At 59.7% G+C, this 60948-nt stretch overlaps 3 protein-coding genes across 3 annotated transcripts; 1 reads left to right on the top strand and 2 right to left on the bottom strand.

The window, feature by feature from the left end:
• Positions 1–214: 214 nt before the first annotated feature.
• SNUPN (snurportin 1) lies at positions 215–10693 on the bottom strand. Its single transcript, XM_064517587.1, has 8 exons — positions 10473–10693; positions 10070–10223; positions 9109–9213; positions 8673–8769; positions 7898–7995; positions 7450–7527; positions 5501–5581; positions 215–1298 (listed from the first exon to the last, which is right to left on the bottom strand). Exons 1-8 carry the CDS (start codon positions 10628–10630, stop codon positions 969–971), a joined length of 1101 nt encoding a protein of 366 aa, XP_064373657.1. The 5' UTR covers positions 10631–10693; the 3' UTR covers positions 215–968.
• Positions 10694–12318: 1625 nt separating this feature from the next.
• Positions 12319–17675, top strand: SNX33 (sorting nexin 33). Its single transcript, XM_026116307.2, has 2 exons — positions 12319–14519; positions 16723–17675. Exons 1-2 carry the CDS (start codon positions 13082–13084, stop codon positions 16974–16976), a joined length of 1692 nt encoding a protein of 563 aa, XP_025972092.2. The 5' UTR covers positions 12319–13081; the 3' UTR covers positions 16977–17675.
• A 4609-nt stretch (positions 17676–22284) lies between these two features.
• On the bottom strand, positions 22285–57017 carry CSPG4 (chondroitin sulfate proteoglycan 4). Its single transcript, XM_026116225.2, has 10 exons — positions 56558–57017; positions 39893–40056; positions 34023–37604; positions 32696–33175; positions 32141–32317; positions 27958–28156; positions 27741–27875; positions 27493–27650; positions 25704–25887; positions 22285–25214 (listed from the first exon to the last, which is right to left on the bottom strand). The coding sequence occupies exons 1-10, from the start codon at positions 56652–56654 to the stop codon at positions 23296–23298; spliced, it is 7095 nt and encodes a 2364-aa protein (XP_025972010.2). The 5' UTR covers positions 56655–57017; the 3' UTR covers positions 22285–23295.
• Positions 57018–60948: the final 3931 nt, after the last annotated feature.

Below are 60948 nucleotides of genomic sequence, written 5' to 3'. Positions count from 1 at the left end.
CGACATGGGGAAACAGCAGACAGATGCTTGCAGCGTGAGCCTGGGCTGGGCTAAGAGACCCCACAGCAGGTAAGGCCTGAAGCACCTTGATGCACTGATGAGAATCAAACATGAACAGACATTTCCTCTGTTTCAGTTACAACCATTTTTTCAATCCGTATTTGTGAGGCAGAGCAGGGATCAAGCCTTAGGTAGCAGGAAGATGCTTAAGAACTTAGGTTTCTGAGAAACCTTTTATTTGGCACCATCAACGCTAATGTCAAGAAACAAACCGTTCCTTTCCTCCCCTCCTGAGAAAAGCCTAGAGAACAGTTCTGCGTTGCTTCTGCACAAAGCTGCGCTTGGAGGCAGGGGCCAGTTCCGATGCAAGGAAATGTAGTTTCTCAGTAACGTGGGTGTGGAAAGCAGAGCCTTCAGAGTACAGAAGTCTGTTGCAAAGCAGTCATTAAAAAAAAGTCTCTTACTAGAAGCAGACTGACCACAAAACTTTCATTGAAAAGGCTTCAGTGTAAACAGCTGGATCAAAGGCTGGAATGCCCCAAACTTCCTGGCCTGAGGAGGAGTGTCTGTATTTGGTGCTCAGGTTATAAGTGGGATCTGCATCCACGAGGCCTGAGCACTGTTCCTGGGCTGGAGTTTTGCCAGAGCCTTTAACAGAAACAGGGTCAGGAGCTAAACCAGGAACCCTGCAGTTTGGACAGATTATTCCCCCCCACAACAGACAAACCGCCTTAGCAAAGAACCAGACAATCCTGTCGAAGCCCCTCACCGAAGTGAGCACCCTGGCAAAAAAAACAAAACAAGAAAACCCCTCAAGAGCAAAATATTCCACTTTCAGGCCCTTTAAACAAAGCCATCCAATAATTACCCTTGCCCCCCCCTTCTCAGGGAGCACAAGCAACAGGGAGACTTGGGGAAGCCAGGTAAACGCTCGCTCTCTCCTTACCCAGCCAGTCTGTTACAGTAACCTAATTCTCCATCTGGCTCCCTGCTTCGTCCTGGCCCTCAGGAGAGTTTGCTGGCCGAGGGGTAGACAAGTGTTCCAACTCGTAACATCCGTTCCTAGCGGCCTCCTTGGTGCTCAGGTGACTCTTTCCTGCTGCCAGCTTTTTATTCTTCTTGTGTTCCATGATCTGCTGGAGCTGATGCCCAGCATAGTCCGGTTTGGCAGTGAGCAAAGTAGCGGGCGCAGCGAGCCCGAGGATGTCGGGAACCATATAGGGCCGGAGCCAGCCCACCAGCGGGGTGCTGCCGGGCGTGTAGTGGGTTTGCTTGTGATAGAAGAGAAGTCCGTCGACCTGTGAAAAGGAGAGAGAACGAATAAAGGGCCAGAGCCGGAGGCTTTTGCAGGTGAACGAGAGAAGGCCAGATGACAGCACCACTCTCCATTTACAGGCCAAATCTACCAGCTGGATCGTTTTTCTCAAGCAGTGCAATAAATAGGGGAAGGGAAAGTGGAAACCTGCACAGTTCCTGTCCTGAAAGAGCAGCGGAAATTCTGTAAGTCTGATGACTGCTGGATGGTTTTATGCTTTAAAGCATCGAAGGCAAACTTTTTTAGACTGATGTCAGTATGGACCAGCATTTTTTTGTCTGGTTGCTATGATCCCATTCTTCAGAAAAGCCATCAGGTTTCTGAATAAGGCAGCACACAAAAAGGCCATTTTACTGGATTAAGATTATTTTAAATAATACATTTGGAAAGTAATTAGCTGGAGTGTGTGACGCCAAGGAGCCCTGATTCGTAACAGTGCTACAGCTCTTTCAGCTTGCTTATGCAAAATAAATTCTTAATGTTTCCCAAGAGAGAACTTCTCCAGCAATCAATGACAGTTAAGGGCACTCAGGCCGTTGAAGGTTTAGGCCCCAACTCTTGTGCTACTATTTCCACACTCTGCAGCACTGCAGCTGGCTGACGTTTTCCGTTTCCCCACCACACTAAAGGATTCTCAGCTCTCTTCCTGTGCTTCCCATGGGTGTACTCTGCAAGGTTAGATCCTGCTGTGAGACTGACTAACATTCAAGGTGGTGTTCCTTCTAGCACAGCCTCGCAGGCTCTTAAAGGCCATTTGCCTGTAGGACTGGCTGAGTGGGCAGAACAGATGAGGAAAAGAGCTCACTTTGGGCTCTGGCAGACTTGGCTGCAGTGGTCTGCGTTGCTCCCAGGCCCCCCCGGAGCCTACAGTCCCCAGAATATACACAGCAGAACAGTACCTACATGCGCAGCAAGCTGAGGCATGAATGAATCAGCTTGAACTGCGGATCAAGGTGATTTCTGCTACACTGCTGGACTGTGAACCACGCGGACCAACGAGAAGGCACATGTCCATTTTTGCTACAGGGATGCTAAACCCGAGCAGAGTGAGTAGGGCTTCTTACACTACCACAGTCCATAACTCCGGGTCACTGTTAAGTGCTTGCAAAATAATCCCCCAAAAGGGGGATTCCTATCCTAGGAAAACATGAAACCAGAACAGTAAACATCATGAGCTTGTGTAACATGTAACCCTCTGGATATCTAAAGTACAAAGCTCCCCCCCGCCTCCCTGGGAGGGCTTGAAAAAAGCCAGATTCTGCTTTGTCCCATTCCCAAACCATCACCCTCTCTGGGGCTTGCACATCCAACACATTCCAGCTGATACGCAACGCTCTGTGAGCAAGAGGGATTCCCCAGCGCCCACAGGAGTCTTTGAGTAACATCAGGGCCTGGAAAGGCTTCTGCCTTCTGGACTCTCCAAGTACCTTCTGCAAGCTGGAGAAGTCAAAGGAGTTCAGTCTGGTGAAGAGTTAGGTCACGTCCTTCCTTCCCATGACTTCCCTTAAGTTACTACAGCTCCCATATTCCTTCCAGTCCATTTAAGTTGCTTGCTGTGTCCCTACTCCGAGTCACTGTGCTGGCACTAGCCACATCACAGTAAAGGCTGATACTGTCTCTCTGTACAACCGAACCCAATGAGAAACTGGCTTGGCAGGATTTTCACTTTCCATGGCTATGCTTTTCAGATTTTAGAGGCTTAAAGATATGCCGATTCCTTGATAGTGGAGCTTATCTGAAACTTTGGCTCCCTGAGCCTTTATGAACACCTGAAGGTTGTTTTACTCAGATCTATGAGGAGGTCAGTAGCTCTTAAGATCCACTTCAAAAACACTTAAAACTCAGTGCCAGCTGACTGACCTAAAGTCCACTTAATTTAGTGGAAAAACTTGCCACTAAATATAGCAGATGAGGGATCAGGTCCTAACTCTAAGGTTACAGATTAACTCTGGAGACCCAAATTTGAAAACACTGACCAGATCTGTTGCCACCACACACACAAGATTTTCTTAACAGGCTAAATAGCAACAGGCCACTCCATGCTGAACAAGAAGAGAGAAACCTCCCCTTGTTTCACAAATTTATTTAGCATGAATCATCACAAGCTGCTGGGCCCTGGCAAAAAAAGAGATCTCTATTATGCTGTATTATCTATAGCAAGGCTATATTTTGCCTCCTGCAAAGCCTCATGCTTTTTGTCCCAGTGCTGGAAGCTATTTATGAGGATTTCTTGGGCTCCCTCTTGTGGCACAGTATAACAAGACCCACGGTTCACTCTAGTTCCTGGAAACACAGCACCATGCCTCTGTGAGCGTACTGGCTGTCTCTGAGCCAGCGACCCCACAAGACACCGCATTTCCCTTGATGGGATCGCACCTTGACGTACGGACCAGAGGACAACCTGGGGGCAAATCACAGCTGCATTACAAGGCAGAGTTTGCGTGACTCCATCTTCCTCCTCAGGCATTTCGCAACTGTCTCCCTTAGCAAGCTGAAACATTTCTGCTCTGACCACAGTAGGATAATATTCCTCAGCCTTTTCTCACGGGAGCAGATGCCTCAGGAAGGAACAAAGCTTTCTTCAGGAAAGCTGGGAATGACTGTTTCTACAGATACAGTCAGAGCATTTGTCACTGAGCAAGTCAGATGAAAATCCTGGGATGCCTTCTCAACAACTCTGCATGCTCTGTTCTGTGGTCGGAGCATGATCTGGCAGCATCAGCCAGGGGCTGAGACTTTCTAACTTCTCTTGATGACTCTCTCTGCTTTGACAAACAGAAGGCAAAGTCAGCCCTCACCACCAAACTATTGTCACTTAGGTTTAAACCTGCACTTAGGTTAATCGCTAACCTGGGCCATGAGGGCACAAGAGACACCTTTAAATCAAGGTGGCTTTTGGCTTAGCAGGACAAGCAGCCTCTGTAAAGGCTGTTCCTGATTTACGGCTGAAACTGGGCACTCTGCAGGAAGCACTGCTGCAACTGGAAAGGCTTCTGGTTCCCAGATGTTTGTCACTGCCATTCTGCTGGAATGTCACTGCTTCCTCCATCCTCTTCCACTTCAGTGCCAAGTCACCCAGGGTAGCCACCAAAAGCAGCCCAAGCTGTTTACATTAAAGCCTCTGACTCGCTGCTTACGACCACACATAGCTGAACTGGGTGACACATCTAGTTGCCTGTCCAGCCCATCTTCTGCAAGTCAGCAGGGACTGTGGAAGAGCACTCGCTCCTAAAGCTGATGAAGCAAACGGACTTGTCCCATTCAGTCACTCTTGCTGCAGGAATGATCATCTCTGATAAAGAGCCAGAAATAGCACGAGTCAAAGGCAGAAAGCTGCCGGTTCCACACTGAAGCAAAAAGGAGAGTTCGCACTATCATCGGTGCCACATCCCATGGCAGCAGCCAGATCGACCTGTTTGAATCCATTCCAGCCATTTCTGCAATGGCCACCTGCCCCCAGATCCAGTAGGTTCCATGTGTCCATCACTAAAACCTGAACCCTTCAAAAACTGGCATGAATTCAACACACCATCCTCTTTTCTTCCTGCAAGACGGAAGACAACTACATACCTTGCGCATAGACAGATGAAGTAACTAAACCAAAGGCACATAGTCTATGGCAGAGGTCGTAAAAAGGTACCAGTTTGTCTACCTTGCAGACCTCCCAAGAAACCCCACCACATGATGGAGCACACTGGAGAGATCTTCATGCCCTGCATCCATGCAAGTTCACCTGGGGCAGCACATGGTGCCAGCTTCAGCCCTAAAAAGGACAGCCTTCCATCACACCGCCACGTGAACATAAGCTGTGCTGCTTCTGGAGACAGCCTAGGTGTCTCTACATTAACACAGTCCTCACCAAGCTGTCCTCTTTCAGGGGAGCAACAGCAAACAGCAATGAGGACAGTCCAAATACAGGGAACACTGTCATGGCGCTCAGTGCTTGCTTAACTAGCGTTGCTGGACATGGCCTCTACCTGGTGACAGGGTAACAGATCAGCCACACGCATAACAGGCGCCCATCCTTCACACACAGAAACACCACCACAATTCTGCTGGCTTGCTGCAGTCCTTGGGAGAGCACAAGCCACAACTGAATTGGGTGCGCCTCCCTCCAAGCATTGGCAGACACACTGCGGGGCTGTCTGCAAGCCCAAGTTCCAGGCCCCCGGCTGAGGTTCTCACCTCAAAAGGGTAGTCCACAGCCAGCACCTTACACAGGCTCTCCGAGGTGCAGGGGAAGTTCTGCAGGCCCACAAATTTGAACTGAAAGAGTAAGAGAGGGTTAGAAGAGACAATTCCATGACCAAAAACATGACAATTCACTGAATCAAGCACTGGTGTGGAGGTGGCTAAGAAGGAAGTGTTTCTCCCAGTACAAGATCTAGCATGAGGAGACAGGATGGGCAGTGGACAAAGTAACTAGGCAGCGATCTCGAACAGGGAGCAAACACATGGTAAAACTGCTGACCTTCCTGCCACAGGATATCAGGGGTCCAAAAGCACAAGTAGGCTTAAAGGAAAGTTAGACCAGCTCTTGAAAGGCAGGTCCCTTGGCAGCTATTAATGCCATGGTCTAGGTACAACCACTGGCTCATTAAGTCAGAAGGAACAGGTATCCCCAAATCCTTACTCTTTCCATAGCATCCCCTAGTAATCACAGACACCACTTACTGGGACAGACAAACCTTTGATGCAATTCAACAGAGCAACTCCTAAGCAAACTCTGGGTCTAGAGACAAAATGACAGGACCTAGCTGTTCAGCTGTGCCAATCATATCCCACTAAAGCAACAAGAAGAACTTCATGAAAACCCACAAAAAAAAAAAAGTCAGCCTAAATATCAGAGAGGCCAGGGGTAGGAACAGCCTTTGGAGATCACCCCTGCCACCTCCACAGAGCAATTTTAGAAATCTCATTCCAGTAACAGATGATCTTTAAAGAAAGACCCGGAGACTGCCAACACCCGGAGAGCATGAGATCTAACATGCCTAGAATGATCTGTTTCAAGTATTTTGCGTCTAAGTCATCCTAGTTACAAATGAGCCCCTCTCTGGTACCTTTTGGCATTTTATAAGAGATGCAGATGGCAGGGACTCAGCTTATAGCTCCCACACACTTCTGATACTTTTCCCAAGTATCTGAGGCTGCAGGAAGGACTTTTCAAGGGAGCTGACCCCGAGACACTCGTTTAACCAAAATAGAAAGTGATGACCTCTGGGCAGGATGCAAAGCAGACAGATGTCTGCTCTCGGTTGCTGGCTCAGCCGAGCAAACCTTTCCACCCAGGAAATGAAAGCTGAAACGACTCCCCCTTCATTAGGTACTCGTCTTCTGGACATTTGTCTTGGGAGTCAAAACAGGATGTTCTCCAACTACTGATAGCTTCGCTGCTGGCACTGGAGCATTCATTCCCTTAACGACCCATCTGCTTAACCCGCAGGAGCTGCTCTGCTTAGCTGTGCCTGAGCACACAGCACGGACACACAGAGATCAGGTCCTGCTCTGCAAACTGCGCTCCGTAAGCCAGCTTGCCACATCCTTCTCTTGACACCTGCCCCCCAAAATCACTTTCCATATTGCTGTGGGTGCTAGGTCTGACTCTCACTCGTAAGTCTTCACAGGAAGACTTATCACTGCTCAGCAGGGACTTCAGGCGGCAATCTGACATCCATCCTTATAAATGCAATGACTAGTTTAAGCAGGAAAGAAGGCTAAAGCTTTATGATCCTTTAGCCCTGCTTTGGGAGCCCATGAGACTATCAAAGCATAATTCCCATTGTAGTCAGGCTGCCCACCAAGGCTGTCCCTGCAGAAACCACACTGGTTTTCCATTGCTTTTCAAGGGGAAGCTAAAAATGGCATGGAAGTTAGCTGATACCCTGCAGTCTGATCTCCCTCAGCACTTTGGCTGGAAAAAACAAAACAAGAAACTCCACCACATCTCATTTACAATATTCTATGCTTCTATTTACATCCTGAACATGGTGTCCCATTTCATCAAAAGCACAGTTCTAGGCCTGATCTGTAAGACAGAAAAAAAGCTTCCCCTGGTGAACAAATACGCTGAAGCCAGCTGAACAGGAAAGCTTACCCCGCTATTCTCATTTTGCTCTCAGGACAAAAGAACTTACTGGATTAATCCTGCTTTTCTCTCCCAGCCCTTCCTCCTCTTGGATCTTTGAAAGGAGCCAGAAGAATCTGAAGTCAGTCTGGGGGAGGAGACAGAGACTTAGCGAGTATCCACCACCAATCCGCATCTGGGCTGCTGTAGCTCTCAGACTTTTTGAGTGCCTGGCATGGGGAGCTTTGTTTCTCCATTCCTCTACACTTGCCCAGGAGATTTAGGAACTCAACTCTCCTCTGTAGAGCCAGCACCCCAAACTCTGCTACCTCCCCTGGTATCCCCCAAAGATTTGCCCAGTTATTTCGGTAACCACTGGCCCACAGGCTGTAAAGATGCTGGTGTTTAGACTGAAGAACCATCCGACTGCACAATGGGCTGCATCCAGCTCTGGCTGCAGAGCAGCTCACAGAACGGTGACAAAACAGAGGCCAGGGCACATGGGAGGGGTTCAGTACCTGGCAGTCGTAAACAGGGTGTCCCCTCCAGCACATCACATCGAGGATATAGTACGTCTGCTTTGCCTCGTTGTAGATGCAGTCCAAGATGCTGTAAGCTGCACACACAGACACAGGGAGATCCAGACGTGCTCCACATACTACCAAACCCAACAGGCACTGCTAGATCAAATCTCTCCTGCAGTAAACCCTAGCACTGATGGAAGCCTGAGACATGCAGAGAGACTTCCTTGGGCTGAACAGGAATTATGGCCACAAAAAGCTTAGCTTTCGGAGGCCAACAAAGTCAAGAGCTTCAATCAAAGGCACATTTCAGAACAAGCCACGTATCCATCGATAATCCCTCCTGAGGACAAGCAACGCAACTGCATGGGATATTAAGAAAGGCCATTCTCTTTCTTAGCGAGAAAAGCTACACCCTTTAACCCAAGAAACACCAGCACCAAGGGATCACTGGAAAGATACTGTACACAGCTCTGGTACTTAAGAAGGAGGGAGATGTTGAGGTTTAAGAGCATCAGTCAGCCAGGCAGCTGATAAAAGTCGTTCTTGTGTAGCATAAAGGCATCTGAGATTGTCCATGTCAGGTTATCCCCACAGATTCATAAATAGGCCTGAAGCTAACAACCCTGGCACCAGAAAAGGGCACAGCTCTGCTGGGCCTGGGGGAGCTGCAGGAACAGCACTGAGCCTGTCATACAGGCAGGCAGGCACACTACTCAGAGAAGCAGGCTGCTCTCCTCCCTCTATTTCAAATGCCTCCTTCGACTGTTACCTTTCTCATTTTGTGAATTGTGCCGGTTCCCCCCCGGCAGCAGGGATGGAAACCTGTTGACACAGAATCCACTCTTGGTATAAGCCGCTGTTGAGCCCTGCAAGGAAACAACAGAGAGAAAAGTCAAGGCCAGTCTCCCCGCTCTCATGCCACAGTTCTGCTCCCAAGGCTCCGAAACACAGGTCTCCATTACAACCAGCTCCAAGCAGCCGGTCAGAGGAGCAGTGCTAACTGTTAGATACGGCTCTGTTACTACCACATCTCCCAGTGCCCAAATTCTTTCAGTTCAAGGAGAGTTTTGGCCCCACACAGCTCCCACAGCACGAGGCAGGCAGGACACGCAGGCCAGCCCTTGGTTTGTTGGCACAGTGATGATATGACAGACCCATTCAGCTCCTTTACTGGTTGGTGAGACTTCACCACTGCTGTTGCTTACCTTGGATGCCACAACTAGTGCCCTTTTCCCTACGGGACACACCACTACAACCCACTCCTGCTCCAGATCCAAGGGGACATCCACCAGCCACTCAGACAGCATCAGCTGAGAAACACATGCACAAGAAAAAAAAAGCAATTAGTAACAGCTCTGCTGAAGCCATAGAAAACTTACAGCTCAGGAACAAAGCAAGAAGGTTTTGACTTGGTCTCCACAGGTATACTGGATGCTACAGAGGCAACCTGTATTGCTCAGCACCTGCAATGCATGGCTCCTTCTAACCAGCCTGCTTAGCAGACTTCACCCAAGTCTTCCTCTTGCTTTCCAGCTGAAATTCAGAGTACAACGTGGGACCCACAATCCTCACCTGTGCATCCCAGTAGCCTGGTCCCTGTTCCAGCCTCACTTCAGCACTTGATTTTTTTATTTTATTATTTTAAATGTGTGGCAGACCTTAGGGATCCCGAAGCATCAGAAGTAAAGGGACTAGACAAGTCAGCCTCTTCAGATCCCTAACATTTCCTATGAACACCTCGGAGGCTCTATGTCTTTTAGAACCAATATAGTGCCAAGGCCAAGAATATCCATCAGCTGAGGTTTCCCTTCCTTCCCAGCTGTCCCACATGAGGGGAAGATGGAATCTTTAATCAAGTATTGCACAGTGGGATGTAAGTGTCTCTAGCTGAGCTGAAATCTCTCAAAGCACCCAGCCAGTCCATCTCAGCCTGTCCTCCCTTTGGAGGCAGCATGCCTCTGAGGCAAGAGAGGTGAGGCATGGCTCTACACTGAGCACCCGAGTAGGACGCACTGCTCTCAGCCCAACACAGCCATCACCTAGAGGGCACCTCACAGGAATATATCCACTGCAGCCCCCCAGCCTTAACCGTGCCATGTTCTTCACCTTGCCCAGCCCTACAAGCCCATCCCCACCCCTGCCACCGTGCTGCAGACAGCTCCTCACCTGATTGGCATAGCGCTTGGGCAGCTTCCTAGGAACATCCACATCCATCTCCTCCTCATTCGCATCTTTCTCTCCCTCCTCCTCCTCACTCTCGACCCCTGCCCAGTCATCCTCTGCCAGTCTCCTGGCATGGTTCACGTAGTCCAGTCGCTTCCTGCGGAGAAGACAGCCCCGCTTTCCCTCTGCGGTCGGCGGGCGTCACGCACCCGCCCCCCGCGCTCAGGAACGAGGCGCAGCTCGCTCGCCAGAGGGCAGTTACACCCCAGGCAACGGGCACAGCGCGGCGCCTCCGCCGCTACACAGCACAGCGGGAGCCGCCGCGAGCCCCAGGGCGTGCGGGCCGCCCCCTCCCGCCGCCCGGCCCCGGCACAGCGCCCGCAGCCGCGGCCCCGCAGGCCCTTACGCTCGCTGGAGGCGGAGAAGGCGCTGGCGGCGCTCGGCCTGTCCCGCGCCGCGGCCGCGGGCCTTGTAGGCGGCGAAGCGGGGGTGCGGCGCCGCGGGACTGTTGGGCACCGCCGAGACGGCGACGCGGGCCGCCAGCGCCTCGCTCAGCTCCTCCATGGCAACGGCGGCCCGCGCACGCGCCCCCGCCGGCACTTCCGCCCGCGTGCCTGACGCACTTCCGGCCGCGCGGCCGCCGCGGTGGAGTAGGGAGACGGGAGGATGTGGCGCATGAGGCCGCGCGCCGCCCCTCAGCGCCCCCTTCCGGCACCGGCCCCTGCCGGCACCGAGCACCCCCTCTACACCCCCCCCCCAGCGCCGCCATGACCCCACGGCCCCTGCCAGCCCCACAGCGCTGCCCATGGCACCCTGCCTGCCCCACGGCCCCCGCCTGCCCCACAGCGCTGCCCATGGCACCCTGCCTGCCCCACGGCCCCCGCCTGCCCCACAGTGCTGCCCATGGCACCCTGCCTGCCCCACGGCCCCCGCCTGCCCCACAGCGCTGCCCATGGCACCCTGCCTGCTCCTCGGCCCCTGCCTGCCCCACAGCGCTGCCCATGGCACCCTGCCTGCCCCACGGCCCCCGCCTGCCCCACAGTGCTGCCCATGGCAGCCTGCCTGCCCCACGGCCCCCGCCTGCCCCACAGCGCTGCGCATGGCACCCTGCCTGCCCCATGGCCCCCGCCAGCCCCACAGCGCTGCCCATGGCACCCTGCCTGCTCCTCGGCCCCTGCCTGCCCCACACCACTGCCCATGGCACTCTGCCTGCCCCACGGCCCCTGCCTGCCCCACACCACTGCCCACAGCACCGCCATCACCCAGCAGCGCTGCCATCACCCCACAGCGCCACCATAGCCCCACAAGGCTCTGCCGGCCCCATAGTGCTGCCCCACAGCATCCTGCCTGCCCTACAGGGGCCTCCTGGCCCCACAGCGCTGCCCACGGTCCCCTGCTTGCCCCACGGCACTGCCTATGGCCCCCTGCCTGCCCCACAGCACTGCCATCAGCCCCACAGCGCTGCCATCAGCCCTACAGCGTTGCCCTTGGCCCCCTGGCTGCCCCACAGGGCCCTGCTGGCCCACAGCACTGCCTGTGGCACCACCATCACCCCATAGTGCCCCGCTGGCCCCATAGCACCCTGCCTGCCCCATAGCACTGCCCCACAGCACCACCCCTTGGCACCCTGCCTGTCCCAAAGCGCTGCCCCATAGTGCCATCCCTTAGCGCCCTGCCTGCCCCACGGCACCCCACCTGCGCCCTGTCCCGGTGGGGGTCGTGCGGTGGCTGCCCCCCGTGCGAGCGCACCCGCGGAAGCCGCCACCCCGGTGGCCCAGGTCCCCCCCCGCCCGCCGTGGGGTGGCAGCTTGGGGGAGCAGGCGGCCCTGCGCAGGCCCTGCTACGAGGACGAGCGTGGGGCAGGCGCGGCGCCCCACGGCAAACACCCCCGGGGGTGCGGACGGGCAGGGCGGGCTGCAAACAGGGCAAGGGGGGACGCGGCCCCTGGGAAACGGCGGGGCCGGGGGCGCCGTCGGGGCCGCCGCGGGCAGGTGCCGGGAGCCGGGGCGGGGGCCGGGGCCGCGGTGCCCGGGGGCGGGAGCGGTGCCCCGCGGGGGCGGCTGCCTGCAGAGGGCAGCGTGCGACCTGCCGGGCCGCAAACCGGGGAGCTGGGCGCTGCCGGAGGCGCGGCGGGCTGCGGCGAGCCCGGCACCGGCAGCGGCACCGGGCGGCGCGGCGGGGCCGGCGGCGGCCGCCGACCCGCCCTGCTCCGCCCGCCGCTGCGGCGGGGCCGGGAGCGGCGGGAGCGCGGCGGCGGCGGGGCGGCGGCGGCGGCGGGGCCGGGAGCGGCGGAGAGCGCGGCGGGGCCGGCGCCGCCAGCTGCCGCGGCCGGGCTGCGCCCGCGGCTCCCCGCTTTTCGCCGCCTCCGCCCCACTAGAGGCCTGCGGATTTCGGGAAAACAAAACAAAAAAAAAAACCAACGCAGCCGTCCTGCCGGAAAGGAGTTGCAACACAGCCGCGCCGGGCTCACCGGGAGGCTGCGGCGCCGCGGCTCCGCGCTGCGCCCGGTTTGCTCGCGGGGCGGTGGGTTTGGGTGTTTTCAGCACGGATCTGGAGAGGAGTGCTGCGAAAGTCCCTCTGGCTTTCCTCGCTGGGATCAAGAGCTTCCCTTAACGCAAATTAACCCCGAGACGGCGACGGGACCAACGACCCAGCAAGACAAAATCTCCGGGAAATGGCTGAGTTTGGGGTGTCTGTTTGTCCGACCGAGGTCTATATCACGTAGAAGGAGGGAGCGAAACATGCTCGATCGCCCGAGGAATGTTTTTCTTAACTGGTGCACTTAGCTTGCCGGAGTTACTTGAATGTACAGACCTCGGTGTCTGGCCTTAGAGGATTTATATCATTTTTTATTTCTGTGTGAAATCGGCTGAACCTTTTCCCACAGCTCGGGAGTGGGTCCTAAGCCACCGAAGTGCGTCGCAGCCGCCGGACTCTCTGGAGGTATTGTGTTTGTTTTTAGGGTTTTTTTTTTCACTGCGGGGATTGAATTACACCGTCCCCCTGGGAACGGCCATGGCGTTGAAAGCCAGAGCACTTTACAACTTCCAGAGCGAAAACAAAGAGGAGATCAGCATCCAGGAGAACGAGGAGCTCGTGATCTTCAGCGAGAACTCCCTGGACGGGTGGTTACAGGGTAAAAACAGCCGTGGAGAGACAGGCCTCTTCCCTGCCTCCTACGTCGAAATCCTCCGGTCCAGGGCAGGCTCCAATTATACGGACTATTCCAACAGCCCCGCCGGCTCCCCCAGGCACGACTCCTCCTTCTACGCGGCCCCGACCAACCCCAGCATCTCCTACCAGGGCAGTTTTGAGGACGATGATGACGATGACTGGGACGACTGGGACGACGCCTGCACGGTGGTGGAGGAGCCCCGGAGCCCGCCGGGCACCAACGGGCACCCTTCGCCCACCCTGCAGTACCCCGCGGCTTACTCCCACCAGCACGCCGGCCACCGCCCCAAGCCGGCGCTGGAGCGGCAGGACAGCATGAGCTCCTCCAAGAGGGGCAGCGTGGTGGGGAGGAACCTGAACCGCTTCTCCTGCTTCGTCCGCTCCGGGGTGGAAGCCTTCATCCTGGGTGACGTGCCTCTGATGTCCAAGATCGCGGAGGTGTACTACATCGAGATGGGCTCCAAAGGTCCCCAGTGGAGGGCAAACCCCCACCCCTTCATCTGCTCCGTGGAGGACCCAACCAAGCAAACCAAATTCAAGGGCATCAAGAGCTACATCTCCTACAAGCTGACCCCCAGCAACATCAACTCCCCCGTCTACCGGCGGTACAAGCACTTTGACTGGCTGTACAACCGCCTTCTGCACAAGTTCACGGTGATCTCGGTGCCCCACCTGCCCGAGAAGCAGGCCACCGGGCGCTTCGAGGAGGACTTCATTGAGAAGCGCAAGCGGCGGCTGATCTTGTGGATGGACCACATGACCAGCCACCCCGTCCTCTCCCAGTACGAGGGCTTCCAGCACTTCCTCTGCTGCCGCGACGAGAAGCAGTGGAAGCTGGGCAAACGCCGGGCGGAGAAGGACGAGATGGTGGGGGCCAGCTTCCTGCTCACCCTCCAGATCCCCACGGAGCACCAGGACCTGCAGGACGTGGAGGACCGCGTGGACGCCTTCAAGGCCTTCAGCAAGAAGATGGATGACAGTGTCCTGCAGCTGACCAACGTGGCCTCGGAGCTGGTGCGCAAGCACGCGGGGGGTTTCCGCAAGGAGTTCCAGAAGCTCGGCAATGCTTTCCAAGCCATCAGCCACTCCTTCCACATGGACCCCCCGTACAGCTCGGACGCCCTCAACAACGCCATCTCCCACACGGGCAAGACGTACGAGACCGTGGGGGAGATGTTTGCCGAGCAGCCCAAGAACGACCTCTTCCTCATGCTGGACACTCTTTCCTTGTACCAGGGGCTCCTCTCCAACTTCCCAGACATCATCCACCTCCAGAAAGGTAAGAGGGCTGCCTCGCTCTCCGGGGAGCGCGTCCTTCTCCCCGGGGGGTCGACCCCAGCCTGGTGCTTGCTGGGGGCAGCCTGGTGGCCCCTGTCCTCGCCCGGCACAGCATGTCTCGGGGACATGGGGCAGAGTCCGGTCTGAAGGGGACACGCGGGATGTGGACGCCCTCCCTTCCTCCCCACCGGTCTCACCACGCCTGCCTCCTCCTGCCCTCCGGGCAGGGGACACGCTGAGCCGTCTGGGGACAGCCAGGCCCAAACCGGGCTGTTTTCGGGGTGTTTTTTGGCGTCATCCCCGGCGCGGAGGTGGCCGGGCGTGACGCCCGCGGCAAGTCGGGGGTGGCAGCGGGGCTGAAGTCCGCGCGCCCGCCCTGGCGGGGCCGGAGGCACGGCTCCGAGACGTGGCGCGGGAGCGGGAGGAGGGGGCGGCGGGTGCCCCCGCGCGAGAGCAGGGCACCGGGAGGATGATGGTGGCGCCTCTGGGCACCGTGGGAAGGAGACGGGGCAAGGGGAGGAGGCAGCTGAGCCGCGGCCGCTTCCTCCCGTTTCTCCACACACTTTGTTTATGGCTGGGGGTGTCCGCACGGGACGAGGGGCCGGATCCAGGCCGGAAGCGAGGCCGCGTGGGCAGAGCGGAAGGCAGGATTTGGCCTCCAACCTTTGCTTGCCCGGAGCTCCTCCTCCCCGCTCCGAGCCGCAGCGGGCCGGGAGCCGCGTTCCTGCCCCGGGGCCGGCGCAGCGGGGCGCCGCGACCGCGGCTCCAGCGCTCCCGGCAGCGCAGGGGGACGGGGAAGAGGCCCGGCAGCTCCCGCAGGAGAGCTCGTGTTTTCGGCAAACAGCCCGTGCGCTAACACGGGAGGAGGAATGCGGGGCGACAGCCAGGCTGGATTCTTTCGAAACTGAACTATAAAAATAAGTGGAAGGAGGGGAGAAACTGGTGTCAGAGCATCAGCCTGCGCTAGGGCCCCGTCGCAGAGGGGAGACGGTTTCCCAGCCGGCCTCCGAAGGAAACCCTCGCCGCACCACGCTTAACCGCATCCTGGCCGTGGCTCCCGGGCTGGACTGCTCCCGGTCTCCCCCGTCTCTCTCCCGCGGCCGGTGCCGGCCGTTTGCCGAGCAGACTTGGCGGCGGCCCGCGTGCTCGCTGCCGCGGCGGGCTGGTTTTGCCAGCTGGGCCCCAGCAGGTGCAGTCTGCGACGGACTCGCCCAAGGCAGCAAGAAGCTGCAACGTTTTCCTTCCGGAGACGGGATCCGGGATGCGTGCGCATCCCCACGGGCCGGGGCAAATCTGCTGGGGCCGGTGCCGTCAAGCGTGGGCGGAACTGGGGTCGGGAAATGGGAGGACGCTGGTGCGGGAGTCGTTTGCTCCCTTCTCCCTCCCTCTCCTGGCAGAAGAGCCGCGGCGAAGGGCGCTGAGCCTGTCGCTGCTCTTCTGAGGTGTTTTGGGGTCCCGAGCGGGAGCTGCGAGCTGGCGGTGGGTGACGGCGGCCGCTGGTGGCTCTGGTTCTTGGGGGACCCCGCGCTCGGTGGCGTCGCGGCAGCTGGCGCCAGCCCAGCCCGGGGCACATGGCCGTGAGCCCGCTGCTGGTCGCGAACCCCAGCGCATTGCAGCCTCCCAGGGACGGGGGCCAAAAGGGGGAGAAAGGAAAAGGGCAAAGGCTACTGGTTTTCCCTAAATAACCTCCGGACATTGAACCGGCTCCCATGGTTTCCAGGCACTCAGCTCCAGCTGTGCCACATTTGCGGCCGGCAATGACAGAGATTCCTGAGGGTTTTTGGTCCCGAACAGGAACCTCTGGGCTGAGCTGCGTCTCCCCTTCTCTGAGCTCCCTCCTCCATAGACCATTCCTGGGAACCAGCAGCGCGGTGCTCTGGGACCGCTCCTGTTCGTTTGACCGTCCCCCCCGTGAGACGTGGCGATCCCGGGGCTCGGCCCTGCCTCGAGGGCTTTGCTCTCTGGGATGGGGGATTCGTAGGCACGGGGAGCTGATAATCCTGGGAGCACCGGAGCGCTGCGGCGGGATGCCCGCGGGGCTGGCCGGCTCTGCCCGGCGCCACCTCCGCCTGGGACTTTGCTGCCCTCCCTCGTCCCTCCGCCCAGCGCGCGCAGCCGCCCGGGAGGCCGAAGGAAGGGGCAGGAGGGCGTCCGTGCGGCCCCCGCCACTGCCCGCGGTCTCACCTCTCTCCCTGCCTCCCCAGGCGCCTTCGCCAAGGTGAAGGAGAGCCAGCGGATGAGCGACGAGGGCCGCATGGACCAGGACGAGGCGGACGGCATCCGGAAGCGCTGCCGCGTGGTCGGCTTCGCCCTGCAGGCCGAGATGAACCACTTTCACGAGCGGCGCGTCGCCGACTTCAAGAGAATGATGCAGTCCTACCTGAAGCAGCAGATCATCTTCTACCAGCGGGTGAGCCAGCAGCTGGAGAAGACTTTGCGCATGTACGACAACCTCTAACGCCCCCGGGCCCGACGCATCTGCTTGCTGTCGCTCAGCAATCACGCAGTTTTCTATCCGGAGCCTTGCAGACCACTTCTGTGATGGACTGAGAACGAACGGCAACTCACGACGCTAGTGACCAAATACCTTTGGGCTTTCTTCCGTCTTCCCGGGCCCGGCAGGCGGCGGTGCCGCAGGGAGGGGATCGCGCTCGCGTCTTCCGGCCGGCCGTGCCGCTTCTTTCCCTGGGGGATGGCTGTCCCCCGCCTCCCAGCCTGCCGCGGGTCTGGCGGGGACGTGGGTGTTTTCCACGGGAGAAACGGACCTTGGCTTAACGGTGCTGGTATCTCTGTCTAGTGATTTGTAGCTTTCTGGAAATCCATCCTCCCAGAGCAGAGAGGTGGGTCCCAGCCCTATGGGAACAGGAATCGAAGCGGTCAACATTTTGCACACTACAAGCTTTTCTGATGGGAAAAAGAAAAGAAAAAGATCTTTATTTGGAAGAGAATTTTTTTTTTCCACAAAATATTTTCGATATTTTCCATTTTTCGCGAATGTTTCTGCAGCCTTTTTAACAATCAGTTTTTAATAGACGCACAGAGGCAAACGGAAATCTCTTTCTCAAGCACGCCTGTTGACTGGAAAAAGGGAAAAAAAAAGCCAAAAAAAAAGAGCCCCACAGCATTTTCAATAAAATCATTGGTAGAAAAAAAACCACCCAAAACATCCCAGAAGCGTCTGTAGAGAACGGAGCTGCTCCAGGTTCCCTGGGAAGGGACCGCCGGGGGAGGGCGGACGCCCGCCTGAGCATCCCGCTGGGCTTTAGCCAGCTGTCAGAAAAAAACGACGCTGTGCCGTGGGCGTCGGGGGGCTGAATCTCCGCGGGGCCCCCGGGAGCTGCCGGTACTCGCCCCCACCGGCCACGGGGCGCGAGGGGCTGCGGTGTTCCTGTGGGTCGAGCGGGCCCGGCCCCGGGCGCCTTGGTTTCAGAGGGAAACGGCTGGAATAAACAACAGCGAGGAAAGTCGGGGCCGGCTCGGCACCGCTCCAGGGTTAAAATTAGCCCGAGCGCGGAGGCCGGCAGGGTTTCGTTAAAACAGCAGCGGTGCTGGGTAGCCGCCGTGGGACCGCGCGTCCCCCCCCCGCATGACTCCCCCCTTCCCGGGGCGACGCGGCCGTTGCTAACGCAGGGAAGCGGGATGGGCTGGCTGCTTCGTTTTCTGGGCAGCGGTTCCCCGAGGGGAGGGAAGCAAAAGCGACGGAGTAATTTGTGCTGCGGGTTTTTCAGGAGCAGAGCCGTGGGCCTGCATGGCGGCACGGCACGGGAGGACATGGCCGCGCTGGGGACTTGGGCTTTTCTCTCGGGCTGCAGCGTGGGAGGAGGCGATGGGGGGCAGTCACCCGGGGAGTGGGGACCCGGGCACTGGTCCCCAGCGGGCAAGGGCCGGGGGGCAGCTGATGCACATCACAGCGTCACGGGGGCCCTGGCTTGTCCCTTCCCCGCGGCTTCTCGCCCTTCCTGTCCTTTCCTTTCCCCATGCTGTAATTGCAGGGTTTCTCCCTTGCGGGCTGTAAGGCGGTTTGGGTTCCCCGGGGCGCCTGTTGCTATCCTGAAGCGAGCCGCTTCACTGCGGCCCCGTAAAAGGCAGGGAAAGCCGTTTGCAGAGCAGCACACCCAGACCGTCGCACACTCCCTGTCCCTAAATCCTGGGGCTCATCCGGTGGCTTCGGTGCAACTTTGGGGCGCATGAGCGAATGCAGCAGCGTCAGCATCTGCAAGCAATGTCCTCGCCCGCCGGCGTTGTGGCGGGGGGTCCTTGGACCTGCCGCCTCGTCCTCGGGGGTGGGTTTTGGATGAGGGCTGCACGGCTCTGCACGGGGGCTGCACCGGCCCCGAGAGCGGGGGGGGCTGCCGAGGCAGAGGGCTGCAGCATGCTGCCTGCAGTCGTGCAACGGAGCAAAACACTCGGGCTCCCAACTCAAACCTTTGAATCACTGCATTTCCCAAATATTTCCAAAGCATGATCCTGACTCAGCAGGACAGTGTCTCTTGGCAGTCTGGGCTGGGGTGATGCCCTGGGTGCCCCTCGCAGTGTGCTGGTGTCCTGCGCTGCACCAGGAGCCCGTCTGGGACAGATCATCTCCTTCCGATCTCTGTGAAGGTGCTGAGCTCGGGGGAGGTAGGTCCTGTGCTGCGGGGGAGCTGTGTCTTGGGATGCGTCGCTCTTGTAGGAGGGGTGAGGCTGCCCCGATCTGCTGGGCTGGGGAGCCCTGGCTCTGGGGGTGGTTGTCCCCCTGTTACTGCCTGCCTTCGGTTTGCTGGGTGCGGGAATGGAGACGGGGTGGGCTCCCTGCCCTAAACCTCCGCTGCAGCCGGGCTGCCGTGCTGGGACGGGCAGCAGCTGCTTGGGGTGATGCTTTCTGCCCTGTCCTCATCTTTCTGCGCTCCCCTCCACTTGCTGGCCTGGGAGATCCTCTGGGCCCCTGAATCTTAATTCATGCTCGTTGGCTCATGTGTGCAAGGTGGAGGGGGACGCCTGGCTCCTGGGGACAGCAGTGTCCCTGTCCGGGCTCGCCGTTCCCTGCCTCCCGCAACCACTCCCAGGGCTGCTCGCGCCCACAGCCCTCCTCCCCCTGGGCCGCCTCGTCCCGCCGGCCCTGCCGTGGCTGAGCCCGCTCTGCGGGTGCGGGCTGCCAAAATCCGGGCAGGCACGTAGCGGGAGGGAGGGAGGGAGGGCTCCGAGCATCCCCGGCCTCAGGATGCCAGGTCGGGCTCGGAGCCAAGCACAGCTCCTGAGCCTCGTCTCTGCGGCCTGCAGCTGAGCCGAGGGGCAGGGCCGAGCTTTCCCACGCAGAGCTCTTCCTGGGAGGATCCAGCCGTCCCTGCCCAGCCGCTCTGCACCAGGCTGGTGCTGGGCCCGTGCTGGGGAGCTCCTCGCCTGCTTCCCCGCCAGGCTAAGCTAGAGGAAGAGGTCCCTGCCTCCACCTCCTTCGCATGCTGCCGGGAGCCTTGGCAGGGTCGCGCGGGGACGCTGCAGCGGGGCTCTGGCCAGGAGCACCGTTGCTGACGGTGCACCTCTGAACTTGGCCGGGGGGCTGCAGGTGCAGCCGGCTGCAGGGACCTCGACGTTCCCCTGTGACCACCGAGGGTGGCACCATCCCTGGGGGCCCCAGAGGCCGGCTGTGCGTGCACCGGAGCCGCGAACCCCTGCGCTGCGAACCCCTGCGGGGCCCTCGGGCCGTCGGCCTAAGCTGGGACAGGAATGAGTTCCTCCTTGTTTGCAACGCCTCCATCTGCATGGTTAAAGCTCCTGGGGAGGGTTTTCAAAGCCAAGCGATCCTCCCTGCCGGGGGTGGATGTGAAGGAACCTGTTTGGCCTATTACTATTTGTTTGCAATTGAATAGGTGCCTGGAAACCAGTCCCTGCTGGGAGGGCTCCGGTGGCCTCCCCTGCGGTCCCCAGAGCCGTGTCCCGGTGCGCTTGGGCGGCTGGCACGGGCGGCCTGCACCAGGCCAGGCTCCAGCGGATGCTGCGTTGCCTCGGGAACGGCCGCGGCCCCCGAGGCGGCATTTCCGGGCCCGCTAAAGGCGCCGAGGAAACGAGGAGGCTCAGTTCCCGGCCGCTTCCAGGCTGGAAGGGCCGAGGATGGACATGGGAAGGGCTCCTAAGCGGGCAGGCGGAAAACCCCCTGCTCCTGGAGGGGGTCCAGCAGCAGCAGTCCTCCAGGGCAGCCCCCGCACAGTGGGGCGAGCTGCTTCGTGGCGCGCTGCTGCGCTCCGATGCCACCGGCGTGGGGCCAAATGCACCTTCATCTCCCCGGTGGCATCACTCCAGCACCCTCGGTCACCCTTGGAGCTGCGTCCCGTCTCCCTGCGTCGCTGTCGGGCACCAGCCCGGACCTGCCCCGGCGCCTCTCCAGTGGCCCGGCTGGTCGGCTCCGGCAGGGGGGCGCAGGGCCAGGCAGGGTGTCCCGGCGGAGCGGGCAGCGGGGCTCTCCGTGACTCCAGTGCCCCAAGCCGGAGCGCTACACCGCTGCGTGAGCAAAGCGCAGACAGCCGCTTCGCTCCGGCTTTCTGCCTTGCCGTTGCCAGCAGAACTTGGCCCTATAAAAACGTACTCTACGCTGGCTTTTTCCAGGTTCCTGCCTGTCCTCTGCTGACCCCAGGAAGTGGATGTTTCCCGGCAGTGGGAATGTAAGCACATGCTTTAAAAATAACCTGTTTCGTTTTTCAAGGCTGGTTCCAAAGTAGGCCACGTTCCTTCTGTCTAATCCCTCGGTGCGAAGCAAAAACGATTCAGAGGGAAAATGCAGCAAATGCTTCCAGCAGGGCCCTCGGCCACCAGCTTCCTCGCAGAGTCTCCGTCCGTCCCCGGCTGCTCTTCCTTAAAGTGGGACTAGCAGAGATAATACACGTGCTCATCTGAACAGCACTGGTGAGGAACAGGGTTGCAATCAGGGTTAGCATCGGAGAGGCTTGTGCTGTGCTGTGGAGCAAGGTTGACCTGGCCTCCCTGGAGCAGCACTGCCCCAGTGGCCCCTCTGCTCTGCCCCCACCGTGTCCAGCCTGGCTTGCAACCCTTGGGCTCCGAGGAGCGGGGCGGGAGCCCCCGGAGCAGCCCCTCTTCTCCTGCCCGTGCAGCAGCTCGCCCAGCCGGGGCCTCGTCCCAGCACGTCACCGCGGCTGCAGGGCCGGGGCAGGCAGGCACGTGCCCTGGTTCCCGTGGGCGCTTGGCGGTCCGGCCCTGCCACCGCGCCTGCACCAGCCATCTGGAGTGGGGCAGGTGCGATTCAGCGCTTGGCAAACATTTGGCCCCATAAACACGGCTAGGAAAGCTGCCTGCGCGGTCGTGCTAAATGTCGCCTGGCTTTGCAGCAGCGGCGGAGCCAGCGCAGCCCTTGGGAGCGTCCCGGGGTGCTGGGAACAGGGAGGCTGGGGTGGGAGGGAGGAGGGAGCGCACACAGACAGCGGGGCCAGATCTTCCTCGGGTCAGAGGGGTGCAAGTCCTAAGCCTCCCCGTGGTCCCTGGGGAATTCCTTTTTTGCACCAGTTTGTGAGGGCAGGATGTGACCCATGATGAGATTCCCAGCTGTAGCAATGCAGGGTATTATTGTTGGGTCACATCCTGAGCTCAGAGCTCAGTTTTTCCTCTGTTCTTCCCTGGATAATTCCTATTTAAGTTATTAGGCCTTTCGTCTGAGGAAAATTTGAGCAAGAGCCCAGAATTTGGTCCGTTACCTCCACAACGTTGCTCCGCAGCTGCCTGGGCATGGAAGAGGGCTGGCGGGGACAGGCGGTGCGAGAGAGCTCCTTTACGACAACCTCTTCCAGGAGGCACCTCGGAAAAGGCACTTTATTCTGTTTTACTTCTGCCATATTGGAGTATACAGTGGAAAACCGCGCTGGGTCCCGGTCCCTGCTCTCGTGTCCGGCGGGGCCCCGCTCGGCGCGTTGACCGTCCGGCCCCGGGGAGCGCGCGGAGGGCAGGGCAGGGCACGGCCGGCTCGCGGCAGCCGAGAGCCGCCCCCACCGCATCTCCTGCACGGAGCGCCGCGAGCCAGGTGAGCGCCCGCGGTGTCCCTGCCCGCGGTGTCCCTGCCCACGTCGCCTGCCGTCAGCGCGCTGCGGTTTCGCACAGGCAGCCTACCTGTTGTGCAACCTCCCCCCGGGCGCTGCCTGCTCTGCTTTGTGAAACGCGCGACGGGCGTTCGGAGAAAGAGCGATTCGGTTTTTCCAGATGGGTGGGGACTCCTTAAATTCCCCTGGCATTGGCCACGGCGTTTTTCCGAGCCTCCGCGCCAGTGGCTCAGCCCGCCTAGCCCTGGGGATTTTGGACAGCTTCATCCAGAGCCTGACTCAGTGCGAATCGCTCTTCATCCTCCCTCCCGCGCCGAGAGCTGCGGCGAACGCCCCCGTGGGGCAGCCCGTGCCTGCCCCCTCCCTGGCCCTGCGCCTGCGCTGTGGGAGCCGCGGCCAGACCCGCCTGGGTGGATCGGCGGGGACTGCCAGCGGCACCGGCTCGGGCACTCCACTCCTGCCCCACGGCCACCGTTTGGGTGGTCCAGAAGCACCCGAAAAAAGCATTTCCTAGGGCTGCTGAAGTACGGCCTCCCCCCACCCCGCTTGCCTATGCAGTGACCCCTTCCCCTGCCCCAAGCAACCCGGAGATCTGGGGCTCCCGGGTGTGCCGGCACCGGCAGCCCCCGCATCGCTGGGCTCCTCCTGCCTCCAGGGAAGAGGAGAACCAGGAGGAGGATGGAGGTGCTCGGGGCGACCCGAGAGGCTGAGGGACCCTGGCTGGGGACGGTCCGGCCGCTCGCCTCCGTGCCTAGCCCTTCAGACCCAGTACTGGTTGTTTTTCAAGGCGGGGTTTGAAGTCCGGCAGTACTGGAGAAGCTCAGGGTCCGGCGGCGCGCCAGGCCCCGTGCCCGGGGGCGGAGGGCCCTCTCCCTTGGCCTCCAGGGCGTTCACAGTTGTTAGGGGGATGCCTTGGTTGGGGTCCGTCTTCCGGAAGGTCTCCTGGTCGAGCACGGTGCCGTTCTTGGCCTTGGCGGCCGGGGCGCCCTGGACGTGGTGCTTCCCTGTCTTGTTGCGCTTGTGCAGGTAGAAGAGCAGGGGCAAGATGAGAGCCAGCAGGAGGAAGATGAGGCAGATGGGGATGATGACGCTGAACATGTTGGCCTCGATGAAGCTGAGGAACGTGCCCCCCTCCACGGGGCTGGGGCTGGTCGTGGCGCCGTGGCCGTGCCAGGCGGTGGGGGGGACGCCCAGCTCGCTGGCATTGGGGCTGCTCCACGCCGTGCCCTGTGGCTGGGGGCCCAGCGTGTGTGGTGAGGGCACCTGGGGGGCTGCAAGCAGGGTGACGCTGTAGGCTTTGGAGGTGTTATATGGCTCAATGCTATACACCAGGGACGCCAGTGCCGGCGGCACGCCAGCAGCTGCCAGTTCGAAGACGAAGCTGTCGTTCTGCAGCGGTTGGCCAGCCTCCGTGGTGTCCAGCACCTCCAGACCGATCAGCCCTTGCTCCAGCTCAATCTGGCTGAAGTTGTCGACTGGGGTGGCGTGTTGCCCCGGGTCTCTCGAGACCCTCATGACACGGCTGCTACTGGGCGCCCTGCGGATTTTAAATACTGGGACTCCCTTAGTCTGGTTGGCCAGTTCGCTCGCGTCGAGGATGCTGGTGTCCATCAGGGCTGTGGTGCCCCTGGGCCACAGGCTCCCTGGCTGTGCCTTGACCCAGGCCTTGACAGTCACATTCACCACCCCAGTCCTGTTTGCTGTCTGGGATGTGGCGAGGAAGTGGAATTCATCCTCAGGAGAGGAGAAGTTGGTAAAAATAAAAGTTACTTCCCCATGGTCCACCTGCTTCTGTGAGAACGCCCGCACTGGCTTTTGGTTGACTTGCACTTGGCCAAACTTTGGGTCCTTGGTGATCCTGTAAACAACGTCCTGTTGCCCGAGCTGGGACGCTCCCAGGAGGTGATCCCGGGACACGGAGGCCTTGTTCAGGCCCTGAGGTACTTCCAGTGGCACCAGGTTCACTGGGGTTGTCACCGCAGGCAGCACCATGATTTCCAGAGAGGTCAGGATGGGTGCGTGATGGCCATCAGAGAGGCTCAGGACCAAGGACTCAGGGGAACGGTTCCCGGAGGCAACGAACGCCACGTGGCCTGTGTTGATGTCTGCTTGGGTGAAGTGGTCAATAGGCACCTGGTGATTGCGGGTGCTGGCCAGGTAGCCGGTGAGGGGTCTCTGGAGGAGGCGGTACTCCATCTCCTCCGGGGAACTATCCGAGTCAGCTATATCCAGGTACTCCTGGGACAGCAGCACCCAGGAGCCCACGAGGACCTGCAGCACTTCTCGCCGCTTCACCACCTGTGGCACCTTTTTATTGCCGCTCGTCACCGTTATATTAAAAGCTTCAGAAATGACCACCCCTTCTTGAGGAGGGTGAACAGACTGCTCTGCCCGGGGCCGGAGCCAAGCCTTAAATTGGAAGTGATCTTCGGAGGCACTGTCCCCGCGGTGGGTGTACACCAGGCGCCCCGCGTCCAGATCCGACTGCAGGAAGACGGGACGTGCCCTCTCCACAGGCACGCCGGCCACCGAGAGCTGCCCATGCCCAGGGAGCCCCGTGACCAGGAACACGACGTCGTGCGTGGCCCTCTCGGGGGCTGGGACTTGGCTCAGGAGGTTGGAGGCGTCGAGCACGGAGGTGTCGATCTCTGCCCTTTGAGCCTTCGCAACCTGGAGGCCTGAAAGAAAAGGGAAAAACCAGAGTACTGTGAGTACAGGGAAGACCCAGGTAGGGGAATTGGCTGGAGGGTAGAGAGGATGAAAGCAGAGCCAGAAGAGTGTGTGATATAGGGGAGAGGAGAAAAGGGGAGTAGAGAACAGAAAGAACGGTTATAAAGAAATGGAGGGGGGAGAGAGGAGAAATGGGAAGTGATTTATTAGTTTGGCAAGGCCATGGGGGAAGGAGTTGTGCAGACAGATCCAGGAAAGAGATTAAAGCAGTTTGCTGGACGTTACTTGACATAACATCAGAGTTCGCACTTGGGGGACCCAGGGAAATTGGATGGTAGTCCCTCTTCCTGGGACAAACAAGCTCTCCTGAAGTTTTCTCCTTGAGGGCAATAACCTCAGGAGAGCTTGTTTGTCCCTTGCTTCTCCTCCACCCTCAGCCTTTATGGGCCCAGCACTATAAATCTGGCTGAGTCTTTCTTTTTTTTTTTTTTTTTTACCTGCATTTCTCCAGAGCTGAGTTGAGCGTTGGGGGCATCTGGCCTCGAATGATATCAGCACGAGGAGGATGAAGGAATCTGAGATGGTCGTGGGAGCAACGACCCGGAAGCGAATGGCATCCTGGGCAAGCCAGAATGGTTTTGGTGGCATCTCATGCTGGTAGAAAATCATCCCACTATCCACCTAGCAGTGAACAAAATGCAACAATCTCTGCTTAATGGCACAGTAAACCAACGTGAATAATACCACGCAGGAACCGCTGAGCTCAGCGGGAGCCCTGTCCTCCATCTCATCTCGGGTCACTGTGTATGACAGGCACTGCAGCGCTGGAGGGGGGAGGAAGCGGGGGTGAAGCCCTGCCTTACATTGCAGAGCAGGGTGTAAACACCATGATTTCTGGATGTCTCCCGTGCCCCATCTCTGGGCCAAGGCCAGAAGAGCTGGATCACCAAAGCTAGGTAAGCTGGCAAATGCTAGCAGGTGCTAGAGGAGGCAGCAGACTGCACTAGAGCCAAGCCGTGGACCATGAACTCTTGTTCTGGCTCAAAGGAGACAGCAACCAAGCCCTCATTATGCAGTAAAACGGGGACTATTGCCAGCCAGCACTGCAGGGCCCGCTGTGCCCGTGCGGCTCCTGGCACGCAGAGCTGAAGCTGCTGCACAGAGCTCGCAGTGCCTCTCCCATCAGCTCTGCCAGGCCTTTTCCATCCAGCAACTGGGGAAACCGAGGCTCAGAAAAAGGTCTGGACTTGCTCAGCATCCGCTGCAGGTCAACAGAGAGGTGCTGCCCCTGAGGGCAAACACACTGCGGCAGGGCTTGCAGGTAAGTGCAGGAGCTGGGCTGGGCAAACCTTCCACATGTTGCCAAGTAAAGGAAGGGAGAAAACCAAACCCAGCAATGCAGCTGCGCAGGAGGGGAACCATGCATGGGGACACGATGCAGCTCTCCCCAAGCGCGCAGGAATGTAATTACGCCAAGGGCCATAAGCCCTCTGCGCTGTGTGGGTGCAGAGAGACGGCACGGGATGGGAGCCAGGGCTGCGTGGAGGGTGGATCCAAGCCCTCTCCGGAGCTGGTCTGCTCTAGAGGGGCTATCTGACCTGGCCACTGCTGCAGGGCTTTCTGTAGAAATATCCCCTTGCATCGTGGTCTGGTGAAGCCTGGCTATGCAGGAGATGTGGAAGTGAGGTTTTGCTCAGAGCCAGAGTGTTTCTGGCTGTAAGCATCTGGTTTGGCTCTTGCCAGGCCAGGATGCCGCTTCACATCTGCATCGGTCTGCTCCGACCCCGCCGGTGATGGAGCGGTGCTGAGCTCTGCCCGCAGATGCTCTGGCACTGTGCGGGATCAAGCGGCGTGAAACCCCTGCCATGTGGCCTGGGGACGGTGATCTGCCACCGCCGCCAGGGCTGACACCTCCCGTGGACAACGTGCCTGCTGCGGGGGAGCCTAAGGAGGGGATTATAACTCCCTGAGCAACCCCTGCAGCTACAGCCAAGGCTGGAGGCCGCAGTAAAGCTGGCCCTGGGAGCGCAGCCTCGTAATCCCTCTTAGCATCCGTCGGCAGGGCTGGAAAAGTCATTCTGCCTCCGCTGCCTCTTCCGCAGAGCAGCGGGGAGGGAATAGCTGTGGCCGTGCTGGTGCCAGCAGCCCTGCAGGGCTGGGGGGTCTGGTGACGGGACCCCCATGCAGCCGCCCCCATCGCTTTGGGTTGGGGTGGCCCTGGGGCGCAGGGAGGAGGCGGCTCTGCGGGCGTCCCGTCCGCTCCGCCCGCGGCCGGCGCCGGCTCACCTGGGCTTGGGTGAAGTTCCTCACTTCGGCGCCGCCGCGGGCAGCGCCCAGCCGGCCCAGGCGCGGGGCCTGCTCGATGCTGTAGTACAGGGAGGCGGCGCCGGCCGCCCCGCCGGCCACCGCCTGCAGGTTCTCGCTCGTGATGGGCTGCAGGGCACCTGGAAGGCACAGCGAGGCCCGGCTCAGCCGCCCGCCGCCCTCGGCCCCGCCGCCGTGCCGCCCCTCGGCCCCGCCGCCGCGGCACCCACCTGGGCACACGGTGAGGCTCTGCTTCTTCGCCAGGCTGACGACGGCCTCCCTCTGGGCCCGCACCACGAAGAAGTGCCCCGGGGACAGGTTCTCGCCGTCGGACAAGGCGAAGGCGAAGCCGCCGTCCAGGGGCCCTGCGGAGAGCGCGGAGTTGGGCCGGGGGACGGCGGGGGCCGCGCCAGGCGCCGCGGGGCGTCTCTGCCCGCCGGGGCCTACCTCGGTGCACGAACTGGACGAGGCCGCGGTTTATCTGCGCCTGGCTGAACTGCCGCACCTCGGCGTGGGGGGACGGCCGCAGCACCAGCCTCCCGTTGGCCGGCGGCTGCACCGAGTAGATGACGTCCTCCGGCGGCGAGTCCTCATCCTCGGCGCTCAGGAGCTGGGGGCCGATGTCGGCCGTGGCGCCCTCCCGCATCTGGGGGCGCAGGGAGCGGTGAGCTGCCGCGAGCCGCCCCGTCCCCGCCTGCAAAATGTCCCTCCCGCCGGCTGCCGCGCGAGGCCGTCCCGGCGAGCACGCGGCCAAGCTGCTCCCCAGAGCAGCCATCCCGCACCGAGCCAGCCAGCCGGGCCCTGGGGACACCACTGCCGCCCCGGAGCCTCCCCAGCACGGGCGGAAGCAGGGTGAAATGGCTCGTGGTTCCTTTTTGTGGCCGTGGGGCACTGCAACGGCCACGGAGGCGAGGATGCCCCGGGAGCAGACCCAAGCCCCACCAGCGCTTGGTGTCCCCCCTGTGCAGGCAGGAGCCTTGGGGCGTGTGTCCAGCTGCCTGTGGCCCAAGCCCGAGGAGACCACCACCCTGAGCACAGGAAGATTTACTCAGCTGGCCCTGCTACGTTAGATTAGCTCCTTTCTGCTTTTTTCAGCTGGCCTGTCCCAGAGCATTGCTTGAGTGGGTGTGGGTGCTGACAGTGAAATTACATCCACCGGCAGACGCCTTGAGACTGCAGCAGAGAGGCTCAAAAACACAGCTTTAGAGAAGCCGGAGGGAAGATGTATTGCCTAAATACATGGCCGAGCCCAGCTGGGCGCTGCAGGCCGGTTGGGAGCTGAAGTCCTTGCACTGGGAGCTGCTGCCTTTGTATTTCTGCTCACTCAGGCTTTCAGGCTGCTCCCTCTCCTGAGCACCTGCAGCCAGGTGAGGAAACGAGGTTAATTCAGCGCCTGTTTAAATTGCAGTCACACCCTGGATTTGGTGCCAAGGAAAACTCCCAGTAGCCAGAGCAAAGTGGGGTGATTGCAGTGCTGAGGCTGTGGGAGGGCCTCTGCAGCATGCTGGGCTCTGGGCCCCCGCAGAGCACCGTGCCCTGCCGGGCTGCCACGCTGCTTCCCCGGCAGCGGGAGCAGCTTCGCTGCTGCCTGGAGCCTGCTCGGCCGTCGTGGGCCTGCTTAGCTGTATGCTGTGTCCTCGCTGAGTTATTCGAACCTTCCACTGGGTTCCTGTTCTCGGTTACTCGGCTCATTATGTTTGCTCAGACTCTGTGTCGCCTCCCTTCTCCGTGACAGCTTGCACGGGGGCACTGGAGCAGCCGCCAGGGCACGGTGCCCGCAGTTGGGAGAGGATTGGTCCCCAGCAATGCCACCTCCAGGGGTGAGGCGGTCAGAGCCTCCCTTCCAACGGTGTCCCATGATCTTTTCTCCTGAGGCAACCTGAAAGGTGGGCTGGGACAAGCCTGTCTGGTGCTGATCACTTTGTGTTTCTGCCTGGTGCACTGGGCTGCCCGAGACCCATGTGCTGGCTGGGGCGGTCTGGTCCCGTGGGAGAGCGGAGCAGCTCAAGGCCTGCTCCCCCTCTCGCCGCAAAGGCTGGGCCAGCGGCTAGGAGGAGCTAGGAGACCTCCTCACGCACCATGTCTGGAGGTAACCGCAGGGTGCCTGTGCCAGCTCCTCTGGGACAGGCCAGCTGTCAAAGCCCCTCGTGTCTTCGAGGATGGATGTGGCCTGCTGCAAAATGCCTGGCAGGGTCTGAGTCCTGCCTGTCTGCTCCGCTGCTCTGGTTGGACTCTACGCCCATGCAAAGCTGGCGAGCACATCCGGCAGCAGCAGGCTTTGTGCAATCCATGTCCTGGACCTAGCTTGACCTTTAAACGGTGAAGTCATCTGTTACAAGAACACAAACACATGCATGCCCTGGTGTCTCCCGGGTGCTGGTTTGTTTTAGTGTTTCTCTCGCTCCAAAGCAAGGCAGCAGCCTGCTCTGCTCCAGGGCCCCTCCTAGGGCTGACGCTCGGGACTGGGAGCGTTCGCGGCACGCAACTGTGGTTAACCGAGCCCTAAGGGGGAGGGTGGTAATCGCAATGGAAAGGCAGATGGACCTGTGCCTCTGTAATGGGGCTGAGTTTATTTTGGGACCTCTTTCTTTCTTCTGACCTTTTTTCTTTAGCATCATGCCTGGGAGGGAAGCACATGCTTCTTTAAGTAACTCGCTAATGGACTGGCTAAAAACAAGGCCAAGAGAGAGTTTCCTCCTCCCCTTGCACAGGGTCTGCTTTGTGTGTCTCTCCACGCTCCGGTTTCCTCCCAGACAGTGAGAGCAAGGCCCGGAGGAGGCAGCTGGGCAGCAGCTGAGCACCAACCAACTGGTGAGGCCCTTCGCTATTGGGGTGTGATGGTGCCTGGTGGCGAGCGTGGATTTTGCACCCGGGTGAGAAGGAGGCAGAGGGAAGTGTGTGTGCTGGAGTGGGGAGGAGAGGGGCTATTGTGGAGCCCAGCAGCCAAGGGGTTAACCTCCCATTGCTTGGAGTGCAGGGGATTTTGGGACAGCTGTGGCAGCTAAGGGAGTCACCCATAATGCACTATAAAAGGCATTTGCTAGAAGGGAGCTGAGCATGCTGGGCTAGGGGTGCTTCTGCTCCTCTCAGAGCTAGTTACATTATTGCTAGCTTGAAGGTATGTGGCTGGTGGCATAAATGAGAGCCATGCAGGGAGGTGACAGGCCTGTGCAGGCCCTGGGGCTGCCTCCCTCCCTCCCTCCCTGCCTGCCTGCCTGGTGGTGGTGGATGGAGACCCCAGAGCTCTACTGGGCACCCCCTGCCTCTCTGCTTCTTGGGCTGCCTGGGGTTGTGCCTCTCCTTCAGCAGCCTTCCTTGTGGCCCTTCATCTCTGTGAAGGCTTGTCCTTAGCCAGGTGCCCCAGCCCTGGCAGCTATTTCTGCTTCCTCTAGGCTGTTGAGTGATCCAACCAACCCTTGTCCTCTTTCTGTATCTCTAAAACTTCTGAGCTCTACTTGTGAAAAGCCTTGTCTAAGTGCTGGGGCTTTACTGGGAGGAAGAGGGGAAATGTCTGCAGGTCACAGTCTGCTGGAGAACCCAGGAGTCCTGGTTGCTTTGCCGAGCTCAGCAGAGACCTCCTGAGACATTGGGTGGAGCAGGGGGGGTCCCAGCACAGCTGAAAACCCTATTGCGTGCACATCTGCACGCAGGCATACGTAGCGTGGGTGCCCTCCGAATGCAGTGAAGCCCATGAGGTTCCTTTGGGCACCTCCTCTGGAGCCCAGCGAAGGCGAGCAGGCTCCTAGGCATCCTCCAAATATCGCTGCAACAGCCTGGCTTTGCCTGACGGGAAGAGCTGCTTTCCCTGCTGCTAGCCCTGTGACATCCAGGGATGCTGTGATGATAGCCTTGAAAGTGGAGGAGAATGATCCAGCTGGACCGTTACTTCTGCCTATTTTCTAACCATGCTTTGCCATAATTTTGCACCAGCTCCCATGAATGGAGCAGGGAGGTGTCTGAAATAGTGAGGGGAAAGCTTAAAGACAGACTTTGTAGCTCCTGAAGGTGGGACTTCAAGCAGCAGGTGAGACTGATTTGGTTCTGCCTCAGCTGATTCCCATCTTGGTGATCTAAGGCAACGCAGAGCTGCTGCGGAGGGGACGGAGAGCCTGGGCATAGCCAGAGGAAGGCAGGGTGAAGGCTGCTTAACCCGTTAGCTATTTCCAATCTCTCTGCAAACTCACAAGATGATGATAGTGCTCTCAGCAATGATTTTGGGAAGGGAGGGGAGGACAGTGCTCCCGTGGCCTGTGCGGCTGGAGAGCTGTGCTAAGGGGGCCCTCGGGCCTGCTCTGGCTCTGCCGTGGTGGTGGCTGAATTCCTGACGGGGCGGATGGAGGGGGCGATAGCGCTGGGCAGGCCGCGGGGCAGGCTCATGGCGGCAGGCGCCGGAGGAGGGTGCGCGGGGATGCTCCCATCTTGTGGACGACTTCAGCATCGCCGGCGAGAGGGAGACGAGGGACGCAGGCGCGGCCCTGGCTTTTCCGCCTCGAGTGAGGCCTGGATCTGTGGGAAAGGTCCCGGGGAAACCGCGCCAGCCGCAGCGCCACGGGCCGTAACAACCCTGCGGCAGCCCAGAGCTCGCCGGGTTTCCGCCCCGGTGCCCCCGCCCCGCAGCCGCCTGCGTTACCTGCAGCCCGGCGTTGACGCGCAGCTGGGGGCCCCGGCTGCGGTGGGGCAGGATGGTGACGAAGACGGTCCGGGGCTGGCTGTGCCGGTCGATGGCGGTGGCGTTGGCCAGGAGGGTGAAGCTGTCGGCCAGAGCCTGGGGGCCGTCCTGCCGGTACTGGATCTGCCCGTTCTCCACCTGCAGGCAGGGGCAGCGTGAGGAGCCCCACGGGGAGGGAGAGCCCGGGGCGGGGGCAGCGAGGGAGCCAGTATTTGATGCGCACTCCAGGCAGCCCGTGAGGGACAGGTCCGCTGCAAAGCTGGGGAGAGGAGTCCCTCACCCCAAAGGGGAAGCCTGGACCCCATTGTGGGTGCTCTGCCCACTGCCTGCCTCCCTCCCCACCCTGCATCCCAGGCTGGCTCTGACGTGATGCGGAAGGACCAGCTCTGCTCTGGCTCCTCCAGAGCTGTCTAAGCGCACCTCGGCTGTGCCCTGCCACACACAGATCTGAGCCAGTCCTGTGCTAGGCGTGTGCCCTGTCCGCAGTGCAACCCCGCGGTGCTGACCCCCCCGTACCTCGCTCCAGGTGAAGGCGTGCAGCCCACGCTCCCGGGGCCGCTCGCGGTTCTGCAGGGTGCCGAACCTGGGGGGCTCCAGCACCCTGAACTCCACGCTGAGAGCTGCAAAGTAGGCGCTGGGGATGTTGAGGATGTCGGTGGAGAGCGTGGCGGAGCTGCCCCCCGGCACCGTGATGTTGCGGATGTCCAGGGGGACTGCGACGGGGAGCACGGCCAGGCTCACCCCAATCCCCTCCAGTGGGTCCGCCCCCCTGGCCGTGATGTCCACGACAAACCGGTCACGCTGCTCCTCTGGCCTGGAGTGCAGGTAGAGCACTTTGCCGCTGTTGATGTCCTCCTGGGTGAAGGACTGGATGGGATCCAAGCTGGGTGGTTCATTTGAGTCTTGCCCGTGCTGAACCATCACCAGGAAGCCTGAGACCGGGGGGCTGCTTACCAGGTAGATGATGTCCTGGGGAGGGATCTCTTCATGGGCAACCTGTGTGTGCAAGGAGACGTGGGGTGAGCAAGGAGGCTGGGCACCTCCCCAGCCATGGAGGTGACCATAAATACACCATTCAAACCTCTCCTGTAACAGCTGTACATGAAAGCTGTCCTTATTTGCCACAACACTGGGACATACACCTCATAATGGCCACATGGGTCCCTTGGGAGCTGAAACAGCTTCTGCTCAGCTGCTCTGGCTGTTCCTAGGGCAAAATTAGACCAGGCCCACCCCGGACTTATTCCAGTGATAGTTAGAAATTTCCTGGAAGTTGAAACACTGAGCAGCCTCAGGGGACCACGGCCATGGAGTGTCTGCACTGCCTTTAGCATGCTTTTGCTCTGCACCAATGTAGGGACTGTTATGTGTAGAGACGTTCACTATTCAAGTCATGGCTTCACCTTAATAAATAGTCCTACAAAGATGGGCTAAAGAAGAGCTACAGAGCTACTTCTGCCAGTCTTGTCCCTCTCATACAAATGAGTGATCCAAACAGGTACCATGACGGGGGGACACAGGCTGCATCAAAGACATGTCCCCTAGTACTGAGTGTGGACTGAATTTGGGAATGCCTCCTCCAGTACACAGAGCTTCTCTCTAACGCTTTCAAGGTGCTTTGTGCAAGGCAGTGCTCTGTTCTGGGTGACCTGCTTGCTTTGACGGGTTTCCACCCTATCGGCAGGAATAATTCTCTGCAGGGGTTCATGCATCTTTGAACCTTTTCCATTTTAGCGTTCAAGGAAGGTTTTCCAGGGTCTATGTGCAGGATGCAGCTTTCCCTTGATCTGTAACCAGGGAGGAGATGCGGGCTTGGGGAATTGTTAGAGAAGGGGATACTCACTGACAAATGTTCTTCCTTGATCTCAGCTGCTTCCCCTTGGAAGACACGTATCTCCTTGAGGTTCACAATGTGCAGGGGGCTGGGATGGGTGTCCAAGAACACAGTAACGGCCAGCGTATCTTCCACCACCACCTCGTTGGCTTCCACTGTGAACTGGAACTCGTCCCGGGTGTTCCTGCTCCCGTTGTGGCGGTACACAATCTCTCCTGCTAGCAGATCCCTCTGGGAGAAAGCCATGACTGGCTGCTCCCCTCTCAGCACAGTCCCCCACCGTGGGGGAGTAGTTATCAGGAACCGTATCTCTTCATCTGACCTGATGTCCATGTTGGTCTCCAGGCTGAGGACAGAGGAGTCAATGCTCCCTCGGCTCCCTTGGTGGATGGCTAGGCCGGTGTTGTTGACTATTTTGATGTAGGGGTCCGAAGCCTGAACTTCCAGGAGGGCGGTAGTTTGGTGGAGGCCATCTGAGACCTGCAGCTGAATCCAGCCCCGGTCAGCCCCTGAATGGACGAATAGGATCTTTTTCTTCCTCAAATCATCCTGTGTGAACCGATAGACCTGGTGGTTTCTGTCATCAACGGATACGATGCTGCCAAACAGAATGTCCTTCCTCGCCAGCACCAGCTGCGTGTCTGAGAAGCCGGAGTCCTTATCGGTGAAGGCAATGTCGTCCGTCGTCAGGAGGTGCTGTCCGTTGCGCACCACATTGAAAACCTTGTTCACCACTTGGACAGGGGGGTGATCATTGACGGGTTGGATGGATACTCTGAAAACACCTCTCACCTCCTCTGCATCAGGCTCAGTGCTGCCCTCGCCCTGCTTGATTGCTACAAAGGGGATATCGTCCTCCAGGGTCTCGGAGTCATCATGCTGGTACAGCAGCCTGCCCTGGAGGATGTCCTCATTGGTGAACTCTGTGATCTCCTCACTGGAGGGCCAGCTTGCGGACGTGGCCCAGGCCAGCCTCCCGTGTGCTGGCCCTTCAATTACTTCATAGATATAGTCCATGCTGTTCATGCTCTGTACAAACAAGTGGTCCCTGGAGATGATGGCCTGCCCCCCTTCCAGCACAGACAGAAGGACATTGGTCAGGGCTGGTGCATCGGGGTCTCCACCTATGCTGATTGTGTAGGTGTACACAGGAGAGTGCTGGTCCCCAGCACGGACACGAAACTGGAAGGTATCCTCAGCTTGCTTAGAGTTCCTGATGGTTGCACTGTAGCTTAAATGGTTTCTTTGCAGATCATCTTGGGTAAATCCAGAGCCTTCAGTCAGCCTGTTGCCAAGCAACTCCAAGTTTCCCTTTTTGGGAGCCTGGATTATCACATACTGGAAGGAGACTGGGGCAGCGTTTGGATCTTCCAACATTGCCTCCAGTTCCTTGCTGGTGATATTTTTGTGCCGCTTGTTTTTCATTTGGAGAGGGACCATGGTTCTCATCTTAATGGTAGCTCTTTTGATCCTGATGAGGAAGGTGTTGTTTTGCAAGGTCTTCTGTCCAACCTGGACTTCGAATTTCAGCTTCTCCACAACATCTTCCAGCCGGTGCTCGGGATCTGTGCTGAAATACTGGATGCGTCCTTGCTCCAGGTCTTGCTGGTGGAAGGACTCCACTTTTTGCCATTCCCCTCCCACCCTCCCTTGTTTCTGGACTTCACCATACCTGAGAGGTTCTGTGAGGCCATACAGGATGGCAACACGTTGTTTCACAGCGTTTGTCTCCACTGATAGGTTGGCTGTGGTAATGCGTGCAGCCCCTCCCTGGGAGATGAAGAGGCCGGTGTTGCTGTGCATGCGGATGTCAGGCTCTATGGCAAGGATCTTCAGGGTGGCTGTGGGGCTTGGGACAGACCCATCGCTCACTTGGAAGGTGAGCTGCAAATTTGTCCCGCTCTGGTGCACGTAGACTATGTTGCCTGCTTCCAAGTCCCTGCAGGAAAACTCTTCAAGGGGCACTCCAGGGTGAAAGTCGTACTCCACATAACCCTCTTCCATCAGTCGGCCACCATGCAGCTGAAATTCAAGGTCATCACAGGATGTGTCATCATCCAAGGCCTGCAGGATGTCTGTGGTCAGATGCTTCCGTGTGTGCTTCAGGATCGTCATGTGATCCCCATGAGGAAATATTACCTGAGGGGCATCGTTGATGGGGTTGATCATTATGGGTAGCAGGTACATCTGTCCCTGCCGCAAACACTCGGGGATCCCTTGCTGGGCAGTCACAGCTACCTCCAGCATCAGCTGGTCCATGGGTCCTTCGGAGCCATCATGGACATATCTAACCTTCCGATTCACAATGTCCAACAAAGTAAACTTCCTTCTGCTTCTGGATCCAGGGACATCTAGTTCCAGCTGACCGTGCCTAGGGTCACTGGTGATGCTAAAGAGGATTTGGGACTGCCGGATGTTTGCGAGGTTCAAGTCTATCGTCAGCTGGACGTGTTTCCACTCCAAGAAGGCTGTGCCTCCTTCAGAGACAATGAGGGGGCTGACGTGCAGCAGCCTGCTGATGTTAGCGAAGGCAGGAGGGAAGCTGTTGTCTGGCCGGCATGGTTCCGCTACCAGGCCGGGTGCTCCCTGCCAGATATCAGGAGGTGGGGAGGTGGGTGCCTCATCCTGTTCATATACTTCATCATATTCCCAGTACTGCTCCTGCTTTCCACAGCCAGATGTGATGTCCTTTGTGACCACAGCGTCTTGCAGACTCCTCCTCTGCAGGTTTATCCGCAGATCCTCTAAGCAGCCAACAAATGAGTTGTTTGTTGTGCTGCCCACCGACATGAAGGCAAGATGATGCTCCCTCAGCCTTTGAAAAGCCTTTTCATCCATACCTCCAATGAACAGGTTCCCCTGAAGGTCCAGATAGTTGTTGATGCCCCGGTTGGATGTGGCTGAGGCATAGTAGTCAATCAGGATCTCAAGCTTGTGGACGTCTGTGTGGACTTTAACGTAGTGCTGCTGCTCATCGCTGATGAAGATGTTGTTGTGCAGGACGATGATGCCGTTCCCCTTCTCAACAAACCCTCTCAGGCGTCCGTTGGAGATTTCCAGGTAGAAGAAGTCATTCTCCATCCCCGCGTGGTAGATGAGGGGTGCCTGGGTGATGCTTGTTGTTATCACAAACTCAATGGTCCCTTCTTCCTTCGCATTCCACGTGGGAAATGCGATGTAAGAGTGTGGTCCTAGGAATCCAAAGGGGTCATCGGGCTCGGCAGAGAACTGCGTGCTGCACCCCTCCTGAACCCGGTGGAATATCTTGGAGCTACCTTCAGAAGCTGGAGGGGAGAGGACGTCCAGACCATTGAATGTCACTAAGTGGAGGCAACCTCTGAAGGGAGAGCTGGATCCAGAAAGATATGGCAGGTCAAGGCTCCCCGTCCCACCCGCGTAGAGGCCATACTGAATGTCCAGCTCCCGTACGGGTCCTGTGATGTCCACAGAGCTGTTAAAGAGGCCATCGATGGTCAGCGTCATCCTGCCATCTTCCACCAACAGGTCCACATCGTGCATTGCCAAGTTGTTGAGCTGCAGCTCTGCTGGGGACTGTAGCGTCACCTCCTCCGAGCCTAGCCGCAGCTTGGCCTACAGAGGAAAGAAAAAGTGGAGTCAGGACCTCAGCTCAAGCAAGACAGTATCTGGGAGAAACAAAGGAGCAGGTTGTTGGCATTTGTGGGTTGTTTACGTCTTGAAAACCCCTTGTTTGCAGAACAGACTCCTGAGATTGCAGAACATCAGTGCAGCTCTAAGCCTGGCTCTAAACCAGCCTGAAAGGTAGCCCTGAGGTTCTTTTTCTCCACCGGGGTCTGTCCTGAGCCCAGCTTTGTAGGATTGGGAGATCAGGGCCACTCTCACTTATCCCTTCCAGTGCCCTGGCAGGTTGGCCCCACCTCTGAGGACGTGGCCTCGAAATGGTCAGGGCAGCCACAGCCAGACAAGAGTGAGTGCAAAACTGGGATCATGAGCTCCCCTCTTTCACAGACCTGTCCCTGTACATGAGAGGAAGCTGGTCCCCATCCCCAGGGCTCGTACAAGCCTTAACAGTAAAACCCAAAGAAGAAGGATAAAGCAGAAGGCATGCTGAGACACCTTAAAGATCCAGGGGTAGTTCCTCTAACTGCATACGTTTCCAGATGTGCACTGCTGAGGGTAGGCTGGGAAGAGCACTGTTACCTGCAGCACAGCAGTCCACTATTTCCCTAGGAAATACTTGCTGAAGCATGGATCCACCCCCGGGCCTCACACGTGTTTCGATCTACCTATTCGCTCCTGCATACCCTGCCCTCCTCTGCCTCTCTGCGTACTCCTCCTCCTCCCCCTATACCCATATGTCTATCAGCATGCAGACATGCCCACTCTCCCTCCCACTCTCCAAATTTCTCTCCTTGCCTGCTCTTCCTCAGTGAACTCCAGACTCATGAGAACCCCAAGGTGATAGACCTCCCACTCCCAACGCCAAGGCTCCCATCTCGCCACCAGGCCTTTCCTCTCCTCCCACAGAGGAGCTCTGCCAGGTGCTGACTCTGCTTTCCCTGTTTCCTGCCCATCCCTGCCCACTGCCCTCCTTTCCTGTGGCTTGGCCCATTTCCACAACCATAGCCCTCCCGACCATCAGCCTGGGAACTAGCGAGGGAAATAGCAGGTTTTGCTTCCTCGGCGGGGATGCTGTCCCCGCAAGGAGCAGCTCTGGAGCCTGCTTAAGTAGAGGGTTAGCAGAAGGGACCCAAGGGCCGAGCCGGCGAGAGCTCTCCTGACAGATGGCCTGCATTAGAGAAACCTCTGGCCAGCTGCTTGTCTGGCTCGCTGGCTCGTCCTCTGCTTCCGCTTAGAGGTGACGTGTGGCCCTACCCGGGTGGCTCCTACGCTGCGGGAGAGGAGGGGACGTCTGCTAGGATGTGCCCTGCTCTTTTCTTTCAAGGCAGACGCCAACGCCATAACCACAAGAGGGACTTTAATTCTTCTGTCTTGCTCCCTTCTTGTGCCCTGGCTGGACTCGGCCCTTGGGAGAGACTGCTGGGGGGCCTCTTTTACTGCTCTGGGTCCTCTCCTCTGTTCTTCCCTTGTCTCCACTGGAGAAGCACCGACCCCTCGTGCTTCAGGGGTGCCTTGCATGACATTGGCAGTGCCAAGTGCATGGGGTGCAGGTTTTTGGGTGTCTCCGTCTGCAGTCCCCAGCATGAAGCGGGAGCAGCCCATTTGCACTGCTTCTGCTGGCCTCCCTCCGGGGCCCGGCCCTGGGGTGCCGCTGGACATCAGGGCATGAGAGCAGCCCGGACCCGTCGCCTCTGAGGCTGGTGAGCCAGGGAAGCCTCAGCGACGATGTCTGCAGGGCAGACGTGAGACTTCCTTCCTGAGTCCTCTCCTGCCCACAAGTGGTGTGTGGGTGAGGAATTTCCCGAGCTCGAGGCTGTTTCTGTGTATCCAATGGCCCTGAACTGATCCTCTCCCAGGATTGTGTCCAGTCTCCTCTCATGCTCCTCGAGCTCTTAACTTGCTCTAGCAGGGATTTCGACAGCTCAGCTACCCACGTTTGTGGCTTGTTTGACCCTGCCGGCTGCTGGTTTCAGGTGCTGCTCCCTCATCCTCGTACCAAAAGAAACGCTGACCCATAGACTCTAGCCAAGCTGCCTGTATGTCCTTTTAAAACCAAAGGAGAGAAAAATGCAGAGAGGTCAGTTCAGACCAGAAACCTAATTTAAGTGGGTTGAATCAGCTCTGGAGGGTCTGCTCCACTGCCAGGGAGCAGGGAAGGAGCCAAGGCTGCCTCGAGTGAACTCGGCCTCTTCCCCCATCTGCCCCAGGGCCAGACCTGGGGCACCCACCGCCGCTGAAGCAAATGGCGGATGTGGCCGGATCCGTGGTGGCACGCTGACCTGCAGGGTGCCGGCTCGCAGCTCCACCAGGAGATGGTCGGGCTGTCCCGCGGCCAGGAAGAGGAGCCCGTTCTGCTGGCTGGTGTACAGCTGCAGCTGGAGCCGCACCGTGCGCGAGGCGTCCGCCAGGGGCATCTCCACGTAGCCATCCCCGAAGAAAGAGGCTGGGGAGAAAAAGAAGAGGGTGAGGGAAGGAAGGACGCATGAGCAGCTCCCTCAGGCCCCATGTGTTTGTCCCCAGCTGTGTTTGCTGCCTGTGGCTGGGACGGGGGGACTGGTTTCAGGGTCCCCTTCCCAGGTCTCTACCCCTCTGAGAGCACTTCAGCAGTCCCTCCCCTGCCGCGCTCTGTGTTTGCCCTGCTGCCCAGATCCAAAGGTCTCTGGTGAAGGGCTGCCGCTGCATCGCCATTGCCCCTGCAATCACCGCGCCAGGCCGGCCAGCCGAGCGGCTGGGCCCAGAGCCACCTCTCGTGCACGGCACTGCCACACGGGAACACCCCAAGGCGCCTATGATCACGCTCGGTCCTCGCCCCCGCCGTGAAGAGAGCTTCTGTGTCGGAAGTCACGGGCATTAATGACAACAGTCAAGAGCCCTAAATGCCGGTTCAGACCTCCCGGCTGCCTTCCCATCCTCCGGGAGCGCACGCCGGGCTGCGCCCGCCCCTCCTGCACGGTGCTGCCCGGGCCCGAGCCGCGGAGCTGCAGCCTCCGCCCACGGCCGCGAGATGGCGCCAGCGGCCGGCGGCTCCGCCCGGCCCCGGCCGCGGCCCCGGTCCTTCCCCGCGGGAGTCTCCCGGTGCGGGGCCCCCGCGGGCTGTGCTGGTCGCCGGAGGGAGCTCCCGTCTCGTTGCCCGGCGGGGGCAGATGTGATACAGCAGCCGTCCTCTGGCGAGGTTCCCCAGCCGAGTCGTTAGCCTGACGAGGCCTTTCCACTTCTGCCACAACCGTCACCCTTCGGATGAATACGAAACCTTCCAGCGGTGGCTGTGTCATGCGTTGGCCGGATTCCCCGGCTGGTGCAAATCACCGCTCTGCGCTGCCCAAACAGCGACCCGGCCCCAGGATGCGGGGAGACGCCGCTCCCTGAGCCCTGGGGAGCTCCGCGGGGTCAGCCGAGACCGCGCTCTGCCTGCTCCCTATTTTGAACTACTTTACGATGGCTTTCCATGTCGCCGAAACATCGCTGATGTTCACCCCAAAGGTGGCTGCTTTGACAGTGCTGGAGAAATAAATGTGCGTGCATGCGATCCATATGTGGATACAAGACCACAGAAAAACCTGCACTCAAATACAGTGTTTGAAGTTGCTGCTGGAAAGTGTTCAGCAGCCAGTATACGTTAGAATTAGAGGGACTCAGCGCAATGGCATGTGATCGTGTAATGAAAGACTGTGTCACAGTGCATATGCAGAAAAGGGCAGAATTGAAGGGATGAGGTAACCGTAGAGCTGGCACAGCTTGATTTTAGAGCGCCCACACTTTTTAACTGGCTGTGTGCACGCGTGTGCGTTGTACGCGCACCCCCAGAGCACACCGTAAATGTGTGTGTGATACGTGGCTACACATTCTGCCTCGCTCCACAAAACCTCAAGTGAGCAGTGGTAAAGTTAACTCTGCAGTTGCACTAAGAAGCATGAACACTAAAAAGACCCACAAGATATGAAAAGGTGGGGAGGATGTTTCGGGGAGGGTGAACACACACAGTTTCAGTCCACATATGGTCACCATGCGTAAAGTCTGCCATGTTCAAGTTTATATATGTGCACGACTTCTTCCAAAATGAGCCCAGCATAGGCTGCGTGACTCAGTCACACTGCCTTTGCCTCCCAGATGCTTCGCCCTTTTTTGGAGGAGGGCAGTGAGGGAGATCGAGTGCTGGGGGGGAACCAACCTCCTGCACTTTGCATGGTGCAGTATGGGCATAAACAAACACGTGTGTGGTGTTTTAGCTGCTCCCCTCGTTGCCTTTTCTTGTTGCAGCTGAGCCCAATTTTCCGTAGGGCCGAAAGGGGTGGTGGCGTGAACGGGCAGGACCCTGGGCTCTTGCGGGTGGGATTTGCTCGCGGGCTGGGGCAGCAGACATGAACCTAGCACAGCAAGAAGCAGCCCCGCAGAGAGCGGTTTGAGATGAGCCCATCACCGGGAGGGTTACAGGTAACGGTGCGGTTTGCCTGGTGCAGGTAGAGCGGGGACACACTCTCTGCTGCGGCTTTTCACTTTCCCTCCTCGATCCAGCATGGGGAACCGGGGCATTGCGAGGGCTGTAACCCCACTCGCTCGGGGCAGGGCTGAAACGGCAGCCTGGAAATATCGAGCGCTTGCGTTAATACCGTGCCTTTTACTCAGCGCAGGGCAGGGCTGCCAGCAGGGCTTACTCAAGCCTGCTCATTTCCTGGTTCCTGCGCATGCAGTTGGCATGTGTCGCTTTGGCATCCCGGTCCTCTTTGAGCCAGTGAATCACAGCAGCTTTGCCATTATTTGCACCGACGTTAAAGGTCACTGTCCTCTGCTGACCCGCTCCCTCCTTGCAGGGTCCTGGTGGAGACGAGCAGCCCCGGCGTGCTCCGCGGGGTGCTGCTGGCCCTCGGGGCACGGGGCGCGGGCTGCCCTGACGGGTGGCGCCCGCGGCGTTCGGCCGCCCAACATCTTGTGAGCAGAACCGCTGCGGCGCGTTGCAAAAGGGACCTTTGCTCTGCCTCCTCTCCGCACGGACACACGTGGTTGTGCTCCGGCCCCGAGCTGCGTGCACACGTGCAGGCGGAGGGCTTTGGTCCCCCGGAGACATCGCATGCACTTCGTGTCCTGGCTCCCACAGAGGTTTCTCCCATGCGTGCACAGTGTGTGCTCCAGCTCCCACTCCGATTTTTCGACATTTTTTTGCTTTGTGGCTTCTCTTAATCTGAAAAACATGGCCTTCAGATGGGTGCTGAGTGGCTGCTGTCACGGAGCCAGAGCGCTTTGCAGAGTCCTGCTTCCTCTGCGGCTGGGCCTGCGCCTCACCCACTCGCGACGCCTTCGCCTCTGTGCGGACCTGACACCCGAGGGGACAGGGAGCGGGGCCCTGGGGACCCCGTCAGTCGTTCCTGAGGCTGGCGGGGATGGCTGTGCTCAGCCAGCCTTCTGCGCTGCCTCCCCGGGGCAGGGGACCTGGCCCAGCGAGTCCTGCAGCTAGCACGTTCAGTCCCGCCTTAACTGTCCCGCCGCTGCCAGAGACGCTTTTCTTCGGTTTCTCTCAAAATAATAATAATAAAAAGTTACGTGCTGATGCCCGGGGGAGCGCTGCTGTTCGCTGGTGGAGGAGGCACCCTTGCCTGGGCTCCCAGGGCTTTGGGACTCTTCTCCAGCGAGCGGGTCACATCAGTGTGAGTTACTGCGGTTTCTCCTCCTGAGTCCTGCTCTGCTCCAGTCCCGCTCTCGCTCCGCAGCCCGCCCGGGGTGCGGGGGCCCGTTCGAAGGCGGTGGGGCGACACCGAGCAAAAAGCGGCCGTGGGTTGCCTCCCCGCCATGGGGATCCGTGCTATTGCTCTTCTGCAAGGAGTCTTCGCTTCTCACGTCCTTCTGCCGCCTTGGTGCCCGCCCCGGCCACCCCGCCTGCGGGGGCTCAGCCCCGCCATGAGTAACGCGCGCCCCTGGCTCCACGCGTCCCGCCGGAGCCGCTCCCGCCGCCGCGCCAGGCCGATAGGAAGGCGTCCGCGGCGCGGGGCAGCCTCGCTCACACTTTCCGAGCGGCCGGCCAGCAGATTAGAGGCTGCAGCGTCGTTTTTTGCATTGGGGGAAAAAAAAGAAAAGAAAAGAAAAGCAGCAGCAGAAGCGCGGGGCGGGCGCTGGCCTCTCCGAAGCGCCCCGCGCCGTGCCCTCCTCCCGGGGCCGGTGTGCGCCGCCCTCCCCTCCGCCGCGGCCCCTTCGCCCCACGCGCAGCGGTTCTGGCCCCTCCGCTTGGCCGGCGGCTGCGTTTCGGCGCCGGGGCCTCCCCCGCCTCGCGGGTGGCCGCCTTCGCCTCGGTTACCGCCGCAACAAAGCCGCCGCGCGCAGTGCCCGTCCCCCCGCGCCGGCCCGCTGCAGCCGCAGGGCCTGGCCTTTCTTTGGGCAGCCCCACGCCGCAGCGCGGGAGCGAGAGCCTGGCAGCTCCCTTGGCCGGGACGTTGTGCATCCCCCAGGCAGGCTCAGTGCATCCGCGCCTGCAAGACATCTCCGAGCCTCAGCGGGTGCAAACAGGGGCCCCCGGGGCTTTCGGGGTGCCAGTCACGGAGGGACGGGGCAGGGGCTGCGGTGGGGTCTGGGCACCGCAGGTTGGGGGGCTCCGGGTGTGGGCGGCACCGCGTCCCTGCGGTTTGCTGCCCCAGCCGCACGCGTTTTCCTCGCGGTGGAAAAGCAGGCGGGGAGCGAGGGCTCCGTGCTGCCGGGAACAGCCCCGGCTTGTGCACGGCCCCGTGCGCTGCGGCCGCCCCGTTTCCGGACGCGGGACGAGGAGCCGGCGCTCCAACAAGGAGCCCTGTGTCTGCGGCCGCCGCTGCCCCTCGCACCTGCCTCCCGCGGCCCCCGTCCGCTTCCCGAGGTCGGAAGGGAGGGACGGGCGTGGGGCACGCCACGGCCCCTACGGAGCCTTGGGGGGAGGGAGGGGGCCCCACACTGCCCCCCGGGCGCGGGGGACCCCCAGGCCAGCCCGCCCGCCGCACCGGCTGCATTCCTCCTCGGCAGCATCAGCAGCAGCCTGCTTCGAGGCCCTCCGAGGTTTTTTTTTAATGACTTTATAAGGTAGCGAGGAGCCTCGGTCCCCGGCGGGCTCTGCTCTGCACCGAGCCCGTCTGTTTGACAGCGCTGTGCAAACACCGCGCGCCAGCCCGGCGAAGGCACGCTGCCGCTGGCACTGTGGCCGGGCAGCAAGCTGGGGCCGCGGCAGCGCCCGCCCGCACAGCCCCCTTCTCCCCGCGAGCCCGCCGGGACGGCAGCCCCCAGGAGCCGCGGGCCGGCTGCAGCCCGTGCTGGGGGGAGAGCCCTGCCCTGAAAGGCTTCATTATGCTGCACATTCCCTTCGTTTTATGCAAGCGGTTTATTTATGGCTGGGGAAGGAAATTAGCAGCTTGCAAGGCAGGCTAAGGCAAACACAGCCACGGCACACCGGCCCCGGACTGCGCTGGGGCCTCCCTGCGAGGAGGAGGAGGAGGGGGCGCCGAAAAAGGCGCTCCGGTGTCTCCTCCAGCCTGGCGTGGGATGCCCGAACGCCGGCTTTACGCTGCAGCACGGGCAGGCGTGCAACTGTGTGCATCCCGCTGCAGCCGCTGCGGCTCCCCGCGGGCCGCCCAGGCGCTCACTGCCTGCGGCCATCAGGCTGGCGTCTGGGCTGCGCTTCCAGCCCCGGGTGCCCCAGGGTGGTGCGAGCCGGCAGAAAGGCTCGGGAGGAAGGGAGCGCCCGCCGGCCGACAGCTCCCGCTGCACGAGAGCACTTTTGCTCTTTTCCCCATTTCCCGGTTTTACGGAGCCGCGAGTCCGTGCACCGCTGCTCCCCTCCTGCCGCCCCGGGCCTCCGTCGCCGCGCGGCTCCCGGTGCGCCGCGGGAGCCGCTTTCCGGGAGCGTGCACAGCGAGGCTGCTGGCCGTGACGCGCTCGACCAAGGTGGCCGGCGTCACGCAGCCCCTTTTCTGGCCCCGGGGAGGCTCCCGCTGCCTCTGGCTGCCCTGCGCCTCTTTGCAAACCTCCGCTCGTGTTTATTATTCTGGTTCCTCCTTCCCTCCCGCTCCCTCCCCAGCTGGTCTCCCTCTCGCTGCCTCCGTCTCCTGCTCTCCTTCCCCGGCCTCCTGGGCTGCTGCCTGACAGCTTGGACTAGAAAAAAGCCTTTTTTGCAGCCCACGGTCTTTTGGGTCAGCCAAAACCAGCTCATCCCGCGCTCGCTGCGCCTCCACAGCCCCGGGGCCAGCCCTGCCGGCGGGTGAGGGGCGCGCAAGCTCCCACTGCCCCACGAGCCGCGCGCCACGGAGCGGGATCTGGCAGGCTTGGCCGGGGCTCTCTCGCTCCAGCCCTGCCTTATCCAGCGTGGTTTTCGGATGATTCAAGCAGCCCTCGAGCCGCTGGTATTTCCTGCACCCTCCTGCCCTGCCAGACACGCGGCCGCGGGGGGACGGGGACGGAGCTCCCATCCGGCGCGAAACTCCACATCTGGCTGGGTCGCCCTCGCAAAGGTCATGTTGCTCTTAAAAAAAGAGATAGATTGCAGGTGTAGGCCAGCCTGACCTCCCCCGGCCCTGGGACCTCCCCGCGCCTCGGACCCCGGCCGCAGGAGCCGTGTGCCGCGGTGCGGGACCCCCGCCGTGGCTCCGGAGTCAAAATCAGCTTTCTCGCGAGGGGGAGGGCGCTGCGCAGAGAGACGCTGGCAGAGCCGGCGGCCTTTGCAACGCGGCGCGCGCACATCTGGCGGCACACATCCCGCGCGCGCCGCAGGCAGAGACGGAGGGTTTTAATTACATGCGGCTGAAGGACTCCGCAGGGACTTAGGAAATAAGCCCGAGTTGGAAGCGGCGGTTGGAGCTGTTGCTCGGGGAGGAGAAGGGGGGGAGAAAGTGGGAGGTTTGGGGGGAAGCGGGAGGCTAAATGGGGCTTTTGTGCCGTCCCCTGCAGCGTGACTCAGGCTCACGGAGGCGCCCGGCTGCCAGCAGAAGTTGGCCTGGAAAGATTGTATCAGCCCCAGAGGACGTGGTTTCCAAACCATCCCAAGACGGTTTTGTTCTTTCTTCCCTTCTCTTTCTTTCTTTCTCTCAGGCCATCTCTCTCTCTCTCTTTTTGGCTGGACGGTTTTCCCGACTCCACCCTGCCCGCCCTGGCCGGCGCTCCCGTGGCATTCGTTCCCTGCTCGGCGTGGGCTGCCGCGGGGGCCGCCGAAGGAGCCCCCCGGAGCGGGCGTCCCCGGCAGCGGGCAGCTGGGGCGGGGGGTGTGCACGGCTGCGGGAGGCCATGCGCACACCAAATCCCCGCTGCGGCTCATCCCTGCTCCTGCATGCTCACCCACGACTTCTAAGGTGCTTTAAGGTGGGAACGAGGAGCCTGGACCACGCTGAGGGCTTGCAGAGAGCAGGGTCGGCAGGGGGACGGACCTCCAGGCAAGGGCTTAGGAGAAGGAGCGGGGAGGCAGGGTCATCTGGGACCTGGTGACCCGCTTTGCGCAGATCCCACCTGCCCAGATCCTCTCCCCAAGCCCTGTCCCCGCACCTCCTGGGCCGACCGACCCCAGGAGACCTGGTCCCCAACTCCCAACCTCTCCCCGGCCCAGCCAGGGTGGCGGTGGGAAGGTGTCCTCCCAGGACACGGCCTAAGGACCGGGAGAGCAGAGCCAGAGGACGTTCGAAAGCATCCCTGGAATGGCTGAACGTTACCGGAGCGATCCCTGCCTGGCGTAAACAAACAGCAACGGCTGGAGAGGGGCCCGTTTCCACTCGCCCCAGCTCCGCTCGGCCCTTTCCCAGCCTGCGTGTAGCAAACTGCCTGGGAAGTGCCAAGACGAGGGGGGACTTATCAGCCAGCCTCGGGGCGCGGGGAAGAGGTGTGCGAAAGAAAAGCAAGCGGGCAGGCACGCCGAGGGAGCTTCGGAGCTCCGCCGGGAGCTGCCTGCTGGGCTTCGTTTCAGGCTCCGTGAGGGGCTGGGGGGAGGCACTGAGCGGCGTGGATGCCAGGTTATCCCTGCGTCCGGGAAGGGCTTTCCCGGGTGGGAAAAGTCTGCCTGCATGGATGGGGAGGGGGGCTGCAGCAAGAAGAAGAGGGTATTTTTTGCCCTTCTGTGTGCGATATACACTGAACTGTCTGTCTGTTGGTCCAGCCCTGCAGTTCTAACTGCAAAGAAATTATTTTTTTCCCCTTTCAGCAGCAAAAATCCCAGAATCTTTCTCTTCTCTGCTCTGCTCTTCTCTTCTTTCTCCTCCTCGTGCCTCTCGAAGAGGTCCCCCTCCCCGCCCTGCCTGTGCCTCCCAAGACCACAATTTATTATCCCTATGGCTTTTCTGTCTATGAGAAACAAACCGAGGAGTTATGTTTATAGAGAAAATAAATGCCTGCTTGCCCACCCTCTATTTATAGCATGGGGTGAATGTATATGCGGAGGGGCCTGGGCGTGCGAGCCTGTGGGGGTGTGGAAGTGTGTGTATACATCCCCTCCCAGGCTGCGGGGCAGCACAGAAGGCTTTTCTCAGCCGCATCTACCTCGGGCCAAAACTTTCCTCTCTCAGCTTCCTCCGCCCCCGTTCCCAGAGGAAATGACCCAGCGGACCCAGAAATTCTGTGGGACAGGACACATAAAACCTCCGAGCCCGGCTGAAGTGGAGCCGGAGGATCTGTGTGTCACTGAGGACCAGCCAGGGAAGGAAACGGAAAATTCCTGCCAGGTCCCCGTGGGCCGCGAGCCCCCGGCACCCCTCGTTCTCACGTGCACCAGGACCTTCTCGTCTTTGGAGGGGCACTGGGGAGGCCTTTCATTTTTATGGCTCATTAACTGCTGGAAAATGACCCAGCTGCTAATGGGCTCTGGGTTGTTGTGATCCCTGTCCCTCCCCGGCCCCGAGCCCCAGGCCACTCGGGGAGCTCGGAAGTGGCTCTGGGGAACGGATCCGCTAACACGAGTCCTCGGGGCAGGAGTGGGAGTAGCGCAAGGAGGAAGGTGATGGGAATTTTTCCTGGCCGCTCCTCCATCCTGGGGCAGATCTCTGCCTGGCCTAAGCGGGAAGAGGTCTCCACTGAAACCGGAGGACTGAGCTTAGCTATGCCCCACGTGAAAAAAAAAGTAATCTAGAGGGTGGGGAAAGCAAGACTAGATAATCTGAATAGAAAGTTGGGTTTGTAGTCACTGCAAACCTGCTTCTTCCTACCTAACTTGGCACCTTGCTGAGCCGGGCGCCATTCACACCGTATGAGACTGGCCGTGCCACAGCACCTTGGACCCAGAATCGCAGAGTCACCGCACGGCTGAGGTTGGAAAGGACCTTTGGAGACCATCTAGCCCAACCCCCGTGCTCCAGCAGAGCCACCTGGAGCGGACGGCCCACCAGCCTGGCCAGGTCTTTGCCCAGGCCTTTGCCAGATCATGACCACCTCAACCAGAGCAGGGGTCCCAGAGGTGGTACCAGGATGCTAGTCACAGGGCATCCATCCAGCCTTGCGAGTTAGTCCCAGCGGCTCGTCAGCCGGGCTGCGGCCCTGCGACACTGGCCAGCGTCATTCCTAGCGCCGAGGCTAACCTAACGCAGGTGTCACCCTGGGAACACCAGCGGAGACGAGTGTCCAGCTCCAGTGTCGCATCGACAGGAGCACTCCCCTCCTACGGGCACAGGAGGGAAGGGACAAAACAGAGTAACCTTTGCTGTGAAAATTACCCAAAATTAACAGCAATGCCCACACCACCCCAAACGGCTGGAGGCTCTGATTCACACAACCCACAAAAAACACATCCCTCCCCACAGTCGCAGGCTGAAGTGGCACGGCCAGACGCCGGAGGTGTGTGCACACGGCGGTGGAGACCCCACCTTCCCTCTCCAGAAGGGCTCCTCCACCCACCCGCAGAAGGCAGGAAAAACAACCGCCCTAAAAAACCCAAGATTTGGGCAAAAGAAGAAAAAAATATTCACCAGCCCCATTCCTAACTGACTCATTGCCCATAAAGGCTCCTTTAATAACCAGTGAGTCATGGTATCATGCTGGGAGTTTGGAGCGCTACGGCACGGTGAAGGATGAATGTTACTTTTATCATTTCTTCAGACGGAGGCAAGTGATGGCCCCAGCCACCTCGAATCTGTGCGGTTCTCCCCATGACTTTCTCTGCTCCTGTCAATTTTTAGCGATGCCCTCCCTTCCCCAGGATGCCTTTCTGTCTGCTACTGTTTGTCTGTCTGTCAGGCAGCCAAGAGCAACCGTTCAGCACACTGCAATACCCAGTGGTATTACATGGAGCGCTGCAAAACTGGAACATGCGACACACCCAGGAGAGAGAGGAAGGAATGGAAAATACAAATTTATTACACTCTTGAATCTGGGATATGGGGCACGGGGCACAAACAGGGCCGCAGTCTTTCGCCCCACCTCTCTATCAGCTCGTAGAAGGATGCTTGGAGGGTCTGTTCAGAGAGATGGATGGCAGCTAAGAAGTTTTTGCAAGCCATTATATGTGGCTTAGTCCCTATTTGATAGTACCGAAATGCATGGGAGAAGGGCAGGAGATTGCTGGTCTCCTCTGGGAAAAGGAATTTCCCAAAGCTCCATCCCAAAACTCCATCCCAAAGCATTTTGCTCCCTCATATCTGCCCAGTCCTCCTTGCTCTCCTGCAGATTTGGCCCAGTCTCTGCTCCTTTTGTTTAGTGTCTGCCCTGGTGCCGGCTCAGCTGGTGACAGCGTGGTGGCCTTAGCTGGAGCCAGCCTTTTGCCCCCCCAAAGCCAAGCAGCACACATGGCATTGCCAGACCTGGTATCCCGGACAGGGAAGCTCGTTCCAACAAACTGCAGCCCAAACTGCCCCAAACTCAAACCAAACCTGAATTCTCCCTGTCCTTGGATTTGGAAAAGGTAGGTCTAGAAATGGAACTGCTGGAGTATTGCAGAAAGCCTACTTATGTGGTTTTAAGCCCAATTTTGCAGCATCCCAGGGCGTCCTGACTCTGGTTTCTACTTTGCACAACAGCTTTATCTTTGGAACAGGACAAGGCACGTTCACTGTTCACACGAGCGCCTGAAATCTGGACCTCGATTTGGATCGGGTCTTTGCAGCTTCAAGACCTTGTCGATAGACACTCAAGCAAGCAGACACAAACACGTGAGGACGTGGTCACGTAGAGGCACTCACACAACCTGCACAGATGCAAACACCTCTAGTTAAGTATTTATACCTGCAGAAACCGCTTGGCATGTGCAAGGCAGTGTGTGTGTGTGTGTGTGTGTCTGCAAACGGGCAGGAACAGCTTCCAGCCAATGCACGGCTAACCAATTCCCTGATCTGGTAAGTTGAGGCATGGCTGAAGATCCATGTGTTTGAAAGCAGTTAGATAACTAATTTCTTTCTTATTTAAGGCTGCTTTCTAGAGCTTCCTTTTTCTCCAGTTCCTGCACATTAACAAAAAGCTTTGAGTCCATCTGCAAACTTTACAAGTAAAATAAACATCACAAGGGACTGTCTTCTTTCTGCCTTCACTTCAGTTCAGGAAGAAAGATTATTAACACATTTGTCTTGATTTTAGTTTTTCTGTTGCATTTACCCTGGCAAAACTGTGATGGACTCCCCATTGCCAACACAGACCTGAAACCGCAGCTGAGCCCTTACAAATCTGCAGGAATCTCCAGGGATCAGGAATACTGATGGAGTTGGAGTCTCCCCATAAGGGGTCACCTAAACCCTTCCCGTTTGCTGTGGCCGGGCCACCTGGGCGCCTGGCTCGCAGATGCGCAGGGGACGCAGGGTTTACCTGCCGAGAGCCCCCCGAGCATCACGGCTGCTGTTGCCTCGGCTGCAACGCTGCTGCCTTGCCAGGTAAGGGGCAGCGCGGTGGTGTGTTGCCGCAGTGTCAGGAAAGATGCAGATGGTTGGAGGAAGGTCTGGTTTGGGAATGAGGTGCCTCTGATGGGTGCCCTCCTTGCTCCATGTCTCTGGGCAGTTTGGAGACACAGAATAGTAAAGGGGGTGGATGAAAACTGGGCTGAGTTGCAGGCAAAGCTGCCACGTGCTCCTGTCGGCAGAGCACAGAGCGGCTGTCCAGAGGCAGCCGCGCTTGCTCCTGGGGTCACTCCTGGCACGTTTTCCCATGCCCACTGTGGGACATCCAGGCAGCATCCGCGTCTCATTTGTGCAGTAAAAAAGCATGAGCCGAGGAGTTTCCAGGACTTTCCCAGCTGAAGAATGTGGGCTGATGAAACCCACGACAGCCCTAACGCTTGGGGCGTCTGGATTCCCAAAAAGGAGAAAAGCTTGAGCCCGGATTTCTTTAGCCACCTGGAAAGGACTCAGAGAGCGGCCCCTGGGAGCCGAAGCGCTGGGCTGGATTCAACGCCTGTTGTGAACAGTCTGTGCTTTGAGCTTAATTTAGGCACACAGACAACATTAGCCTAAAGCCTATGAAGTCGTGTTACTGTCCAGCTCTCAACCTGACGTTAGTTCCTCGAGGCTGAGGTTAACCCTGTGCTGCTATCTTTGAGGACTGTGCTTATTATGGATTTGCCTGCAGCCTTCTGCTGCTAAATTTAAGAGTGAGACAAGAATATTCCTCCACGATTCCCACGATACCAGTCTGCGTTCTCCCCCTTTCATACTTTTTCCTGTTCTTTCCCATCAGCTGGAAACTTTTCCAGCTGCTTGGAACTATGACCTCAAAACATGTGGAGCATTTACAACAAGAAAGTATGAATAAACCGTTTAGATTTCCAAAAGTAGCTGAGAGGAATATCTGAGACAACTCCCTGGTGCCATCAATGTGAGCTAGCTCCTCGCTGGCCTGCGCCCGGCGGAAGGGACCCAGCCTCGCTGGGCGGCGACACCGTGGGGACAAGGCTGGGTGAGGGGCTCGGGCGAGGCCCATCACGCATTGGCCATCCACAAGTTACGCGGTGCAGGTTGTCCTATGGTCCCAGGAGAGTGATGGGTGCAGCTATCGCCTCTATCTCCTTTAAGGGCCTTCAACTAGTAGCCTTGCCTCTAGGTAGCTAAATCGAAGTGAGATGAATCTCATCCTTTTTCTTTATCCATCCAATTAACTGAACACCAAGAGCTGCGGTGACTTCTCCGTGATGCTGGCCAGCCCCAGGCAGGTGGACGCAGGGGCAGCAGGACATATCTAGTCCTGCAAAAGCGTGGCGAGGATGGTGAGTGGGGACCTGCCATACCACGCGTGAGCACATGCCCGGCTTCAGAGCCCGGAGCCATCCGTGGATGCTGACTTGGATGGTTTTGCTGCTGAGAGTCGGTGTCGCTTCAGCCCTGGCTCGACACCTGCATCACCCTTGAGAGCCGCGAGCCCCATGCCGCAGGAGCGCTTCCTCAGCCTCTCCAGGAGCTATGTCTTTGCGTGGGGAGTCCTGGAGGTGTTTTCTTCCAGCATGTTGCTTACCAAGGCATGAGCTCAGACTATTTCAAGACGTCTTTCTCAAGACATGCAGTAGTTCAAACTCTGCCCTCATTGGCACCCAAGCAGTCCGGGTTGGGGCAACACGAGCCTCAGCGGGGGTGAATGGTGGCACCCTGGTCTAATCGAGAGCCTGCGTTGCTGGGGGTCCCGCCTGGGCTCCCAGACCCCACTGGGCACAGTCAGCGGTGACTGCTGGCGTTAATGGAGACTTTGGGGCTGCATTAGCTGTTCCTCTGGTCCCCGCTCCTGGATAGTCAGTCCTGGAAGCTGGCTGTGAACCCCCCTTGCAGGGACCCTATGGATCTGCTTCGCTGTGAGGGTCTTATGCCCCCCTGGATCCATCCTCATTAAAAAAAACCCTGCAAGAAGGTTTTCGAAGAAAGGGAAAATCAGCATACGTGTGGCCTCACTGGAAACTGGTGGAGAGCTGAGTGGTTCTGTCTGTTCAAAAACAGTTTACTAAAGCTTCACACTCAGATGTCAAGAGAAGTTTCACAAGTGTTTTCTCTTTCTGATATTATCTGTTCTTTGTTGATATGCACGGTGCCTCTCTACACTCTGGGGTGGGCAGAACGCCCAGGCCCCGATCGCGGGTTGGGAGGCGATGCGAAACGCAGGCTGTGCCCCTAAGCATGAGCCTGTCTCCATCCCCGTAGCCAGCCTGGGGGCCAAGGAGCCCCCAGTCTGTTCATGTTCTTCCTTTGCCGTTGTGCCACTGCGTGCCGGAGGGCATCCTCCACCACGGCTACGCTCCCGAACTCGGCGCGCATCAGGCACTCCTGGCTATGAACCCAGCTCTTCCCCAACCCCATCCTCCTGCTCACTCGACACACGGCGCTGCCGGGCCAAGCTGAGCGCCCTGGAAGGCTGAAACAGCAAAGTTTGTTGAAAGAAAGTTGTGCAAAGAAGTGAGAGGTACTGGCCAAACATCCACAGTACGTTCAAATCTGGCAGCAGCCGTCTGGCAATGCTGCGTATCTTGGAAGCGATAGAGGTGTTTGCACAACGAAACGCCTCCGAGAGTGCCAGGGGAGCCTCTGGAGTCATCTGGGATGGAGAAGTAGGTATCAGCACTGCGTGGTTAGATCCCTGTCCAGGATCTAAAGGTCAGCACTGGAAGGAAGAAGACCACTTTGTTCGGTAACAAAAGGGATTTTTTCCACTTGGCTTGCCAGGCATCGTAATATTTTGGTGCATGAAAAAGGAAGAAAGGAGAAAGCCTGGAGGCATGGAGACGAGCGTATGGGAGGTCACCTCCCTGGGAGGTCACCTCCTCTCGGGGAAGGGAACAGGGACAGCAGGAAACCTGCAGGTACGTCCTAGGTGCTGAGGGCTCTAACAGGGCTGGGCACGAGCGTAATCCTTGTCCCCGCACTGACATGGACTCAGATGCAGAAAAGGGTTGGGAAGCAAAAGCCTACACATGGTCAATAACTCATTTAGAAAACCTTGAGACAAAGGAAGCTCAAGGCAGCCTTTCTTCTGCAAAATTTCTCAGGAAGCTTTTAATTGCTTTCCAAATGGTTTCTTTCCACATGAACCCTGAAACTCTTCCATTTCCAGAAAGGGGAGAATGAACAGTCTTGTTTGTTCCTCCTGACATTTCTGCCGGCAAGAGCGGACTCGCTGGTGTCACGGAAGACAAGAACCTGCTGGGCGTTCGTGGCTCAGACGAGGGGATGCGGATGTCGAAGCTGGGAAGCGGGCCCGACCCGCCAGTCAGGGCTGTCGCGGGCCGGGCGGCGGGAGCTCCCCGCAGGCCTGGGGCGCAGGGGAGGGGCTGGCGGTGCGTTCGGTGCCAGCACGTGGAAATCAAGCGAGGGCCCATCTGAGGAGCCTGTCGGGCGGCGAAACGGCCGAGGGCGGGATGCTTCCCAAGGAGGAGGCGACGGCTGCCTCGTCAGGGACGCCCTCCGTGCGGGTTTGCGGCTGCCGCTCAGACACGGATCCCTGCCGCTGGCGGAGGTGGGAGATGCGCGAGAACCTTCCTTGCTGCCTGCCGAGCTTGTGCATCGCCCGAGGTGGAGCCCCATGGGTTTGTGCCATGGCCACTGCTCCGGCCGGGCAGCTGCCCTGCACCCGCACAGCGCCGGGGCTTTGCACCTTGGTCCTCAGCACCCTGCTGCGATGTGCAGAGCCCCTGGGGCAGCCTGGGGCCAGGCTTTGCTTTTGTCCGAGGCGGGAGGATCCCTGCCCGGGTCCGTGCTGTCCCCTCACCTCCCCAGTGCCACCGCTACCCCAGTGCCTGCTCCCACCTACTGCTGGCTGGGGTCCGGGCTCGTGGGGCTGGGGTGAGGGCCGGGGAGGAGGAACTGCTCAGGGGATTGTTACTTCTTTGTGTTAGAAGAAAATGTGTTTTTAAATCCCCCATGCTTCTGAAGGCAGTCTGCACTGCTGTGCATCCCGGTTTCCCCCATGCGTGCCCGGGTGGGCACCGGAGAGCGCCGGGCGGAGATGCCGTGCCCCGACATGGGCTGATGCCCGGGACCGTGCGGCGGAGGCTGCTAACCGAGCGCACAGCAGCCACCCACAGCGAAATGGTCCACCGAACACCGAGCTGATGCTCGGAGCTTTGGGGCTAAGGCACAGACCTGGCCCAAGCAGGATGAGACCCGCGGAGCCTGCCGAGGTTCGGACCTCTCTCATCTCTGCCCCTGTCCCAGAGCAGAGGAGGGAGCAAGGGGCTGAGCAGAACCGGCGCAGTGAGGAGGAGGAGGAGGAGGCGACGGGGTTGTGGGATCACCAGCAGGATGCTGAAGCAGCGAACGCCAGCGCCAGGAGCCGTGTGGTCAAACCTGGCCACTCCGCGGGGAAAACTGGATATAAATCACGGGCTCTGCTCCTCGCCTACCCGGCGCCGGCAGCAACCCCTCCGCCCGGCCCTGCGCGCCCACCAGTGCCCTGTGCCCGGCTCTCCACAACGAGGGCTACGGGACGTGTCCGTGCTTCGTGCCCGCAGTGCGGTGCTTCCTGCGGAGCGGCCAAGTTGTTTGCTTTCCAAGGGCTTTTGTCCCGCGTGCTGCAAACCAAGCACCCCTTGGCGGCTGCGGGTGCAGGGGCAGTGAGCCCCGTCCTGCCCCACACTGCTGCCTGCTTCCAGGCCAGCACGTAACTCCCAGGAAAGCATCCCACACAGGCTGCCGCTTGCCCCCAGAGCCCCCGGCAGCAGACAGCTCTGCTCCCGGCCCGCTGGCTTCCCTGCCGAGCACCGCGGCGGAGCCCCGTCCCGCAGCGGGACCCGTCTGCAGAGCGCTTGACTGCTGCAAAACCCTGCCCTGAAACAAGCAGTTCCCGTCGGCTCCGCGGCAGGCCTGCCAGCGTCCCGCGGCCCCGGGATGGACGATCTGAGCCCAAAGCGAGCTGCCCCCAGGAGCGCTGCCCGCACGGCCGAGCTGCCGGACAGGGGTGCGGGAAGGGGCTGGGCGCCTGCCCGGCCGGGTCCGGAGGGGATTCATCCCCGGTCCCCTTCCCTCCCGCCCGCTGCAGCCCCTGCTATGCCCACGCTGATGCTCTCCTCCCCGATGGGCTCCATCCCTCGCTCCTCCCGCCAGCCTCCGGCGGGCGATGGGCTCCCGGGACGGGCTTACCTCCGGCTGGGGGTCCCGCGCGGACGGGCCTCAGCTGGCAGGCCAGCAGCAGCAGCAGCAGCAGCAACGGGGCGGCGGGACGCCGGCGGCAGCCCATGGTGTCCCCGCGAGGGCCGGGCAGGGAGATGCAGCCCAGCCGGAGCCTGCTGCCAGCCCGCTGCTCCGCTACTACTATATTAAATAAAGTGCTGCGAGGGAGGGACCTGCAACTTCTCCCGCCTGTCGCAGACGCGGAATTCGCTCCAATTGCAAAGCGAATTTCCCCTCTTAAAGGGCTAGAGGCCTCCCCCGCAGGCCCCCCCCGCCGCCCCCGTGCCGCTCAAAGCGCCCTTGTCCGCGCCGGGGCGATGCGCAGGGAGGAGCGCGTCCTGCCGCCAGCGTGCTGCGGGCTGCCAGGCCCATGGCCAGCGACGCCTGCCCGCGCCTGCCCGCCCGCCGGGGAGGGACGAGGATGCTCCCGCGCCCCGGGCGGCTCCGCAGGCAGCGATGCCTCCCGGGACGGCTGGGCAAAGCGGGACGCCGGCTCTCCCCAGCGCCCTGGCACGGTGCTTTTTGGATGTGGCTGAAGAAGAAGATGCTCTCGGGGGTCCCCGCAGCCCGGCGTGGCGCTGCCGGTGGCCGGGTGCCAAAAGCTCCCTCGCCCACCCGCAGGGGCTCTGCCTGCTCCCCACCAGCCCTGGCCCTGCCGGCGGCTGCGGTGACAAGCTTTTGCACTATGCATCGGAAAGAGCGATGTTGAAGGGAAAAGAGGAGGTTTGCTGTGTTTTTTAGCAGCTGTCCGGGGCTGAGCTCCCCTCAGCGGCTCACACCTCCACCGCTGCACGTGACAGGCCACAGCGGCTGGTTTATTTTGAACCTCTTTAGGGCCCTCGGTGTGACTTTGTTCTCTTCGGCGGTGTTTGCAACACCTTCCAGCTCGGAGTCATCTGCAAATGTAATTACTGTGGTGTTTACTCTTGCTTTCAGATCATTAATAAAGACATTAAATAAACCTGGGACGTGCCATTTTCTCAGTGACTTTTTATGAGCAATTGTCAGGGGCTTGTTAGGTTCATTAGCTTGTTCTGTTTAGTCTGTGGGTTATGTTTTATTCAGTCGGGTGGATTTGTACAGATTCGGTTTTGCCGAGTGTTTCCCTCTGCTGCTTTTTACCCGCGCTCTGCCCCATGGCTCGCCCCAGCCCCGGCGCAGCGCCCGCGGCGCGCCGCGTCCCTCCCGCCTCCCCTCCATCCCCGGCACCCCTCCGGGGACCTCCCGTGCCGGGTCGGGTCCCCGCCACCCCGGGGTGCCCAGGGGCCGCGGCGAAGGCCGTGCTGTTTACGCTGCCTGCCGCCTTGCTGCTCTCAGAGGTTTTGAGCTCATAAACAGAGTTTCTGTGAGGTCTGACATTTGCCCCCGGTGGGATGCGCATCTCAAGTGCTCTTTGTTTTTAACCACCACCCGGCTTGGGAGCCAACGCTTCATGCCCGCTCCTGGGGCTGGCCGGCGGCGGGGCTGCCAGCGGAGCCGATGTGCAAGTGCCACTGCAGTGACAAAAATTCCCCTGTCCCAGCCCGGCTCCCAGCTTCATGGTCCAGGCGTCAGGGATGAGCGATGTCTCCTTAGCGGAGCGCTGCTCCGGGCAGGGCTGGCGGGAGCAGGTATGGCCAGAGCGGAAAGGGGTCGCCGGGATGCTGCAGCAGCCCCCGAGCACCCGGGGAGGACCCGCTCCCCCACCTGAGCTGCCCCGCGGAGGAGGATGGCGGTGCGCGCGGCATCGGGACGGCCCTTGCTGGAAACGGCAGCTGCCGGCCCACGCGGCCGCCACGCGGCAAAGTCCGAACGATTTGCGAGAGGGGCCAAAGCAGCAGCCCCGGCCCCGGGCAGCCCGGCGAGGCTGCGGCTGGGTGTCGCGGCGTGGACCCGCCGGTGGCTGGCAGGATTTAGGCACTTCGGTGATTTTGCCGACCTGAGCTGAAGTGTCCAGCCGAGTCAATAAGGTTTATTGTCCTTCCGCTTCAGAGGAGAGTGGAGCCGGGGAGAAGCGCCCCAGCCGGCTTGCGTGTGAGCGGAGGAGAAAGGGCGTTTCTGCATCTCCTCTGCTTGCACGTGTCCTAGAGACTATTGGCTCTCTCCTCTCTTTTCCTCCCTCAGGGCTAAAATCCTAAATCCTACACCCACGGTCCTTCCACAGCCATCCCAGCTCTGACGTGGGGGACCCCGCGCCACGTGGCCTCCCCGCCTCGCTCGCCGTGTCCCACCGCAGCAGGGCCGGCCCGGCAGAGCGCCCAGCGGGCTGCTGGCTCTCCTCCAGCTCTCCCAGAAGCCCGGCGAGAAGCCCTAGAAAGCAGCGGCTGTACCCCATGCTGGATGATAACGGCGCCGTGGGGCGGCGAGGTGCACTGGACCCCTCAGGAAGGCTTCTCGGCCCCGCCGCGCATGGCGGGACTGCCAAGGCAGTGCCCAGCTGGCACCCGGGTCGTAAAAGCCCTCCTCAGCAGCTATTTCACCTGTTACCTTTTTCTACCCTTTGGACCACCTGTGTCCAGCAGCCGCTGCCTGAGGGACCCAGGACTGGGTAAATCCAGCAGTGCAGAGCCCTTGCTGGGCAGCACGGCGCGACCTCGGCTTGCTCCTGCGGCGCGGGCAGCCCATGGAGGGAGCTTCTGTGGGTGCCTGCCTTGGCGTCCGTGCTCGGCTCGCTCCACGGACACAGCTCCTGGCAGCTGGGGGCAGGCGTTGACCCGGGTGGCCCGCGGCACTCGTGAGTTTGGATGTCGTAGTACAGATCTACCCGGCTGGGGCAGGCAGACAGACCTACCTGCCGGCCCTGGCCTCCCTGCCCTCCGCCCACCTCCGGGAGCGGACGTCTTTCGGTGCGCGAGTAGCAAGGACGCGGGTTCCCGATGGCTGAGGGGCTGCAGCTGGGGAGGCGAATCCTGCCCAGCCTCCCCCATGCAGTGGGAGGAAAGCAGCAAGCGTGTTTGGAGCGCACTGCGAGGTTTGGAAGGAATATCCCATCCGGTTCTGGCAGGAGGAAACAAATTCATGAATGCTGCTGGGATTTCACTTCTCAGCATCTGTCTTCCCAAGCGCTCAAGCGATTTCATACAAAACAAACAAAAACTTTTTGATCCAGCCTGGCCAACCCAGCGCCCTGACGGCAGCCCGCTGGAGGTGGCTGGGACGGGTTTGGCCTGCTGCAGCTCCCGGTCCTCGGCCGCCGCAGACCCCAGGACGAGAGTAGTGCCTTCCCCGGCAGAGAAGGAGCTGGACACACCAACACCTTGGCTCGTGGCAGAGCGTTTGCTACCCACGGGTGAAACTGCTGTGACCTACTTCTCCTGCGGAGGAGTTTGCAGAAGCCCAGGGGCCGTTTCTGCAGAGCATTTCCATGACTGGTGCAGTAGCTTGGACACCATCTGCACACCCCCCTTGCTCCGGCTGCGGGGCCATCGCAGAAATCCAGTGGGGAGACCGGAGATGCGGATCATACCCTCTAGATGCAACAGCCTTGGGGGGAAGGATGACCCATCTCCAAAGCACCGTAGTTAACCGGGAAATACAGAGTGGTGAAACACCGGCGTGCAGCTTGGCCATGCTCACGTTTGCCTAGGAACGAGGCTTCGGCTAAGTGTTGGGACAGGTTAGAGAGCGCTGCTCCCGCCTTGACAGATGCATGCTGCGTTGCTAGCAGTTACGTCAGGAATTATTTGCTGACTGCTCCCAGCTGCATCGTCTCCAATGGCTCAGAGAGAAAGTGATGTGAAGCTTTGTGACAACAGCCAGAAACAGCTGGGCAGATGTGTAAATATCTCTGTGGTTAGGCTCTTCCAGGGGACTGCTGTGGGATGTCCCTGGGTTTGTTCAGTGAGTCTGGTACGCCCCATCTTCTCCGAGCGAGCGAAAGAGTTCAAGGAGGTAGAGGAGGCGATGGGGACTGGAGGATGCTGCGGCCTGGATGAACGGCAACATCCATGTGGGAGCAATGCTGGGGAATTACAAGGTTTCTGCAGCTCTGGTTTTATGATCTAGTCCTAGGGATTGTCCCTACAACATTAAAGATGAGGGACTATCAATAAAAAATTGCCAGGGAGGAGTGCAGTGGTGGTGGCATGCACCACGGAGCGGGGAGGAGCACGCCTGTGCCGTGGCTCCCGTGGCGGGGGGCTGGCTGGGGCGCCCCGGCAGGTGAGAGCGGGGAAGGCGGCGACGCGTCTGAACGCCAAATAGTCATGTTCAGAGCAGCCAAGGAGAAAGTGGGCTCTGAAGCTAAGGGCACGGACTGGGGACTCTGCTCTTGGCGCTTTCCCAAACTTTGGTCCCGCCACGAGCTGCTCTGGGGCTCAGCACCCTGCCCCAGTCTGTCCCTCTGGTCTCTTTGCAGCTACCAGCAAACAGTCTCTGTCTAG

Source organism: Dromaius novaehollandiae, chromosome 10 (assembly GCF_036370855.1).
Source record: "Dromaius novaehollandiae isolate bDroNov1 chromosome 10, bDroNov1.hap1, whole genome shotgun sequence".
NCBI lineage: Eukaryota > Metazoa > Chordata > Aves > Casuariiformes > Dromaiidae > Dromaius > Dromaius novaehollandiae.
This window is presented reverse-complemented; position numbering and strand designations above follow the sequence as displayed.

Excerpts from the sequence above, each read along its gene's own strand:
- SNUPN (XM_064517587.1), bottom strand. The coding sequence starts at position 10,630 with ATGGAGGAGCTGAGCGAGGCGCTGGCGGCCCGCGTCGCCGTCTCGGCG. Across the intron at positions 10,224-10,472 it reads CTTCTCCGCCTCCAGCGAGC|GAAGCGACTGGACTACGTGA; the intron begins GTAAGGGCCTGC and ends TCTTCTCCGCAG. Across the intron at positions 1,299-5,500 it reads CTGTGGACTACCCTTTTGAG|GTCGACGGACTTCTCTTCTA; the intron begins GTGAGAACCTCA and ends TCCTTTTCACAG.
- SNX33 (XM_026116307.2), top strand. The coding sequence starts at position 13,082 with ATGGCGTTGAAAGCCAGAGCACTTTACAACTTCCAGAGCGAAAACAAA. Across the intron at positions 14,520-16,722 it reads CATCATCCACCTCCAGAAAG|GCGCCTTCGCCAAGGTGAAG; the intron begins GTAAGAGGGCTG and ends CTGCCTCCCCAG.
- CSPG4 (XM_026116225.2), bottom strand. The coding sequence starts at position 56,654 with ATGGGCTGCCGCCGGCGTCCCGCCGCCCCGTTGCTGCTGCTGCTGCTG. Across the intron at positions 40,057-56,557 it reads CGCGGGACCCCCAGCCGGAG|CCTCTTTCTTCGGGGATGGC; the intron begins GTAAGCCCGTCC and ends TTTTCTCCCCAG. Across the intron at positions 37,605-39,892 it reads TGCGAGCCGGCACCCTGCAG|GCCAAGCTGCGGCTAGGCTC; the intron begins GTCAGCGTGCCA and ends TTTCCTCTGTAG.